Source organism: Hordeum vulgare, chromosome 1H (assembly GCF_904849725.1).
Source record: "Hordeum vulgare subsp. vulgare chromosome 1H, MorexV3_pseudomolecules_assembly, whole genome shotgun sequence".
Classification (NCBI taxonomy): Eukaryota; Viridiplantae; Streptophyta; class Magnoliopsida; order Poales; family Poaceae; genus Hordeum; species Hordeum vulgare.
In genome coordinates this window covers 454,293,510-454,365,598 of record NC_058518.1, presented here as the reverse complement: position 1 = coordinate 454,365,598, position 72,089 = coordinate 454,293,510, and positions in this window count along the sequence as shown.

Here is a 72,089-nt window from a genome sequence, read left to right as displayed (position 1 = left end):
CCCCACGCGCCCCCTTTCTCACAGTCGCCTCCCCAGCCGCCGCCAGCTGCCTGAGGAGCTCGACCGCGCCGCCACCGGGGGCCCTGCCCCGCGATCTGGCTATTCTCCTCCGTGGGATCCGTCTTCCATTCCTCTCCTCTCTCGATCTGCAGGTATCCTCTCGGTTTCTCTCGTGATTGGTTCCCCTTCTCACTAGTTCATGTGTTTGTTCATGTGTTTTGACCGTGACCATTCCCCATTGGGTTTCCAATCGTGTAGGCCTTGTTCCATCATGCCCAAGATTAAGCACACTGCCCGAAAGAACTCTGCTGGCTCATCGGCTCGTGCCACTCCTGGCATGGGGTCGGATGACTCCGATGTACCACGCCGTCCCTTCAAACGGCTCGCCCGGCATCCTCCTCCACATCCCCGCTCCTCGTCTGATGGCTCTGACTTCGTGGATGAGCTTGCAGCTGAGGAACGTGCTGAATACGTTGCCGTTCGGAAGACTATGCCGAAGTCGGGGACTCGCAGGCCCTCATATATGCCACCGCCTCCTCCTGAACAGCCCAAAGGTGATGCTCGTCGCATCTCCCTTGAACCTCCTCCTGCTTTAGGTCATCAAGTCAAGGACTTCACCAAGGTTCCTAAGTCTTCCTACTTTACATTCCGCCGCGATGTTAACCAATTTTCTGTTGAACGTGACTCTATGGACTCACGTTTCCGCACACACGTCCAAGCGGACATCTTTTCTAATGTCATCGTTCCTAAGGGTCTCTCAGTACATCATTATATTGATCTTGAGCATATTCGCACTCACCCGGCGAAATACCCGGGTGCCATTGAGCTCATTGAGTCATCGGGGCTCACTGCCCCCTTTGCTTTTCGGTTCGATTTTAACAGTGCCGCTATTCATCAATTTTATGCCACGTGTTTCTTTGGCTCAAACAACACTGTTAGTTGGATGACTTCTGATGTTGAGTTCACAGCCTCTTATGATGAGTTTGTTGCCGCACTCGGTTTTCCTGACTCCGACATCAAAATCCATAAGAATGATCCTAACCATGCACATAAGCCCATTGAGGCGTGTGGTCTTCTCCTCAAACCACTTCGTGAACTTGATGCAGACGAACGGATGAAGGATCTTAACCAAGTATCCATCTGGCGCTCTCCCTTCTTTTATCATTTTTTAGTGTCTTATCCGCACCATCTATCCCAAGATGGGTGATAGGGGATCCTGCAGCGGCTACTGTATTGATATCATGTCACATTTACACGAGTCCCCCAAGCGCAAGATTAATGTGCCTCACTTTCTCTAGCGTGAGATTCGGCTCGCTAGTGTTCAATACAAGCGAGCCTTCCCTCATGCCCCCTTCATCCAGGCCTTTATTCACCATGTTGCTGAATTCACTGTTGCTCCCACTCACACGCATCACAAGTGGGCAATTCCCAATCACATAGCGGATGACTATGCTCCTAAGAAAACCTCATCCACCTCCGCTCGCCGCACTGCTGCCCGGTCAGCAACCCCTTCATCCAGCTCAGCCCCTCTCAGTCTCTTTGCCAAATTCATTGGCAAGGCACATTCTGCCATGATGAAGGCTTTCTCTTTCCAGTGCGGTCAAACTCATGATGTGGTTTCTCGCCTCGTCTCCTCCAAGAATGCCCTCAAGGCTCGTCTTAGAGACTCGGGCGCTCTTGATGTGAGTGACGATGAGGATCTTCCTGCTGCTCCTCCTTCTGACTTTGGCTTCCCATCTGGTCCTGAGTGGGCTGATTTTCTTGACGAGGCTAGTGGCAGTGGCTTGCCTAAGGATGAGGATGATGAGGATGATGCTGCTGATGATCTCTGAGCATGGTTGATGCTTTTGGTGCCTCCCTTTTTGGTACTTGATGTCAAAGGGGGAGTAATGTATCCTAGTTTTAGTCTTTGGAGATTTAGTTTTTAAACTCAATTTGCATGTTTGTGTAATGTAATGGATAAACGACTGTGATGCACTATGTATGGCTACCTATGAATGTCGTGATTGCTATGAATTGCTATGATATCATCGTATGCTATTATGTTTTGCTCTATTACTTCATATGATGATCTAGTATCTTAACTAAGTCACATGATATTTTCGATACACACATTAAGGGGGAGCTCCGATATTTTACCATGCACATACTAAGGGGGAGCTCCGTACTAAACCTCTCCAAAGCTAAAATGTATGTTAAATATTTTGAGAGCTATGTATATGTTGTCATCAACTACCAAAAAAGGGGAGATTGAAAGTGCAGTCATGCCCTTAGTCGAGTTTTGGTGTTAATGACAACACATACATAGGAAACTAATCTCATTTGTTGAGTGTATCTCAGGATGGCAAGTACTTTTAGTAGATCGAGAATTATGTGCCAAGGTGGCCCGAGAAGATCGGGACTTATATGTCAAGAAGGCTCAGGATAGAGAAAAGATGATGTAGCCTATCCTTTAAATTTACTATTCTTGAGTATAGGGATCCCGCACTATTAAGAGGGGATCACAGGTTTTGCGATGAACTTGCTCATACCACATCTCTACTTTTCTGCTCATACCACATCTCCACTGCTATGGTTTTATCTCAAAACAGAACCAATGCCTCGGACATCCGGCTTCCTCCGGACGTCCGAGGGCCGGACGCCCGACCACTTCGGAAATCCGGAACCTTATACCAGAGAAATCTAGAGTCAAATAACTCGGACTTCCGGCTCCCTCCGGACGTCCGAGGGCCGGACGCCCGACCAATTTGGAAAACCGGAACCTTGCACCAGAGAAATTTGAGTCAAATAACTCGGACTTCCGGCCTCCTCCTGTCGTCCGTGGGCTGGACGTCCGACCTTCTTCGGTAACCGGTGCCTTTGAACAGAGCCAATGTCTCGGACATCCAGCTTCCTCCGGACGTCCGGTCCCTGTTCGACTACACAGTGGTTCCTGATATATATACATCCCTCGGATGACCGACCCTTGTCGGACGTCCGAGCCCTTGTGGGCGTTCGGACATCCGAGAACTGCCAGATGTTTGACAACTGTCACACTTAAGTGACCCCAACGGTTGTTTTTGTCTCCCCACTATATATACCCCCTCCCACTTCGTGAGAGGGTGTTCAACACAGCAAGAACACTTACAAGAACACCTTTCTCCTCACTCACTCTTGCCTACACCCAAACTTAGATCCCAAGAGCATTTGTGAGCCCCTTTGAGTGTTGTTCCAATCAAAAGATAGATCGTCTCTTTCTCCTCCTCTCCACCAAAGCGATTTGTGATTTGAGCAATCCCCGTGATCTTGTTACTCTTGGAGGTTGGAGACTCCTAGGCGGTAGGAGTCTTCGGAGAGGAATCAAACCATTGTGATTACCCCCCGAAAAGTTTGTGAGGGTTTGGAAGCCACCTCAAGGCTTACCACTAGTGGTTGAGAAACGCCTTCGTGGTGTTGTCTCAAAGGGAGAATAGGGTGAGCCTTCGTGGCGTTGGTGTGCCTTCATGGTAACATCCGCCCCTCTAACGGTGACGTAGCTTCCCTCCAAGGAAGTGAACACCGGGATACATCCTCGTCTCTGTTGGAGTTTCGGTTATCCCTAACCCTAACTCTCTACTTGTGTTAATCCTTATTACGTACTTGCATTTGATTATTGTTTACCGGCTGCCTTACTTTACTCTAAATAGCTTACTCTTTGTCTTTGCAATTATTAGGCTCACGCTCATATTCCGCACCATTGCCTAAAATTGCTAAGTAACTATTAAAATTTGGAACTGTACCTATTCACCCCCCCCCCCCTCTAGGTCCATCTCGATCCTTTTCAGTTCGGCCGTAGCTCGAACCGATCCGTTAAAAAACATCTTCTGTGAATATCCCTTTTTATGGGTCAGTTTTGCAGGGTCTAACTTTGCCCTCGCCCGCGTCGGCCAACAAATTCGTTTTTCCGTGAACTGTAAACGAATTTTGCGGGTCATGTTATACGGGGTGTGCTAGAGATGATCTAAGAGTATCTCTAGGAGACCCCGTAAAAGTTGACCCTTAAAAACATGTATAAGGGGCACTGTAAAACCGTTTTTAAGATGTGAAATTGCCTCGGACAGAGAAGACCCTGCAAATGAAATTGTATTCCACTATAGCTTTTTTCTCTCTTCCCCATTCCAGCAAACCGTCTTCGGCCACGGCATGCCTCGCCGTGGCACCCTGGCTCATATTGGCGCCGCCCGTCTCGTCCCAGCGCCGCCCGTTCCGATCACGCATGCAGTGGAGGAGCCCTGCGCGTCCCGCCCCGACCGCGAGCTCCCTGTCGCGCCCGCCTGTCCCCGATTTTAGCCCAACACTGCGCACCACCGCGCGCATGATCCCTGGCGTGGCCGCGCGAGCTCCCCCACCCATGCCTCGCTCTTTTCTGGTGCCGCCCCGCCCTGATTCGGGTCGCCAGTGACCTGCTCTGTCCTGCCCGTGGATGGCCTCGCCTCGGCAATGGAGGTCGAACAGGTCGCAATTCGGGCCCGCGGCGGCAAATTCCGGCGTGCAGGGACTTCTTCCGACGTGCGGTGACGGATTCCGGTGAGTTCCAAGTATATTCCGGCCAGCTTCACGACGAGGCGTCTTCTCCGACGAGGTTTGACCGGTTTACGGATTGAACTATATATTTCCTTCGAAATTGTACATAAGGTTTTCGCGGATGGATTTACCGTGCCCTTTAAAAAGTTTAAGGGTCGAACAAGTTTTACCGGCTCTGCTCCGTGCGGTTTTTTCTATCGAAATTGTAAATACCTTGTTTTTTAAGGATTTAACCAGTTTACGGGGTCTCCTAGAGATGCTCTAATAACCGAGTCGCTTGCTTGCAAAGTCGCCCCCTTTTTCTTCGTTGAGTTTATCTATCAACCGCTGATTGGTTGGTTTGGTCCACATTTAACCATTTCAACAGTTGACCTGTTGAGATTTAAAAGAAATGAACCAGAATAAAAAGTATTTATTTTAAAAAGAGTTCCTAAAATTTAGAAATTATTATTGATTTTAAATTCTTGAAAACATATCACAAAATTTAAAAAGTACGCAAATTTGAAAAAGTCTTTGATTTTTGAAAAATGTTCACGAATTTGAAAAAGTGTTCATGATTTTCAATAATGTTCATGAATTAAAATAAAATCATGAATTCAAAAGGTTGACGATTTTTGGAAAAGGTTGGCAAACTTGAGAAAAAAATGAACTTGAAAACGATAAAATATTGAAATAAAACGATTAATGAAACCAAAAATGATTAACGAGAAAACCGAGCAAAATATGTGCTAGAAAACCCTAAAGAAGGAGCGCGAGAAAATACCAATGACAAGAAAACTCTAGACGGGTCAGGCCATACAGGAACTAGCACAGTGGAGTGTGTCAGGCGCTTGTACCGTTTCCACGTCAAACAAAGCTATAAGCTAGCAGACCCCCCCCCCCCCTTATAATTCCCATCTGCATAAAGACGTTTACAATTCGATGAAGATATGTTTTATAGGGTAAAATCGTACTATGTAGAATAGACCGTGTATATAAAAAAAACTTTTGCAGAAGAAATTGAAACCACACTGATCATTCATAACTCATCACATACTACATGATCATACATACTACATGCTACTACTATTACTAGAGGGAGGTTGGGGATCTCGCGGCGACAAGGCCGAGGTCGATGTACCAAAATGGACGAGCTCGCGGCCGAGGACGACGCGGTGGAGGAGCTCAATCCTCCTCGTCGTAGCTAACGAGATCGATGAACTTCGCCCTCTGCTCCTCGTGGATCCACTGTCACTCATCGTCCTTGTCCTTTGTGGCAAGCTTGGCCACGACCGCTTGCTTGAATAGAAGGTCTTCGAGCTCCTCGACCCGGCGACGGCACTCCGCCTCCTCGCGCAAGCACCGTTCAGCAATGACGGTCGCGACCGCGTCGACATCATCGCCGATGTAATCTTCGGGCCTGACGATGCCTCAACGCACGATCTCCTCCGGCTCCTGCTTGACGGGACGAGCTCGCGGTCCTCCGACTCATCCGCCTACTCCCTCTTCATGTGAGAAGCGCCTTGTTGGATACCCCCCCCCCCCCCGGCGGAGAAAGAGCCCGCGGCCTAGGAGGGCGTCCGGCCGTGCCTTGTTGGATGCCCCCCTCGCCCCCGCGACGGAGGAGCCTTGACGGCGGCGTGAGGCCTTGGTTCGTTCAACTCCTCGTCGCGCGCTTCCTCGCGTCGTCTGTGCGAACGCACCGCTCGCGCTCGGGGTCGCCTCTCCCGCAGGAGCTCTGGCCGGAGCTCCACATACGACCCCACATGGCGTTTGGAGGCGGAAAGTGGGCTCACCGGTGGCGAAAGTGCAAGGGAAAGAGTGGGGAACCGCGGCGAAACGCGATGGCTGGGGGACAGGGTTTCGACCCGTATTTGCCCTGCAAACCCATAAATATACGGCTTCAGGGATGAGGTTTGCGGGCCGCGGTAAAAACTTTTACGGGCCGGACGAGTATACGGGCTCTGTTCTAGCCAGAAAATTGGGTCAAATCCGTATATTCGCTGAAATTTTACGGGTTCGCGCGTTATATGGGTCTACTAGAGATGCTCTAAGCGTTGTATATGAAATGCGCGTCCGTATGAAAATGTCGTGTACCATTCAAAATATTGTTCGTAACATTTCAAAAAATGTTTTGTGGCTACACAATTGTTTTACACGTGTTTTTAGAAATTAAAGTCATTTATGGTAATTTTTTAATGAGTGTTAAAAATCATTTAACATGTGTTCGGAAAATGTTAAACCTTTCTCCAGAATAGGTTTAGTGCATATTAAAAATATGTTCAGCGTCTACTCAGAAAATGTTCAGTGTGTATCCTAAAAATGTTAAATACATAGATGAAAAGTGTTTAACGTGTATTTAAATAAAAGTCAGCATGTATTAAAAACGAAATCGAAAAATAATAGGAAAAAGGTGATAAAGAAAAGTGAAAAAAAAACAAAAAGAAATTGATGAAAATAGGGAAAGACAGAAGAAAACCCGAAGGAAATAAATAAAAGAACATAGAAAACAATAGAGTCAATTACACTATTGGTGTCATCACTTGGCGCAAAAAATCAGTTTAATGCTAAAGCTTATTGCATACAGTGATCTGGTGTTATAATTTGGTTTTGGTGTACATATACGGTACAAACCATGTTTTTATATGAACGCAGTGCTGATTTGGTGCGCCACCATGGAATGGGGTCCTCTGTATATAACATGTGCCTGCTATTTGCAAAAAATAAACTTAAATTATTTATTGTCATAGAAGTACCCTTGTCTGTAACCCATATTTTTCTCATAACCAAGACTTGAAAAACTTGACAATGTGGACTACATGTCATTGCTTCTAGTCCCCGCCAACTATTTTTACATTATATGAATATATGTTTCCCAAAGCATGAATATTATGTTAAAACTGTGAATATTATAAACTTATTTAAGAATTTATGAATATATATAGTAAAAAGAATGATTTTCTTAAGGCATGAACATTTTTATATCTTACACTAATATTTCGTTAAAATTGTGAACAAACTTAAACTTATATAAGCATCTATTGAATATATGTATTATTCAATATGCAAATAATTACATGAACAATTTTTTAATTCAATATTTATTATATGGATAAATGTTAAATCAATGCGTGATTATTTTATAATGTAATTTACTATATGTACATATTATTGGTAACACACTATTATAATTTACACTTATGCTATAATTTGCTGGAAAAAAACACTGCAAAATGGGCTGGAGGGATTGGCCCACTCAGTAGTTAAGGAATATATGAAAGAAGTATCCAGTTATTGCATTAAAGGATTCTAAAAAAATGTTATTGCATTAAATAGTCCTAGGTACTCCCTCCGTTCCTAAATATAAGACTTTTTAGATATTGTACTATAAACTACATACAGATGTACATAGACATATTTTAGAGTATAGATTCACTCATTTTGCTCCATATGTAGTCTCCTAGTAAAATACCTAAAAGGTCTTATATTTTGGAACGGAGAGAGTAAGGTGGTTAATGGTTAGCCGCGCGCTGCTGCCAACTACAGGAAGGCGGTTCTAGTCCCCTTGCTCGCACCAAGCATCAATTTTTCAATTATTTGTTGATTTTATAAAGAAAAGAAATTAAGCTTTTCTTTTTGCAAAATAGCAGGCCACACATTCACTTTTCCATCATGTCGATGTCAGCGAGCCCCATGCCACGCTGGAATGGATAATCAATGTGTTGTTAGTTTAGAAACGTGATTTTTCATAGTATATGCATGCAAAGCCAAGTTGTAACACCAATTCATGTATGTCACTAATTTTAATATTAAACTGACTTTTTGCGTCACGTTGTGACATCGATGATTTAATTTACTGAAAATAATAAGGAAAAAGATGTTCATCAAGCGGCAGATGTTTTCTCTCACGTACGTCGCATCCTAAACTTGCCACGTGTCTTTTTTTAGAAAAGGAGGGTTACCTCTGGCCTTTGCATCAGCACGATGCATACGGTTCCTTTATTGCAAATAATCAAACGATGCACGGTTCCACATAATCTCCGATACTACAATAAATGTGAAAGAGTAAACCAAAAAGTGCCACAACCGGCAAAATAGGCCTAGATGCCTAACTATCTATCCTATTACTAGACTGTCATCCAAACCGGTTGAAGATATCTCACGCTACCATCTCCCATCGGGTAGACCCAGTAACCAAAGGCTCCCTGTTTTCTGCATGAATGAGTAATGACCATGTACGGATCAGTGCCGCCGCTCTGTGTAGTACCTGCAAAAATTGTATATTGATACGTCTGTTAAAAACCACATCATCCCCGTAGTTTTATATAGCCCAAAGAAGTGCACAAACTCCTATACGGATGTGTCTTGCAATCGTCATGTCTACTCCATCTAGCCACGTTCGAAATAACATGTCGATGCTATCCGAAGGCATAATGTTAAAGGCTATACGAATTGTCTGCCATAATATTCTGGCAAGTGGACATTGGAGAAATATGTGTTTAATGTTCTCGTCATTATCACAAAAGCTACATTTAGTGGTGCCCCCCCCAATTTCGTTTAGCCAAATTATCCTTAGTCAGAATCACCCTCTTGTGTACAAACCACATGAAGACTTTGATCCTTAAGGGTACCTTGACACTCCAAATATTCAGAGATTTGGGGATGGTAGTAGTATCAATAAGATTGAGATACATTGATTTGACCGAAAAAATCCGCTATTCATAAGCTTTCAATGCACCCTATCAGATTCTTGTGATAATTGGACATCCATGAGTCTCCTCACCAAGTGGAGCCAGTCCTCCCAACGGTGCCCAATCAAGGCTCTACGGAATTGGATATTTAGAGGATTGGACTGTAGAGTTGTGGCAACATATACATTCTTACGTTGCACTATATTGTATAAGGCTGGATATTGGATAACTAGAGGCATGTCCCCCAACCACGTATCCTTCCAGAATCTTGTCCCCTCACTATTTCCGATAATAAATTTAGTCCTGTGAAAAAAGGCTGACCTTAGTTTTCTCAGCCCTTTCTAGAATGGTGAGTCATTAGATATGACATTTACCTGAGCTAAGGTTTTAGATTGTAGGTACTTATTACGTAAAATTTGTACCCACATACCCTCTATCTCTACAGAAAGTCGGAACAACCACTTGCTCAGCAAACATCTATTCTTTACCTCCAAATTCTCAATACCCACACCTCCCTAGTCTTTAGGCCTACAAATAATATCTCATTTAGATAATCTGTATTTCTTTCTATCCTTATCACTCTCCCAAAAGAATCTTCATCGATAAAAATCCAATCTTTTGCGTACCCCTACTGGTATCTCAAAGAAGGATAGAAGGAACATCGGCATACTGGTCAGTACCAAATTTATCAGAATCAATCTTCCCCCATAAGATAGCAGCTTGCCCTTCCATCATCTTAACTTTTTCTCAAAGCGATCTTCGGTGCATTTCCACTCACTGTTGGAAAGTTTCCGGTGGTGAATGGTAATGCCTAAATAACTAAATGGTAGGCTTCCCAATTCACATCCGAACAATTGTTTATAAGTGTTTCGTTCGCCCTTGGCTTTCCCAAAGCAAAACAGCTCACTCTTATGAAAATTGATTTTCAAGCCTGACAATTGTTCAAATAGGCAGAGTATGAGTTTCATATTTCTGGCTTTTGCTATATCATGTTCCAAGAACATGATAGTATCATCAACATATTGTAGAATGGAGACACCACCATCCACCAGATGCGGTACGAGTCCACCTACTTGGCCTTCCTGTTTAGCCCTTCCTATTAGAATTGCCAACATATCAACAACCATGTTAAATAGGATAGGTGACATTGGATCTCCCTGCCTGAGACCTTTAAGTGTTTGGAAAATGGCCCATGTCATCATTGATTTTAATTCCAACACTCCCTTTTTGTACAAAGGATTCAATATGTCTTCTCCATATTTCATGAAAACCTTTCATACGTAGTGCGTGTTGTAGGAAAGGCCACTTGACCTTATCATATGCCTTCTTGAAATCCACCTTGAAGATTACCCCATCTAGTTTCTTTGAGTGAATTTCATGCAGCGTTTCAGGAAGGACTACCACACCCTCCAGTATGTTCCTGCCTGGCATGAAAGTTGTTTGACTAGGTTGCACCACCTCATGTGCAATCTTCGTCAACCTATTCGTGCCTACCTTAGTGAAAATCTTGAAGCTGACATTCAGAAGCCAGATAGGTCTAAACTGTTTGATACGCACTGCTCCTTCCTTTTTTGGCAACAATGTCAGTGTCCCATAATTAAGATGGAATAGCTGCAGGTATCCGTTGAATAAGTCTTGGAACATAGGTAACAAATCACCTTTGATAATGTGCCAACATCTCTTGTAAAACTCAGCCGGAAACCCGTCTGGGCCTGGTGCCTTATTATTTTTCATTTGTAATATCGCTTCAAACACCTCTTTCTCCGTAAAAGGCGCGGATAGTACCTCATTTTCGTCTGTCCCGAGTTGAGGTATGTCACCGACCATATGCTCATTCATGGATACAAAATTATCCTCTGGAGCCCCGAACAAATTTTTATAGTACTCCGAGATATACAATTTCAGATTCTCATGTCCCACAATTGTACCCTCATCTTGCTCCAGCTGGATTTTTTTTTCTTTCTATGCTTTCCATTGGCTATCAGATGGAAATATTGTGTGTTGTCATCTCCTTGTATCACATGGCGGACTTTTTCTCTAAGTGCCCACTTCAACTCGTCCTCTCTGAGCAGTTGTTTGAGCTTTAGTTCAGCCTCCATTTTCAATGACCTTTTATCGTCATCTAATAACGTTTCTTCAGCCTTAATGTCTAGCGTATTTATAAGTTCGAGAAGTCTTTGTTTCTCTTTCTTATATATTCCACTCTCATGCTTTGCCCATCCCCGTAAGAATTGCCTCAGGTGCCTTATCTTATTTTGCCACCTGTCAACATTGGTATCACCTTCCGTGACCATCCCATTCTCTGGCTACGAGGTCTACAAACCCCTCTCTTTCGAACCATCCCAATTCAAAAGAAAAAAGGTTTTTATTCCCCACGTGAGTTGCTTCCCCTGAGTCTACAAACAATGGTGTATGATCAGAGATAGCTCTTGGTAACGCGCGAACTGTGACATGGGGGAATTTCTGCTCCCATTCCACACTCATGAGAACCCGGTCCAACTTCTCAAAAGTTGGGTTAGGTAAGGAGTTCGCCCAAGTAAAATTTCTCCCTAATAGCTCTATCTCTCGCAAATTAAGGTTTTCGATGATAGAATTAAACATAAATGACCATCTGCCATCAAAGTTATCATTATTTTTTCTCATCTCGCCTCCAGATTATATTAAAGTCACCCCCACTAAAATCGGTAGTCTCTCGTCCCTGCATATTCGGACAAGGTCAGCCAAGAAGTCTATCTTGAGCTCAGGCTCGGCCGCCCAGTACAATGCTACGAGGGCCCATTGGAACCCATCCACTTTGGAGAAAACTCTAAACTTAACGACATAGTCCCCATACAACACATTTCTGACTTCGAGTGTGTCGCACCATACCACAAGCAAGATCCCACCGGATCTTCCTCTTGGAGGTAAACAGTGCCAGTAAAATTCAGACCCTCGAGATAGCGTATTTAGAAATTGAGCTGTATAGTTATCCCTCCCAGTTTCCATCAATGCAATGAAATCTATTTTTTGCTCAATAGTTTTTTCAGCTAGAAATCTTCTTTTAGCCAAGTCTGCTAGACCTCTGCTATTGCAGAATATTCCTTTCATCGCTCATCATGAAATATCTTAGCCATTTGAAATCTAGCACTACGGCGCACAACTGAAACAGGATAGACGTTTCTCTTCCACGTCCTTTTTGGCCTATCCTGAACATCCAACCGGTCCACATAACCGATCTGTTGTTGCGTGGTAGTAGTCGTTTGTGAAGGGGCCTCATACCCCTCCTCAACGATATCATTTGGTTCTTCAGGCAAAAGGGGGGATGGCACAAGATCCTCACATAAACGTTCTAAAGCTCCCAACCCGAGTGCATTTATATCCTGATCATTCATTGGTTTGACGGCTGCAATGTTTCTCGCCATCTCAATTGCCCTCTCCGCCTCTAAGTCTACCAAGTCATTAGCGAAGTAGATATCTCCTACCCATACTACCCAATGAAATCCCGAGTTCGGTGGCATTTCTAGTTATATCATCTTCAAAAAGATGCAAAATAGAATAGCTCGTATCGATAGCCATACCTGAAGAGGTCTCGATGTCGCGAAGCTTAGCCGCGTGCATAGCACGGCCCAAGTGTAGCTCGTCAACATCAGGTTGGGCTTGGAGGCGAGCACTCGATCGCCTAGCCTCTGTTGCCGGGTCTTGGGATGCCTCCAAACTCGATCACGTCCTCAGTGGAGGGCCTCAACATATTATGACCTCCTGTCACACATCTAGTCTGGCCCTCCGAACCGCCACCATCAATTTGTGTCATAATGTGGCCAGTCTGTTTAACCGACCCACTCCGAGTCATAACTCCAGCAGCACACAACTCAGCCCCAGCCGGCGCCCGCAGTGGGGTGACCAAGCGTAGCGTAGCAGCCGGAGTGCTGCTGCTGCCATCTCGGGCAACATGCAATGAGCTGGTGAGCAGCGCACCAGCCGGTGGTCCTGGAGCTGCCTTGACTACAGAGGCAACCGAGGTGAGTGCAGTCGGCTCCATGCGACTCGACCTGAGTAGCGTAGCAGCCAGAGTGCTGCTGCTATCGACCCTGGCAGCTTGCAGTGAGCTGGGTAGCAGCGCACCTGCCGAATCTCATGTAGCTTCGTCGGCTCCAGAGACAGCCCGGGTGAGCTGAGGTGTCCCGATCACAGCAGCAGCTTCCTGGTCTGCATGCGACTCCATCCTGGGACTGCCAAGTATATCAGTAGTGTCCTGTGCGCACAACATAGGCGTGGTACCATGTCTCGGTTAGTCCACCGGTGATAACGACGGCAGCTCATGCTCCGGGGGATCGTCACTGTCCACCCTGGCACCCCACAGCTTGGAAGACGTCGATGAAGACCCAAAGGATCCAAATCTCAACTGATGCGTAAATGACGAACCGAGAGACTGCTTCCTGGTAGCATTATCTTCTGGTTTGTCAGCAGATAAAGAGCGTCTATCAACGCCATCTCTCGGCGCCATGCCCTTGTCTAAGTTTCCTTAATCTCCATGACCTTCGTCCGTGTCCATGTCAACCTCCTTACCCATCTCGTGAAAATCCTCACTTTCCTCTAGCTCAATATCAAGGTCAAAACCCTTGCCATCATACGTCCATCTGACTGTGTCAGGAATATGCACAACGCTAATCACAGAACAAGGAGGCGAGCGATTCCCTGTGCTCGAGTGAACGGCATGTCTACCTTCTCCGTTTTACCAATCAACGATCCAAGGCTCCATGTGACCAAGAAATCCTCTTTAGCCCGACGAGGTGCTCCATTAAACCGTACCCAAAGCTGTGAAAGCGGAGTGCCTTCAGGATCCTTCTGTGTCCAAGCATCAAACTCGAGGACACATGTGTTGTTTGGAACACGGCTCATCCCAAACTTAAGCAACCTGGCAAGATCTTCCTTAGTAGGAAACTCGACTATGAACATATGTTCGTCAAGTTTGATGGGATCCCATTGGAAAGAAGCAGAAACCAGCTCACGCAAACGCTGTACAATCTGCTCAATGGTCATCGTACCACGAGTAACCTTAACGACTCCCGTCTTAGTACTTTCCTGTACTTGTGTAGCTGCCTTAGGTGACTCGAAAAACATTATCTCCGGGCAACATACCCCATACATAGTAACAACCGGCTTTGGCTTTGAAAGCATGGGGCAGTCGCCACTCTCATGCTTGGGCTTACGGCACATATCACACAACTCCACCGTGAATTCTACCACAAAGTGTCCCTGTCCACCGCACCGGTAGCATGTCATTTTTTCCTTCTTTCGAGCCCACTTGGTGGCTCTCTCACCCTCTGGCTTGTCGCTGGCTTTATCTGTCGCAGCACCTCGACGAGAAACCACGGGCGCGGCTGGCACGTCGACCACAACGAGGGCACGTACCATCTCCAGTGCAGTAGCACAAAGGGCCCCTGTGCTCGTAGCATCAGCAGTGTTCTTGTCCTGCACCTGGCCCGCCTCCTGTGTAGGCAGTAGTGGTGGATCACCTAATGGCGGGTTAGGCCCTGATACGTCCATTTTGCATCATGCTTTTATTTTGATATTTATCGCTTTATGGGCTGTTATTACACTTCACGGTACAATACTTATGCCTTTTCTCTCTTATTTTGCAAGGTTTATATGAAGAGGGAGAATGCTGGCAGCTGGAATTTTGGCCTGAAAAAGGAGCAAGTTTCAGATACCTATTATGCGCAACTCCAAAAGCCGTGAAAATCAACGAGGATTTATTTTGAAATTTATAAAAAATACTGGACCGAAGAAGTACCACACGGGCGCCAGCAAGAGGCCACAAGTCTGCTAGGCGCGACCTACCCCCTGGTCGCGCCTAGGGGGCTTGTGGGCTCCCAGTTGGCCCTCTGGCCCCTCTCTTTTGCTATAAGGAGGGTTTCGTTCCAGAAAAAATTAGGAGGAGGCTTTCGGGAGGAATCGCCGTCGCCACAAGGCGGAACTTGAGCAGAACCAATCTAGAGCTCCGGCAGGGCCGTCCTGCCGGGGAAACTTCCCTCCCGGAGGGGGAAATCGTCGCCATCGTCATCACCAACACTCCTCTCATCGGAAGGGACTCATCACCATCAACATATTCATCAGCACCTTCTCATCTCCAAGCCCTAGTTCATCTCTTGTAACCAATCTCCGTCTCGCGACTTCGATTGGTACTTGTAAGGTTGCTAGTAGTGTTAATTACTCTTTGTAGTTGATGCTAGTTGGATTACTCGGTGGAAGATTATATGTTCAGACCCTTGATGCTATTCAATAACTCTCTGGTCATGAATATTATTATGCCTTTTGAGTAGTTACTTTTGTTCCTCAGGACATGGGATAAGTCATGCTATAAGTAGTCATGTGAATTTGGTATTCGTTCGATATTTTGATGCGTTGTATGTTGTTTTTCCTCTAGTGGTGTTATGTGAACGTCGAGTACCTAACACTTCACCATTATTTGGGCCTAGTGGAAGGCATTGGGAAGTAGTAAGTAGATGATGGGTTGCTAGAGTGACAGAAGCTTAAACCCTAGTTTATGTGTTGCTTCGTAAGGGGCTGATTTGGATCCACTAGTTTAATGCTATGGTTAGACTTTGTCTTAATTCTTCTTTCGTAGTTGCGGATGCTTGCGAGAGGGGTTAATCATAAGTGGGATGTTTGTCCATCTACGGGCAGCACCCAAGCACCGGTCCACCCACATATCAAACTATCAAAGTAGCGAACGCGAATCATATGAACATGATGAAAACTAGCTTGACAGAAATTCCCATGTGTCCTCGGGAGCGCTTTAGCTCCTATAAGAGTTTGTCCAGGCTTGTCCTTTGCTACAAAAGGGATTGGGCCACTTTGCTGCGCTATTGTTACTATTGTTACTTGCTACTTGCTACGAATCATCTTATCACACAACTACTTGTTATCGATAATTTCAGTGCTTGCAGAGATTACCTTGTTGAAAACCACTTGTCAGATCCTTCTGCTCCTCGTTGGGTTCGACACTCTTACTTATCGAAAGGACTACGATAGAGCCCCTACACTTGTGGGTCATCAAGACTCTTTTCTGGTGCCGTTGCCGGGGAGTGAAATTTATTGTCACTTGTCACTATGACCAGAGACATATTCATCAGCACCTTCTCATCTCCAAGTGGAATTAGGTAAGGAAACATTTATATAGTGTGCTGAAATTTATTGTCACTTGTCACTATGGAAACTAATCCTTTGAGGAGCTTGTTCGGGGTATCTTCACCTCGAATGGAAGCACAAGGAGTTGCTCCTCAACCTGCTGCACCTACTGAAAAATATTTGCTATGAATTTCCTTCGGGTATGCTTGAGAAACTGCTGGCTAATCCTTTTACAGGAGATGGAACATCACATCCCGACTTGCATCTAATCTATGTAGATGAAGTTTGTGGTTTATATAAGCTTGCAGGTTTGCCCGAGGATGAGGTCAAAAAGAAGGTCTTTCCCTTATCTTTGAGGGATAAGGCATTGACATGGTATAGGCTATGTGATGATACTGGATCATGGAGCTACAACCGGTTGAAATTGGAATTTCATCAAAAGTTTTATCCTATGCATCTAGTACATCGTGATCGGAATTATATTTATAATTTTTGGCCTCGTGACAGAGAAAGCATCGCTCAAGCTTGGGGGAGGCTTAAATCAATGTTATATTCATGCCCCAACCATGAGCTCTCGAGAGAAATTATCATTCAGAACTTCTATGCTCGGCTTTCTCATGATGATCGCACCATGCTTGACACTTCTTGTACTGGTTCTTTTATGAATAGGGATATTGACTTCAAATGGAATCTATTGGAAAGAATTAAACGCAACTCTGAAGATTGGGAGTTTTATGAAGGTAAGGAGTGAGGCATGAATTTCAAGTTTGATTGCATTAAATCCTTTGTTGAAACAAATACTTTTGTGATTTTAGCGCTAAGTATGGACTTGACTCTGAGATAGTAGCTTCATTGTGTGAATCATTTTCTGCTCATATTGATCTCCCTAAAGAGAAGTGGTTTAAATATCATCCTCCCTTAGAAGTCAATGTAGTTAAACCCAATCCATTTGAAGAGGAAGTCATTGCCTATAATGATCCTATTGTTCCGAGTGCTTACATTGAAAAACCACCTTTCCCTGTTAGGATAAAGGATCATTCTAAAGTTTCAACCGTGATACGTAGGGGCTACATTAGAACACCTACACCCCCTGAGAAAATTAGAGTTGAACCTAGTATTGCTATTATCAAAGATCTCCTGTCCGACAATGTTGATGGCCATGATATTCACTTCTGTGAAGATGCTGATAGAATTGCTAAACCACATGATAGAGACAAACATAGGCCTTTTGTTGGCACGTGTGTTGTTTCTGTTAAGATAGGAGATCATTGTTATCATGGTTTATGTGACGTGGGTGCTAGTGTTAGTGCAATACCTCAATCCTTATATGATGAAATTAAAGACGAGATTGCACCTGTTGAGATGGAACCTATTGATGTCACTATTCAGCTTGCCAATAGAGATAATATCTGCCCTTTGGGAATTGTTAGAGATGTTGAAGTCTTGTGTGGTAAAACGAAGTATCCTGCTGATTTTCTCGTTCTTGCTGCCACCCAAGATAGCCTTTGTCCCATCATATTTGGCAGACCTTTTCTCAATACTGTCAATGATCATATTGACTGTGAGAAGCAAACTGTCACTGTTGGCTTTGGAGGTGTGTCACATGAGTTCAATTTCTCCAAGTTTGGTAGACAACCTCATGAAAAATAGTTGCCTAGTAAGGATGAAACTATTGCCCTAGCTTCTATTGTCGTGCCTCCTACTGATCCTTTAGAGCAATTCTTGCTTGAGCATGAAAATGATATGCATATGGATGAAAGGAATGAGATAGATAGAGTTATCTTTGAACAACATCCTCTCCTTCAGAATAATTTGCCTGTTGAACTGCTTGGAGATCCACCCCCACCAAAGGGTGATCCTGTATTCGAGCTTAAATAGTTGCCTCATACTCTTAATTATGCTTATCTTGATGAAAAAGAGATATATCCTGTTATTATTAGTGCTAGCCTCTCAGAGCATGAAGAAAAGAAGTTACTAAAAACTCTGAGGAAGAACCGTGCTGCTATTGGATATACTCTTGATGATCTTAAGGGCATTAGTCCCACTCTATGCCAGCACAAGATTAAAACCGATCCTGATTCCACACCAGTTGTTGATCATCAAAGGAGATTAAATCCTAAGATGAAAGATGTAGTAAGAAAAGAAATACTAAAGCTCCTAGAAGCAAGTATTATCTATCCTGTTGCTCATAGTGATTGGGTAAGTCCGATGCATTGCGTCCCTAAGAAGGGAGGTATTACCATTGTCCCTAATGATAAGGATGAATTGATCCCTGAGAGGATTATTATTGGCTATAGGATGGTGATCAATTTTAGGAAATTGAATAAAGCCACTAGGCAAGATCATTACCCTTTGCCTTTTATCGACCAAATGCTAGAAAGACTGTCTAAACACACACACTTCTGCTTTCTAGATGGTTATTCTGGTTTCTCCCAAATACCAGTTGCACAATCTGATCAGGAGAAAACCTCTTTCACCTGCCCTTTTGGTACCTTTGCTTACAGATGTATGCCTTTTGGCTTATGTAATGCACCTGCTACCTTTCAAAGATGTATGATGGCTATATTCTCTGACTTTTGTGAAAAGATTGTTGAGGTTTTCATGGATAACTTCTCCGTTTACGGACCTTCTTTTGATGATTGCCTCAGCAACCCTGATCGAGTCTTGTAGAGATGTAAAGATACCAATCTTGTCTTGAATTGGGAGAAGTGCCACTTTATGGTTAATGAAGGCATCGAGAAAATGCCATGTCCCACGGATATCAAAGGTATAAGAAGTTTCCTTGGTCATGTTGGTTTCTATAGAAGGTTCATTAAAGACTTCTCTAAGATTTCTAGGCCTCTTACCAATATCTTGCAAAAGGATATTCCTTTTGTTTTTGACGATGATTGTGAGGAAGCCTTCGAAATACTTAAGAAGGCCTTGATAACTGCGCCTATTGTTCAACCACCTGATTGGAACTTACCTTTTGAAATTATGTGTGATGCTAGTGATTATGCTGTTGGCGCTGTCCTAGGACGAAGAGTTGATAAGAAGTTGAATGTTATTCATTATGCTAGTAAAACTCTAGACAGTGCCCAAAGGAACTATGCTACTACTGAAAAGGAATTTTTAGCAGTCGTGTTTGCATGTGAAAAGTTCAAGTCTTACATAGTTGATTCCAAAGTCACTATTCACACTAATCACGCTGCTATTAAGTACCTCATGGAAAAGAAAGACGTTAAACCTAGACTTATCAAATGGGTTCTCTTGCTACAAGAATTTGATTCGCATGTTGTCGATAGGAAGGGTGCTGAGAACCCAGTACCAGATAACTTGTCTAGGTTGGAGAATGTTCTTGATGACCCACAACCTATTGATGATAGCTTTCCCGATGAGCAATTAAATGTCATCAATAATTCCCGTAGCGCACCGTGGTATGCTGATTATGAAAATTATATCTTTGCCAAATATATACCACCTAGTTTCACATACCAGCAAAAGAAGAAATTCTTCTTTGATTTGAGACATTACTTCTGGGATGATCCTCACCTTTATAAGGAAGGAGTAGATGGTGTTATTAGACGTTGTGTACCTGAACATGAACAAGGATAGATCCTACAGAAGTGTCACTCTAAGTCTTACGGACGACACCATGCGGGAGATAGAACTGCACACAAGGTATTGCAATCAGGTTTCTATTGGCCCACTCTCTTCAAGGATGCCCGTAAGTTTGTCTTGTCTTGCGACAAATGTCAAAGAATAGGTAATATCAGTAAATGTCGGGAAATGCCTATGAACTATTCACTTGTCATTGAACCATTTGATGTTTGGGGTTTTGATTATATGGGACCTTTTCCAAAATCCAATGGGTATACTCATATCCTAGTTGTTGTTGATTACGTTACTAAGTGGGTAGAAGCTATCCCAACTAGTAGTGCTGATCACAACACCTCTATCAGGATGCTTAAAGAATTTATTTTCCCTAGATTTGGAGTCCCTAGATATATAATGATTGATGGTGGTTCACATTTCATTCATGGTGCTTTCCGTAAAATGCTTGCTAAGTATGATGTCAACCATAGAATTGCATCTCCCTATCATCCTCAGTCCAGTGGTCAAGTAGAGCTAAGCAATAAAGAGATTAAACTAATTCTGTAAAAGACTATCAATAGGTCTAGAAAGAATTGGTCTAAGAAGCTCGATGATGCATTGTGGGCTTATAGAACTGCTTATAAGAATCCCATGGGCATGTCTCCGTACAAAATGGTTTACGGCAAATCATGTCATTTACCTCTTGAGCTAGAGCATAAGGCTTATTGGGCAATCAAAGAGCTCAACTTTGATTTCAAACTTGCTGGTGAGAAGAGGTTATTTGATATTAGCTCGCTTGATGAATGGAGAGCTCAGGCATATGAAACTGCCAAGTTATTCAAAGAAAAGGTTAAGAGGTGGCATGATAAAAGGATATAGAAACGTGAGTTCAATGTAGGTGATTATGTCTTGCTATATAATTCTCGTTTAAGATTTTTTACAGGCAAGCTTCTCTCTAAATGGGAAGGTCCTTACATTGTTGAGGAAGTATATCGTTCCGGTGCCATCAAGATCAACAACATGGAAGGTAATTTTCCGAGAGTGGTAAATGGGCAAAGAATCAAGCATTATATCTCAGGTACTCCCATAAATGTTGAAAGCAATATTATCAATACCATAACTCCGGAGGAGTACATAAGGGATATTTATCAGCCTGTTTCAGACTCCGAAAACGAAGAGGTATGTGATTCGGTAAGTAAATCGACTCCAAAACTTTTCCAGTAGGAAATTTTCTCTGTTTTGGAATTTTTAGAAAAATAGAAAAAATTAAAGCAGTCCGGGAAGCGCACGAGGAGGCGACAAGCCTGCCAGGCACGGGCTGCCCCCTGGCCGCGCCTGGGGGGCTTGTGACCACCTCGTGTGCCTCCCGGACTCTGTTTTCTTGCAGAGTACTCCTTCTGGTCAGAAAAAATCATTATATATTCTCCCGAAAAGTGTGACCCTCGTATCACGCAAATTTCCTCTGTTTTCGTTTCGAGCTTGTTTCTGCTGGAGATCTAGATCGCTATGACGACCCCAAAAGCTCCGAAGGACAAGATATTTGAGAAGGTCATCAATCCCTACCTCGCGGGAGTGCTGCAACACCCTCAATCTATCGAGATGCGTGAAGGGATGATGCACATCCATGATGTTGAGGGTGTTGGAGATATGCCCTAGAGGCAATAATAATTAGTTATTATTATATTTCTTTGTTCATGATAATCGTTTATTATCCATGCTATAATTGTATTGATTGGAAACACAATACTTGTGTGGATACATTGACAAAACACTGTCCCTAGTAAGCCCCTAGTTGACTAGCTCGTTGATCAAAGATGGTCAAGGTTTCCTGGCCATAGGCAAGTGTTGTTACTTGATAACGGGATCACATCATTAGGAGAATCATGTGATGGACTAGACCCAAACTAATAGACGTAGCATGTTGATCGTGTCATTCTGTTGCTACTGTTTTCTGCCTGCCAAGTATTTGTTCCTATGACCATGAGATAATATAACTCACTGACACCGGAGGAATGCTTTGTGTGTATCAAACGTCGCAACGTAACTGGGTGACTATAAAGATGCTCTACAGGTATCTCCGAAGGTGTTCGTTGAGTTAGTATGGATCAAGACTGGGATTTGTCACTCCGTATGACGGAGAGGTATCTCGGGGCCCAATCAGTAATACAACATCACACACAAGCCTTGCAAGCAATGTGACTTAGTGTAAGTTGTGGGATCTTGTATTACGGAACGAGTAAAGAGACTTGCCGGTAAACGAGATTGAAAGAGGTATGCGGATACTGATGATCGAATCTCAGGCAAGTAACATACCGAAGGACAAAGGGAATGACATACGGGATTATATGAATCCTTGGCACTGAGGTTCAAACGATAAGATCTTCGTAGAATATGTAGGATCCAATATGGGCATCCAGGTCCCGCTATTGGATATTGACCAAGGAGTCTCTCGGGTCATGTCTACATAGTTCTCGAACCCGCAGGGTCTGCACACTTAAGGTTCGACGTTGTTTTATGCGTATTTGAGTTATATGGTTGGTTACCAAATGTTGTTCGGAGTCCCGGATGAGATCACGGACGTCACGAGGGTTTCCGGAATGGTCCGGAAACGAAGATTGATATATAGGATGACCTCATTTGGTTACCGGAAGGTTTTCGTGCATTACCGGAAAAGTTTCGGGCTCATCGGTAGTGTACTCGGAGTGCCGGGAGGGGTGCCGTGGACCATCAGGAGGGGTGTCACGCCCCAAGGGGTCTCATGGGCTATGAGAAGAGATAAACCAGCCCCTAGTGGGCTGGAATAAGTTCCCACTAAGGCCCATAAGGTTTGAGAAGGAAAAAACACAAGGTGGAAAGAGTTTCCAAGTGGGAAGGTGGAATCCTACTCCAAGTAGGATTGGAGTAGGACTCCTCCACCTCCAATTTCGGCCAAACCTTTAGGTTTTGAGGCTGCCTCCTCCCCTCCCTCCCTCCTATATATAGTGGGGTTTTAGGGCTGATTTGAGACAACTTTTGCCACGGCAGCCCGACCACATACCTCCACGGTTTTTCCTCTCGATCGCGTTTCTGCGGAGTTCGGGCGGAGCCCTGCTGAGATTAGATCACCACCAACCTCCGGAGCGCCGTCACGCTGCCGGAGAACTCATCTACCTCTCCGTCTCTCTTGCTGGATCAAGAAGGCCAAGATCATCATCCAGCTATACGTGTGCTGAACAAGGAGGTGCCGTCCGTTCGGCACTAGATCGGAGCGGATCGTGGGACGGATCGCGGGACGGTTCGTGGGACGGTTCGCGGGGCGGATCGAGGGACGTGAGGACGTTCCACTACATCAACCGCGTTTCTTAACGCTTCTGCTGTGCGATCTACAAGGGTACGTAGATCGGAAATCCCCTCTCGTAGATGGACATCACCATGATAGGTCTTCGTGCGCGTAGGAAAATTTTTGTTTCCCATGCGACGTTCCCCAACAGTGGCATCATGAGCTAGGTTCATGCGTAGATGTCTTCTCGAGTAGAACACAAAAGTTTTTGTGGGCGGTGATGTGCGTTTTGCTGCCCTCTTTAGTCTTTTCTTGATTCCGCGGTATTGTTGGATCGAAGCGGCTCGGACCAACATTACTCGTACGCTTACGAGAGACTGGTTTCATCGCTACGAGTAACTCCTTTGCTCAAAGATGACCGGCGAGTGTCGGTTTCCCCAACTTTAGTTGAATCGGATTTGACCGAGGAGGTCCTTGGATGAGGTTAAATAGCAATTCATATATCTCCGTTGTGGTGTTTGCGTAAGTAAGATGCGATCCTACTAGATACCCATGGTCACCACGTAAAACATGCAACAACAATTAGAGGACGTCTAACTTGTTTTTGCAGGGTATGCTTGTCATGTGATATGGCCAACGATGTGATGTGATATATTGGATGTATGAGATGATCATGTTGTAATAGTTAATATCGACTTGCACGTCGATGGTACGGCAACCGGCAGGAGCCATAGGGTTGTCTTTAAACTAACGTTTGTGCTTGCAGATGTGTTTACTATATTGCTAGGACGTAGCTTTAGTAGTAATAGCATGAGTAGCACGACAACCCCGATGGCGACACGTTGATGGAGATCATGATGATGGAGATCATGGTGTGATGCCGGTGACAAGAACATCGTGCCTGTGCTTTGGTGATGGAGATCAAGAAGCACATGATGATGGCCATATCATGTCACTTATGAATTGCATGTGATGTCAATCCTTTATGCACCTTATCTTGCTTAGAACGACGGTAGCATTATGAGGTGATCTCTCACTAAAATTTCAAGACGAAATTGTGTTCTCCCCAACTGTGCACCGTTGCGACAGTTCTTCGTTTCGAGACACCACGTGATGATCGGGTGTGATAGACTCAACGTTCACATACAACGGGTGCAAAACAGTTGCACACACGGAACACTCGGGTTAAGCTTGACGAGCCTAGCATGTGCAGACATGGCCTCGGAACACATGAGACCGAAAGGTCGAGCATGAATCGTATAGTTGATATGATTAGCATAGAGATACTTACCACTAAAACTATTCTTGACTCACGTGATGATCGGACTTGAGATAGTGGATTTGGATCATGTACCACTCAAATGACTAGAGAGATGTACTTTTTGAGTGGGAGTTCTTAAGTAATATGATTAATTGAACTAATTGTCATGAACATAGTCTAATGGTCTTTGCGAATTACGATGTAGCTTGCGCTATAGCTCTACTGTTTTTATATGTTCCTAGAGAAAATTTAGTTGAAAGTTGATAGTAGCAAACTTTGCAGACTGAGTCTGTAAAACCAAGGATTGTCCTCGTTGCTGCGCAGAAGGCTTATGTCCTTAATGCACCACTCGGTGTGCTGCACCTCGAGCGTCGTCTGTAGATGTTGTGAACATCCGACATACACGTTTCTGATGACTACACGATAGTTCAGTACAAAATACTTAATGGCTTAGAAGCAAGGCGCCGAAGACGTTTTGAAACGTCACAGAACATAAGAGATGTTCTAAAGAGTTGAAATTGTGATTTCATGCTTGTGCCCTTGTTAAGAGGTATGAGACCTCCGACAAGATTCTTTGTCCATGAAGTAAAGGAGAAAATCTCAATCGTTGAGCGTGTGCTCAGATTATCTGAGTACGACAATCGCTTGAATCAAGTGGGAGTTGATCTTCCAGATAAGATAGTGATGGTTCTCCAAAGTCACGGCCACCAAGCTGTGAGAGCTTCGTGATGAACTATAACATATCAAGGATAGATACAATGATCCTTGAGCGATTCGCGATGTTTGACACTACGAGAGTAGAAATCAAGAAGGAGCATCAATAGTTGATGGTTAGTAAAACCACTAAGTTTCGAGAAAGGCAAGGGCTAGAAGGGATACTTCGTGAAACGGCAAAGCAGTTGCTGCACTAATGAAGAGACCCCAGATTAAACCCAAGCCCGGGACTAAGTACTTCTGTTATGAGGGGAACGGTCACTGAGGCGGAGCAACTCTAGATACTTGGTAGATAAGAAGGCTGGCAAAAGTCGAAAGAAGTATATTTGATATACATGATGTTGATGTGTACTTTACTAGTACTCCTAGTAGCACGAGGGTATTGGATACCGGTTCGGTTGCTAAGTGATTATTAACACGAAATGAAAGCTACGGCATAAACAGGGACTAGCTAAAGGCGAGGTGACGATACGTGTTGGAAGTGTTTCCAAGGTTGATATGATCAAACGTCGCACGCTCCCTCTACCATCGGGATTGGTGTTAAACCTAAATAATTGTTATTTGGTGCTTGCGTTAAGCATGAACATGATTGGATCGTGTTTATTGCAATACGATTATTCATTTAAAGAGAATAATGGTTACTCTATTTGCTTGAATAATCACCTTCAATGGTTTATTGAATCTCGATCGTAGTGTTACACATGTTCATGATATTGGTGCCAAAAGATACGGGGTAATGATGATAGTACTACTTACTTGTGGCACTGCCGCTTGAGTCATGTTGGTATAAATTGCATGAAGAGGCTCCATGCTGATGGATCTTTATACTCACTTGATTTTGAATCACTAGTGACATGCAAATCATACCACATGAGCAAGGCCTTGTTTTCATTGAGATGAAACAAGATAGTAACTTGTTGGAAGTGATACATTTTGATGTATGCAGTCCAATGGATGCTGAGGCACGCAGTGGATATCATTATGTTCTTACTTCAATGACGATTTGAGTAGATACAAGAGTATTTACTTAATGAATCACAAGTCTGAAATATTGAAAAGTTCAATTCTGTTTCGGAGTGAAGTTCGTCGTAACAAGAGGATAAACTGTCTACGATATGATCATAGAAATGAATATCTGAGTTACGAGTTTTGGTACGCAGTTAAGACAATGTGGAAATTGTTTCGCAGTTCATGCCACCTGGAACATCATAGAGTGATGATGTGTCTGAACGTCATAGACACGCACTATTTGGTATGGTACATGCTATGATGTCTCTTATCGCATTACCACTATCGTTTATGGGTTATGCATTAGAGACATCTGCATTCACTTTAAATAGGGCATTGCGTATTTCCGTTGAGATGACACAGTATAGACTGAGGTTTAGAGAAATCTAAACTTTCGTTTCTTGAAAGTTTGGGGCTTCGACACTTATGTGAAAAAGTTTCAGTCTGATAAGCTCGAACCCAAAGCGGATAAATGCATCTTCATAGGATATCCAAAACAGTTGGGTACATCTCCTATCTCCGATTCGAAAGCAAAGTGTTTGTTTCTAGAAATGGATCCTTTCTCGAGGAAAGGTTTCTCTCGAAAGAATTGAGTGGGAGGGTGGTAGAACTTGATGAGGTTATTGAACCATCACTTCAACCAGTGTGTAGCAGGGCGCAGGAAGTTGTTCCTGGGGCGCCTACACCAATTGAAGTGAAAGGTGATGATGGTGATCATCGAGCATCGGATCAAGTTACTACAAACCTCGTAGGTTGACAAGGTCGCGTACTACTGCAGAGTGGTACGGTAACCCTGTCTTGGAGGTCATGTTGTTGAGCAACAGTGAACCTACGAGTTATGGAGAAAGCAATGGTGGGCCCGGATTCCGACAAATGGCTGGAGGCCATGAAATCCGAGAGAGGATCCATGTGTGAAAACAAAGTGTAGACTTTGGAAGAACTACTTGATGGTCATAGGACTATTGAGTAAAGATAGATCTTTAAAAGGAAGACAGACGACGATGGTGATAAGTCACTATTAAGAAAAGCTCGACTTGTCGCAAAGATGTTTCCGACATGATCAAACAGTTGACTATGGTGAGACTTTCTCACTCGTAGCGATGCTAAAAGTCTGTTAGTATTATGTTAGTAGTTGTTGCATTATTTTTGAAATATTGCACATAGGATATCAAAACATTGTTTCCTCGACGATTTCCTTGAGCAAACATTGTATGTGATACAACCAGAAGGTTTTGTCGATCCTAAAGATACTAACAAGTATGCAAGCTCCAGCGATCCTTCAATGGACTGGTGCAAGCATCTCGGAGTTGGAATATACACTTTGATGAGATGATCAAAGATTTTGGCCTTGTACTAGGTTTATGAGAAACTTGTATTTCCAAAGAAGTGAGTGGGAGCACTATAGAATTTCTGATAAGTATATGTGGTTGACATATTGTTGAGCAGAAGTAATGTAGAATTTCTGTGAAGCGTAAAAGGTTGTTTGAAAGGAGTTTTTCAAAGGAATACCTGGATTGAGCTACTTGAACGTCGAGCATCAAGATCTATGGAGATAGATCAAAACGCTTAATAGAAGTTTCAACAAGATGCATGCCTTGACAAGTTTTTGAAGGAATTCGAAATAGATCAGCAAAGAAGGAGTTCTTGACTGTGTTGTAAGGTGTGAATTTGAGTAAGACTCAAAACCCGACCACAGCAGAATAAAGAGAATAGACGAAGGTCGTCTTCTATGCCTTAGCCGTAGACTCTAAAGTATGCCATGCTGAGTACCGCACCTGATGTGTGCCTTGCAGCAAGTCTGTTAAGAGGTACACAGAGTGATCCAGGATTGAATCACTGATCAGCGGTCAAAGTTATCCTTAGTAACTAAATAGACTAAGGAATTTTTCTCGATTATGGAGGTGGTTAAAGAGTTCGTCGTAAAGGGTTACGTCGATGCAAGCTTTGACACTAATCCGAATAACTATGAGTAGTGAAACGGATTCATATAGTAGAGTATATATTTGGAGCATTTCTGAATAGCACGTAGTAGCAGCATCTATAAGCTGACATAAAGATTTGTAAAGAACGCACGGATCTGAAAGTTTCAGAACCGTTGACTAAAACCTCTCTCACGAGCAAGACGTGATGAGACCCCAGAACTATATGGGTGTTGGATTCATTGAAATCACATGGTCATGTGAACTAGATTATTGACTCTAGTGCAAGTGGGAGACTGTTGGAAATATGCCCTAGAGGCAATAATAATTAGTTATTATTATATTTCTTTGTTCATGATAATTGTTTATTATCCATGCTATAATTGTATTGATTGGAAACACAATACTTGTGTGGATACATTGACAAAACATTGTCCCTAGTAAGCCTCTAGTTGACTAGCTCGTTGATCAAAGATGGTCAAGGTTTCCTGGCCATAGGCAAGTGTTGTTACTTGATAACGGGATCACATCATTAGGAGAATCATGTGATGGACTAGACCCAAACTAATAGACGTAGCATGTTCATCGTGTCATTTTGTTGCTACTGTTTTCTGCGTGTCAAGTATTTGTTCCTATGACCATGAGATCATATAACTCACTGACACCGGAGGAATGCTTTGTGTGTATCAAACGTCGCAACGTAACTGGGTGACTATAAAGATGCTCTACAGGTATCTCCGAAGGTGTTCGTTGAGTTAGTATGGATCAAGACTGGGATTTGTCACTCCGTATGACGGAGAGGTATCTCGGGGCCCACTCGGTAATACAACATCACACACAAGCCTTGCAAGCAATGTGACTTAGTGTAAGTTGCGGGATCTTGTATTACGGAACGAGTAAAGAGACTTGCCGGTAAACGAGATTGAAATAGGTATGCGGATACTGATGATCGAATCTCAGGCAAGTAACATACCGAAGGACAAAGGGAATGACATACGGGATTATATGAATCCTTGGCACTGAGGTTCAAACGATAAGATCTTCGTAGAATATGTAGGATCCAATATGGGCATCCAGGTCCCACTATTGGATCTTGACCGAGGCGTCTCTCGAGTCATGTCTACATAGTTCTCGAACCCGCAGGGTCTGCACACTTAAGGTTCGACGTTGTTTTATGCGTATTTGAGTTATATGGTTGGTTACCGAATGTTGTTCGGAGTCCCGGATGAGATCACGGACGTCACGAGGGTTTCCGGAATGGTCCGGAAACGAAGATTGATATATAGGATGACCTCATTTGGTTACCGGAAGGTTTTCGTGCATTACCGGAAAAGTTTCGGGCTCATCGGTAGTGTACTGGGAGTGTCGGGAGGGGTGCCGGGGACCATCAGGAGGGGTGTCACGCCCCAAGGGGTCTCATGGGCTATGGGAAGAGATAAACCAGCCCCTAGTGGGTTGGAATAAGTTCCCACTAAGGCCCATAAGGTTTGAGAAGGAAAAAACACAAGGTGGAAAGAGTTTCCAAGTGGGAAGGTGGAATCCTACTCCAAGTAGGATTGGAGTAGGACTCCTCCACCTCCAATTTCGGCCAAACCTTTAGGTTTTGAGGCTGCCTCCTCACCTCCCTCCCTCCTATATATAGTGGGGTTTTAGGGCTGATTTGAGACAACTTTTGCCACGGCAGTCCGACCACATACCTCCACGGTTTTTCCTCTCGATCGCGTTTCTCCGGAGCTCGGGCGGAGCCCTGCTGAGATTAGATCACCACCAACATCCGGAGCGCCGTCATGCTGCCGGAGAACTCATCTACCTCTCCGTATCTCTTGCTGGATCAAGAAGGCCGAGATCATCGTCGAGCTGTACGTGTGCTGAACGCGGAGGTGCCGTCCGTTCGGCACTAGATCGGAGCGGATCATGGGACGGATCGCGGGACGGTTCGTGGGACGGTTCGCGGGGCGTATCGAGGGACGTGAGGACGTTCCACTACATCAACCGCGTTTCTTAACGCTTCTGCTGTGCGATCTACAAGGGTACGTAGATCGGAAATCCCCTCTCGTAGATGGACATCACCATGATAGGTCTTCGTGCGCGTAGGAAAATTTTTGTTTCCCATGCGACGTTCCCCAACAAAGGGGCCCAAGAAGACCAGAATCGTGGAGGCAAGGCTCGAGGCAGTGGAGCAGCAAGTCTTCAAGTGCCAAGGGATGGTGGAGCATGGACTCAACGCCAACCACATGATGATCACGGAGTTCACCAACAAGCACAAGATCGATGCCAATGACATCGGGAAGCACCTCTCCAGGCTCTATGACAGAATTGATCACCTCCAAGCCCAAATCTATGACCTGCAGAACCAAAACTGTGAGTATGAGTATAGATTTAAATCAATACGATTGGCTGCAAATTTGAGGATTCTGGAGACTTGGTCATCTTTCCATGATGGAGCACCTATGCCTTGGAATACGGAGGATCAAACCCATGTTGCAACAACTCCACCACCATCACCTCCAAAGGAAGACAAGTAAGCACGGGTATGGGCAATCCCCTTGGCTTGTGCCGAGCTTGGGGGAGTTGCCCCGGTATCGTATCACCATCACATCTTTTGCCTTTACCTTTTCTTAGTTCGATCCTTTTTGGTTTTATCTTTCTCTTGTAGAATAAAGTTCTTAGTGTTTTAGGCTTGAGTTTTTCTTTGTGTCACCCCCGATGTATTCGAGCTCGTGAGCCATATAATAAAGAGTGTCTTAGTCAAGGGCCTTGCCTCATGCCATGATTGAAAGAATGATAAAAGAACAAAAGCATGAAAGATCATGTAATGGTCTTATGGAAAGTGATGACTTCACATATAAAAAGAATGTTGATCGAAACTTGTTAAGGGTGGACAAACGTAGACCTTGGTCATTGTTGCAATTAATAGGAAGTAATAAAGAATAAGAGGTTCACATATAAATATACCATCTTTGAAACCATCTATGATTGTGAACACTCACTAAACTATTACATGCTTAGAAGTAGATGTTGGACAAGGAAGACAACATAATGACGATTGCTTGGTTCCGAACAATGTTATATGACTAGAGATCCCTTAGCATGTGACGATTGCTTCCACCTCATATCAGCCAAAACTTCCGCACTAAGTAGAGATACTACTTGTGCATCCACAAACCTTCAACCCCAGCTTTGCCTTGAGAGTCCATCATACGTACCTATGGATTGAATAAGATCCCTCAAGTAAGTTGTCATCGGTGCAAGCAATAAAAATTGCTCCCTAATTATGTATGATCTATTAGTGTGTGGAAAATGAGCTTTGTACGAGCCTGTGATGAGGAAGACATAAAAGCGACGGACTGCATAATAAAGTTCTTTATCACAAGAGGCAATATAAAGTGATGTTCCTTCACACTAAGAGGTCGCACATCCAAACCTCAAAAGCGCATGACAACCTCTGCTTCCCTCTGCGAAGGGCCTATCTTGTACCTTTACTTTTTGCCCTTGAAAGAGTCACGGTGGTCTACACCAATTCCTTATTTCGCCTTTTTCTTGGCTAACGTCATATGCTAGGGAAAGATCTATATTCTTATGTCAACTTGGAAGTAAGTATTCATGAATTATTATTGTTGACATTACCCTTGAGGTAAATAGTTGGGAGGCGAAACTATAAGCCCCTATCTTTCTCTGTGTCCGACTGAAACTTTGATCTCATGAGTACCACGTGAGTTGTAGCAATTGTAGAAGACGAAAGGATGATTGAGTATGTGGATTTGCTTTACAAGTTGTTACTTGACTCTTTCCAATGTTATGATAAATTGCAATTGCTTCAATGACTATAGGCTATTGGCTGTTAATTCTCAATAAGGTTCTTGATCTATATTTTACTTTATGAAGGAATTATCACTTTAGCATAAGAGATTATATGATGATATTTATGTTCTAACTATGATCATGATGCCTGCATGTCCATATCTTGTTTTGTCTACACCTCTATCTCTAAACATGTGGGCATATTTATTGATCTCCGCTTTCGCTTGAGGACAAGCGAGGTCTAAGCTTGGGGGAGTTGATACGTCCATTTTGCATCATGCTTTTATGTTGATATTTATCGCTTTATGGGCTGTTATCACACTTCACGGTACAATACTTATGCCTTTTCTCCCTTATTTTGCAAGGTTTACATGAAGAGGGAGAATGCCGACAGCTGGAATTCTGGCTTGAAAAAGGAGCAAGTTTGAGATACCTATTCTGCGCAACTCCAAAAGCTGTGAAAATCAAAGAGGATTTATTTTGTAATTTATAAAAAATACTGGGCCGAAGAAGTACCAGAGGGGCGCCAGCAGGAGGCCACAAGCCTGCTAGGCGCAACCTACCCCCCTGGCCGCGCCTAGGGGGCTTGTGGGCTCCCAGTTGGCCCTCTGGCCCCCCTCTTTTGCTATAAGGAGGATTTGTTCCAGAAAAAAAATCAGGAGGAGGCTTTCGGGAGGAATTGCCGCCGCCACGAGGCGGAACTTGAGCAGAACCAATCTAGAGCTCCGGCAGGGCCGTCCTGCCGGGGAAACTTCCGTCCGGAGGGGGAAATCGTCGCCATCGTCATCACCAACACTCCTCTCATCGGAGGGGACTCATCACCATCAACATCTTCATCAGCACCTTCTCATCTCCAAACCCTAGTTCATCTCTTGTAACCAATCTCCGTCTCGCGACTCCGATTGGTACTTGTAAGGTTGCTAGTAGTGTTAATTACTCTTTGTAGTTGATACTAGTTGGATTACTCGGTGGAAGATTATATGTTTAGACCCTTGATGCTATTCAATACCTCTCTGATCATGAATATTATTATGCTTTGTGAGTAGTTACTTTTGTTCTCGAGGACATGGGATAAGTCATGCTATAAGTAGTCATGTGAATTTGGTATTCGTTCGATATTTTGATCCGTTGTATGTTGTTTTTTTCCTCTAGTGGTGTTACGTGAACGTCGACTACATAACACTTCACCATTATTTGGGCCTAGAGGAAGGCATTGGGAAGTAGTAAGTAGATGATGGGTTGCTAGAGTGACAGAAGCTTAAACCCTAGTTTATGTGTTGCTTCGTAAGGGGCTGATTTGGATCCACTAGTTTAATGCTATGGTTAGACTTTGTCTTAATTCTTGTTTCGTTGTTGCGGATGCTTGCAAGAGGGGTTAATCATAAGTAGGATGTTTGTCCAAGTAAGGGCAACACCCAAGCACCGGTCCACCCACATATCAAACTATCAAAGTAGCAAACGCGAATCATATGAACATGATGAAAACTAGCTTGACAGAAATTCCCATGTGTCCTCGTGAGCGCTTTACCTCCTATAAGAGTTTGTCCAGGCTTGTCTCTTGCTACAAAAGGGATTGGACCACTTTGCTGCACCGTTGTTACTATTGTTACTTGATACTTGCTACGAATCATCTTATCACACAACTACTTGTTACCGATAATTTCAGTGCTTGCACAGATTACCTTGTTGAAAACCACTTGTCAGATCCTTCTGCTCCTCGTTGGGTTCGACACTCTTACTTATAGAAAGGACTACGATAGATCCCCTACACTTGTGGGTCATCAGGCCCTCGCGGTCGACGTCCTCCTCCCTGCCCCTCGTGATTGGCGCGGTACGTCTGCCGGTTCCTGTTAATCGAACCCGATGCTCCTTTGATAAACGGGCCAGGGGGCGTTGAACCCCCAATTGGCGCCATCACTGCGTCCTCCACCGTTCGAAGACGCATCTCTGTGAATCCCATTACCTATGCATTAAAACCATCATCTCCCCACCAATCTCCGGCAAAGCCCCTTCCGTCAGTCTGGTGATGGCCACGACCTCCGTCGTAACCTCCACGTCCTCGAGCAGCAGACAGTACATCACTCCCGCCCCAACCAGAAAGGTGCCTTGCCCCGTTGGTGCTTTGGGGGGCTGGTGCGAGCCACCTCTTTCCGTCATCGCGGATCGCAACAACGATGGAATCCGAGCTGCCCTGCCGCGTCCCAGTCGAGGGTAGACTGGCTTGTTCCGGCGGCTAGCCCTAGGTGAGTCGGAAGCAGAAAAAGTGTGAACCGGTGCAGAGACTTGGGTTACGCACGATATGACTCCAACGCGATCAGTTTGTGACTCGTGATGGGCCTCATACCCATCCAGTTCGAGTCCCACGGCCGAGTCAGCGTTTTGCAGCCTAATTGGGCCCAGCAACAGGTTCAAACTTCACGATCTGATCTCGGAGATCGAGATCGCCGGCGCCGGAGTGGCCTCTACTGGCGGCAGACGTTTCTTCCTCTTTTTCTGAACAACTTGCCATGCCGATGGATGAATGCAGTCTGAAATCGTTAAAGCCTTGAGACATACCTTAGGTAGAGGTCCGTGCCACGACCGGACCGTCATCGCCGTAGTCCTCCGCCGCCGTGGAGCTCCATGAAATTCCGTCGTCGTTCGTCAGTTCGAAGTACCCTTCTTCGAGATCTTGTATGAACAACCGAGAGCCATGGAGTCCACACCATCCGCAGATGTCGGGGAAGCCGCCGGTGGAGTCTCCTCCCCGTCCTCCTCCTTCTCTCCATCGTCGGCGAGCACCGAGAACCTACCCCCTGGTCGGAGCGTGGAGGGCCGGCGAGGTGCTGTGGAGGATCCTGGCGATCCGCTCTCCGGCGATGGGGTCGCCTCACCCATCGCCCCTCCTGTCGCCCCATCCCCATCCCCTCTTGCAGTTGCTGCTAGATGCACGTTATGACTCTTGACGAATTGGCCACTTGCCACATGTCTTGATGGACCCAGTGACCACATCTCTCTTTCATCCTTATCTTTGGTGAAACGTTGGCCACAAATGTTCTATCTTATATCCATGCGTTGACTCAACTTTCACCCGCAAGCTCTTCTAGATCTCATCTCACCATGCAAAGTATTTTTGTAGCAGCGCTCATTCTTGCAACCAGGCACCTGCTGCAGGCCGGTCCGAAGGGAGACGTGAGAGAGGGCGACGACAAAGACACAACTCTCCGCCATTGCTGCCTCCCTCGTTGCTGAGAAGACCACCGGGGAGGAGGAGGCCAACGCGATCATTGTTTCTGCAACACCACCGTTGTTTCAGGAGTTCTGGTTGGATTTTTGGATCCTATCTCTTACCTCTCCCTCTCCATTTATCCCGCTTCAGTTTTCTGTAACGCGGTCGTTGTTTCAGGAGTTTCGATTGGATTTTTGGATCCCGTCTCTTACCTCTCGCTCTCCATTTATCCCGATTCAGTTTTTTGCAACACGACTGTTGTTTCTGCAACGCAACCGTTGTTTCAGGAGTTACATACATTATTTTTGCAACGTGACCGTTGTTTCAGGACTTATTTTTGCAACACGTCTGTTGTTTCTCCTACGCGGCTGTTGTTTTTGCAACTCGACCTTTGTTTTAGAAATTATTGGATGCGAGGTGGCGACCGAGCCGCGTAAATCGGACGGCTGCGCACGTACATCGGACGGTCGTCGAGATGACGGATGTTTGCTAAACATCCATCAATGGACACGTAGCAGCCCCCAAACAATAAAGCCACAAGAACCACACAAAACGTTCTAAGACTGGTTGGTACCGGTCTGTACAGCCTTCCAAAAAGGGCCATACTGGGCTGACCCGCTAAAACGAGTGCATCAGGCAAGGTCTCCCAAGAAGAGTGTCGGTGGCTCCCACAATCGCCTCCTTTTATACGGTACTCGTTGTGCAATTAAACACGCTAGTGTGTGCCGGCCTAATAAGAGAGTTGCTCGCTCGCACACTCGCCCCCTTTTTCTTCCCTCGGTTTATCTATCAACTGCTGACTAGTTCATCTGGACAACATTTAACCATTTCGGCAACTGACCAGTTGACCTTAAAAAGGAATGAACTAGAAAAAAACTTATTTATTTTAAAAATATTCATAAAATTTAGAAATTCTTATAGAATTAAAATAGTTCATAGATTTGAAAACATATCACAAAATTTTAAAAATGAAAATTTGAAAAAGTACATGAATTTTGAAGATTGTTCATGATTTTCAATAATGTTGATGGATTAAAAGAAAATCGTGAATAGGAAAGTTGGTTAAATTTGGAAAAGGTTGGAAAGTTGGAAAAAAATGAACTTGAAAAAAAATATATTGAAATAAAACAGTTAACGAAACCAAAAATAATAAACAAGAAAACCGAGCAAAATATGTGTTGGGAAAACCCAAAATAAAATACCATTGACAAGAAAACTCTATATGGGGTGTGTGAGGCCCTTGTACTGTTTGCACGTCAACCAGTGCTATAATCGTTGTATAGGAAATGTGCGCTCGTATAAAAATATTTTGTACCATTCAAAAATATTGTTTGTAACATTTCAAAAATTTCTATGGCTACGCAAATGTTTTACACGTACTTTCAGAAAAATCAACTCATAAATTTTAATGTGTATTATAAATTATTTAACATGTGTTCAGAAAATGTAAACCATTTCTCCAAAATAGGTTTAACGTGTATTAAAAATATGTTCGGCGTCTACTCAGAAAATGTTCAATGTGTATCCTAAAAATGTTAAATGTATATGCGAAAAGTGTTTAACATCTATTTAAGCAAAAGTGAGCATGTATTGAAAAAATGAAATGACAAAAATAATTGGAAAAAATACTAGCAAAAAGTGAAATAAAAACGAAAAGAAATTGATGGAAACCAATTGAGAAACACAAAATAAAACCCGGAGAAAATAGATAGAAGTATTTCCGGACGGAGGGAGTAGAAAACAAAAAAGTCAAAAAGAAAACCGTACAAAAGGTTTTAAGACTGGTACGTACCGCTGTGTACTGCCTTCCCAAAACTGCTATATAGGGTTGACCAGCTATGGCTAGCGCTTCAGGCAAAATCTCTCAGTAAGTGTGTCGGTGGCTCACAAAGTCGCCTCCTTTTTTACGGTGATCGTTGTGCAATAAACACGCTAGTGCCCTCTCACCACTCAGTGTGTGCCGGCCTAATAATCGAGTCGCTGGCTTGCACATTGCCACCTTTTTCTTCGTTTGGTTTATCTATCAACCGCTGATTGTTTCCTTTATTCGACATTTAACCATTTCGACAAATGATCAGTTGACTTTTAATAGAAATAAACAAGAATAGAAGTATTTATTTTTAAAACAGTTCATAAAATGTAGAAATGGTTATTGAATTTAAATAGGTTCATCCATTTGAAAACATATCATAAATTTTAAAAGTTTGATAAATCGACAAAGATCTTCAATTGTAAATATTCTTCATGAATTTGAAGAAGTCTTTGCGATTTTTAATAAGGTTCATAGATTAAAATAAAATCGTGAACTCAAAAGGTTGGTGAATTTTGCAAAAAGGTTGGCTAAATAGAAAAAAATGCACTTGGAAAAGTTAAAGTATTGAAATAAAACGGTCAACAAAACCAAAAAATAATAAACAAGAAAAACGAACAAAATATGTTCTGGGAAAACCTAAAAGAAAGACCGCTCAGAAAACACAAATGCCAAGAAAACTTTAGATTGGCCAGGCCATATAGGAACTAGCACATTGGGGTGTGTGAGGCCTTGTACCGTTTCTACTCCAACCAGAGCTTTAAGCGTTGTATAAGAAACTAGCAGGTAGAAGGCGCGGCGGCACGCCGCGTCTGTGGTGGAGCATATGCGCGCATGTATGTTTTAGAAAAAATGAAGATGTGATAGTGGTCATAAGACCAAAGATGGTGGCGTAGAAGTCCTTGTATTTCTTGGTCCTTATACCTTAGCTGGTGTATAAACAAAGCAAGAAAAAACTGCATGAAAATTTTAGGAATCTAAGAACGGAAGCAAATAAAACTAAGAAAAGAAATCCACGCAAAGGATATAAGAGGTATGTAATCATACATTTTCAAATACAGTATTGTCTTTTGAAATTATGCATATCGTGTCTCTACCTCATAAGAGAAATCAGTGAATAAGAAGTTCCGTCATACATGTTTTCTGCAAGATAATGTTGTGTCAGTAGTCCCCCCATCAAAAGGAACAAATATGTTCTGTTTCCAATGCTTATCTCCCATTTAAGCTGACCATCAACTTTTGTTGGTGGAAGATCTAAACAGAACTGATATCTGTTGTTCAGTTTAGTCAAAGATCCAGAGGAGAAAATTAGCACTTTTGTAGCTGGACTATAGATCTTGTAGTCTTAATTTGTGTGTTACAAAAATATTTTAGCATGTGAAATTTTGTTGTGTCGACAGAGTAATAAAAATAAAGAAAGTCACATTGAAATATATTTGCGGGTAAAGAGCGTGATTGAGACTGCCACGATCGGCTCATGTTTAGATCGGTGGAGCACCCTAGCACCATCAAATGCATTTGGAAATTGTCTCCATAGCGTCACCACTGCATTTTGACTGTATAAAAGCAGAAAGTCAATCAGTACAATATGGCAACATGGTAACAATGGAGTAGCAAATAATAAAAAGGCAAAAAGAAATTGTACCCTCCATCAATGATAAAAATCTGTTTCTTTATTCCCGGGCATCGCTAGAACGCAATATTACCTCGTTGAACGAAGTCACACGACCAACAACATCGAAGAAAAACATTGATTGTTAGACCCATATGACTCCTTTTTTGTAGAAAATAAAAAAACAATAAAATGAAGAACAAATTAGTTATATAGCTTGGCATAATAACATTTTATTTAATCTGCTTTTCCAGCTGTGAAAAAGGAAGTAATGTACATGTAAGCATGGTAAAATTCTCTGGACATGGCATAACAGGCTCAACCGAAGTCTTCGAAATAAAATAAAGCCTCCATGGAAGGTCCATTGGCTTATACTTATCCCTTATAGCTACAAATTTCTCAATGGTGGTATAAGTCCTTCAAAAGTATTGTTGAAGAAGAAAAATCCGCTTAGCAAGCTTAGATGCTTCGCTGAATTTTGTCAGGGCCAGTCCAGTCTTTGCTTTAGTTACATATATCACAACACATGGCATACGTACACTTCAGAGCATTAAACATGCGCTCACATAGCCTGCCGAAAATATACTTGTATGCCTTTTAATTCAATGTATATATCACACAATATGCCTCGCCTAAGAATCAGACGGACATGGAAAAAAAGTAAGAATTTGTGAGGAAAGAAAACAATACAGAAAAATTGAAAATTCTTGGTATTGTGTCACCTGCTTGGCTGCTCCATGCATCAGCGTCCTTGGAGGAAAAGTAGTCTGTGTGGTGGTATTGGAGGGAGGAGGGGGGTTGCACATCCGCCACGCGTCGTGCGGCAGTAGTCTATACCAAGGATTTGTTGCTCCTGTGACTGAGGCAAGGTGAAAGAAAAAGGAAGAGATGGGGTGCTTGAGGAAGAGGAAGGAAGACGGAGACCAACGCCTGTTCTTCCCGTATAGTGCAACGGCCTGCCTCCTTTGCCCTATCTTCTACATGCCGATGAGGGGTGGAAGAGGAAGAGGAAGCCCCATCTCTTACTGGGTGTCCACCTTCTTGCGTTGTTGTCCTGGTTGCTTGCCTCCTCCAAAAGAGAGTCACCATGGGCTAGGTTTCTGGAGCGAAGAGGGAGAGCTTGGAAGATTTGACCACGACCTCAGCAGGTGGAGCTGAACTGGAAGGGGAGGGAAGGGGTCGCCAGCGGCATGGTTGGGGCGGCTGTTGGATTGGGGTGTGATGGAATCGAGGAAAGGATGAGGAAGACGGACGAACGGCGGCGACGACCAGTGTAGTGGGCCTCGCGTCCAGATATTTCGTTGGCTTTGGGTCTTCAGCGGTAAATCACAGCTAGCAGTAAAAAAAAATAGGAAACCAAACCTGGGCACGTGTCGGGTGTAGGAACAGACATCGCTTAGAACTGCAAATGCACGGGAAGGCTAGCTTAGCCGCTTTAATATCTTGTGTATATACGCGCCCATATAAATATGTTTTGTACCATTCAAAAATGTTGTTCATAACATTTCAAAAATGTTCTATGGCTACACAAATATTTTACACGTATTATTCTAAAACTCATGTAATTTATGATAAATTTTTAATATTTAATGAAAAAATAACATGTGTTCGGAAAATGTTAAACCTTTCTCCAGAATAGGTTTAACGTGTTAAACATGTACAGCGTCTGCTCGGAAAATGGTCAATGTCTAGCCTAAAAACGTTAAATGCATAGATGAAAGTGTTTAACATGTATTTAAATAAAAATAAAGCATGTATTGAAAAAGTGAACTGACAAGAAATTGATGGAAACCAATAGAGAAACACAAAAAGAAAACCCGGAGAAAAATAGATAAAATATGCCCTACATGACGTGTTGGCTCCTCATGACCATTTTCCAACCTTTGCAACATCATCAACGTTGCAGGAGTATCTTTCGTAACATCAACTATGTTGAAAAAAAGGTGAGGATAAAAAATAATGCAACACAGACGCTATTATAAAAAGAATATGCAACAAAACCTCAGCTGTAAAAAAATTCTGCAACAAAACATGAATTGCAATAAATCCTGAAACAAATTTTTGTTTACAGAAAATTTATGCAATAAGACCTATGTTACAAATAATTTCTGTAACAAGCCCTATGTTGCAATGATGAAGGGCATCGATACGCAAGATCTGACGGCCCACGAGCACCTGATCTTTTAAAAAAGATCAGCCAACGAATGCGTAGCACGCCCCATAAAGATATGGGCTTGCTGCTACATACGCCGGCCAATTGTTTGGTTTTCCTTTTCATTGGTTTTGAGAAGGTTCTAGTACATTCCCAGAACCGACTTTTCTTTGCGTTTTTCTTCTTATTTTATTTTTAAAATTTTCTAGCATTACTTTGTGAACATTTTTTGAAAACAGTAAATATTTCTAACATTCAGATTTTTTCGGATTTATTAACATTTTTGATAATAGATTTTTAAACTAATTTCTCAAATCAATATTTCTTGTAAAAAACTTGGGAATATTTTCAAATTGGTGGTTTTGTTAAAATTTGATAATATTTTTAGATTCATTAACAGTTTTAGAAATCTGGGTATATTCACAAATTCATTAACAGTTTTTGAAATTCGTGAATATTTTTGAAGTTATTGACGTGTTTGAAAATCTGATAATATTTTTATGTGAAGGTTGGGCAGTATGATTTTTTTTAAAGAATATATTAATATCGCGAATATATCAATTACATCAAGCCTCTGCACCTACAAGATGTCACCGAGACATCAACGATGCACACAACCAAAGAAAGAAAAAAATAAATGAAAATAAAGGTCCCATCATAGTGATCAACTTTTCTCAACAACAACACTCATACCACCACCAAATACAACATTCAGAAAACATAACAGTTCTTCAAAAGCAACACTTTCAAGAAGGGAACAGTGCATAAGAGCCGTCGTTGTCTGATCAAAGATCTCAGTTTTTTACCCTCGAGAAATTGTGCGCTCCCAAAACCTTAGATTTTCACCCTGAAAGTCACGACTCGACACCCTCAGGAGTACCATTGAAGCTGAAATCCTCCACTTTGCCGCCCCACAAATCGCTGTTGCTCCCCGGATTCATCTAACACCTGGTTGTCTCCATCGCCTTCAAGGTTCCGTCCGTGTAACTGATTCTCCGATATCGGCCATGATGGCCTTCTCCACTGCTGTCTCCACCATGAAAATCAAGAAGACGACATGTCCCAAGGTGTCATCAGTCAATAGAACTTCGCGCCACGTCCTCAGAACCTCGTAGGCTGATATGGATGTACACGAACAGAATCTAACCGATCCAGATATCCTAAGCAAATTCTTCGACGACCGTTCCAAAACACGTCGATGGCCAGATCAAGAAAGACCAATCTAGAAGGTCATTGCCGTGATGCGAGAAAGCACGAGGACCCCAACCGGGACTAGACGACGGATCATGAGATCCGCCAAACCAGCCACAAACCGTCCGACCACCTTCGGCGGAGGAGGAAATCACCACCACTATAATCCTCGTGATACGTGACAGAATCAAGAAACCATCGCGAACCGTCACCGTAGCCGATGATAGAAAGCAGTTCGTGATGGTAGCAGCCCGCCTTTGTCAGGATCGAGCCCATGCTGCCACCTCATGCCTTCCCTGCCGAATGCAGCAGGTCTCCCGACGCTTCCCGGCTGCAGCTGCCCGCCATCATCGCCGCAAAGGACCAAGATAAGGCCGTCGCCTCAGATCCCGAAGGTCAGAGGAGGTCCGCCGGCGACAGGGGACGAAGAGGGAGGCGCGGTCGATCGAGAGGGACGTCGGTTGTGGTCGTCCGGTGCGGCCCGACGTCAGCCGCACGGGGTCGGCCACACTAGGCGGAGGAAGGGGCAGTATGATCTGAAAGGAATGCAACGAATCACTAAGGGAGCATTCGATCGGACTCGAAACTCTGTTAAATGGACTGCCGGCATTGCAATAGGTCATTCCACCATGAGGCGGTCGATGGGAGGGCGAGCAGCAATGGTTGTAACCAAGCAGCAGGCTCCGGCTGATGGTTGTCTTCAGATGAAGGTAGATGCCAGCTTCTCGGACACAAGTAAAGGTGCAACCGGTCTGATCTTGCGGAGTCATGAAGGTATCATGTTAAGGGACCAAGCAATCTAGTATGGTCGAGCTGCTAGTGCACTGATCATGGAGGCGCTAGCGATTCGTGATGGAGTCAGACTTGCTTGTGACTTAGGCTTGCAACAGACCATTTTCCGGGAATTGCTTCTGTTCTCCGGGAATGCCCACCTGAAGAAAACGAGCGTAGTTAGAAAATTTAGAATGCCCACCTGAAGCAACTACTCGTGACCTTTCGACGCCAGCGACCAGGCAGCAACCGATGACCTGAAAGCAACACCAGCCTAATCTCCTTCCATCGTGACACGCAAGCCAGCACCATACGAACGACTTATCCAGTTATCTCCGACCCAGGGACTCGACGCTGCCCCTCCATTTCGAGTAAGTCGCGACCCACACTCCCACCGCGATGAAAAGCACCAATGTGACAACTAACGAGATCAAATTAAATCTGATCAACAGACATGCTAGGCGCTAGGTGGGCAGAGGCTGGAGACCAAAAGATTAGGAATCTATTACAGTTGCTAGGCACTAGGTGGGCATGCCATGCCTAAGTGCAACTGTTGTGACAAAGATTTGGCAATGGAGCAACCACTCAATAAAAGAGCTGGATGCCAAAGCCTCGGGAAAGTTACAGGCCAAAAGCTTGGAGCTGCTGCGGCACAGCGTCGTTGTCAACGAGCAGCACTCAAATGATTGCGCAGCCTAACCGGGAGCCCACCGGGGGCTATGCACGTGTACATGCGGCTGTATGGATGCATGCCAGGTGATAGTGTCAGGTCCGGTGATTTATTTCCACCCGGAAAGTTTCTATTGGGCTTTCATTTGGTTCTAGACCCAGGGAAGAAGAGCCGAGCTGCTTTCCGCCGCTGCCTCCTGCCTACATTCGTTCCTGGTTGAAATGATCGACGGAAGAAAACATTTTGTTGTCAAGAAGAACTGGTTGTTGGGGATCTAGCTACGTAGGCATCCACTCCAAACCTATCTTGCATGGGCAAAATGTGTGTCTAGAACCATTTGAGTAGACTCGAAAGCGCTAGCAACAGGCACTGTTGATCAATGATGAACGGATGGCATGTCATGGTGTACGTATGGACCCAGCTAGTGTTGTGCTTCCATCTTTGTGCTCAATGTTTGATACTTTGTGCGGCTCTCTTTTGATCGGATCAAATCTTCTTGCGGGAATTGATCTGATCAATTTCGATATGATCGGCAGCGGATGCTCGATAAAGCAAAATTATAGGGGATCGGCAAGCTAACGTACGACTGTGAAATTACTCGGCGATACAATACTTTGGGTGAAGGTGTGTTTGGATCCGGCCCAAAATGTTATATTATCAATTTTTGTGTGACCCTCAAATTATTTTTTTGGCCATGACCAAATAAATTGGCTGTTCCCTAAGAAAAGAAATACGCAATGCATACCCAATCGCTCATACATTCATAATGCACGCACACTATACTTTCCTATGAACACCACGAGCTGACACATCATGTCGAGATTGACGAAGTTGTCACATACATCTTTGTAGTCGACGAAAGCATCTACGAACACACATCACCGGATAACCCGATATAAATCTAAGAAAATGCAGGCATCTAAAACATGAACCCTAATGGATTGGAAATAATACTATCCTTCTAACGATTTAACAACAGGTTGTTCGCAACAATACATTGGCTTCAACAATGTCATGATCCAAACCCTATGGTGTCAAGCTTCCCTAATGGAAAACTTTGTAGACAATAAACACGGGAAAGGAATAACTTTATTGCAAACAAATCTATGGTAGTACTCATTTGAGACCATGCATATCTTGATATGCATTTATACTAGCAGGGGTACTAATACAAGGGAACACATGGGTTTCAACATAACTAACAAAACAATGGTACAGGAAATCACTACACATTCTGTTGCTTTCATATATTTCACTGCTGAAACTGCCATATCAATTGTTGTCGTTGCCATCGGCGAAATCAAGAGTTAGCTACAACAATAGGAAATTCATCCTCAAACCGATTTATACTTCCCCTCCTGCGACAACTTGGTCATTGTACATCATGGTATACACTGTCAGCGACATTCACATACAGTCTCTACATCATATTGTTAAGTTGAGTTATGAATAAATATATCATTCATCATTATAGAGTGTTGCTTTTACCCTTGATAGATCAAATAATATTCGAACAATGAAAGTGTGAGAAAAGGAAAAAGAAAAAAAGAAAAAAAAAGTATTTTTAATACCACCCCATATATTATTTAATTAAAAATAGTAGAATAATTTGATACAACAATCAAAACCCAAGGCGGAAAACTATTACAAAGAATACCATTGGACCTATTATCAAAATTGAATTTCACAATCTGATGCGCTACCTCACTGGCCCGCTTATTAACTTCAAACAACCTAAAAACGGATACATCTTCTTGTTGGAAATATGCCCTAGAGGCAATAATATTTGTTACTATATTTTCATTTTCATAACTAAAAGTTTATATTTTGTGCTAGAACTGCAATGATTCTGGAATATGCACTTCAGTGGAAAACTCATATGCACGTGTGGAATGATAAATGGATAAATAGAGATTCATAGTTTTGCCTCTTTGACTCGCTCAAGTGTTCTTGGCGATCATTTTTTCTGGATCTTAGGATGTCGTTAAGCTCAAGATCGTCCTAAAAGAACATTGAGATTATGACACTAGAAGAGCGATCATATTGAATCAACTCAAATACTTCTTTGTTATAATTTAAGATATTATTGTCTGAAATCAATTGTTATAACATAGTGTTAACATGTGTTTTATGTTCCTTTGACCATGAGAGTATCTTAGTCACTTCTTACCGTTCGATGAGCTTTGGAATTGCTCAAACGTCATCTGTAACTAGGTCATCATAACTAAAACTTATATGTTCAACGTAAAGTTTTACAAGGGACTAGATAGCTCGGAAGTGGGATTTGCTCCTCCGATGATGGATAGATATTATTAGGGACCTCTCGGTGTGACCGCATCAACCATCGTCTGGCCAGACATAGGTGACTTAGTCATGGGGATTCCGGAACACGAAAACGACAAAGAAGAACAAAACCAATAAAAAGGATAACAATATCATGAGCATGTGATGACTCAGGAGGATACCAACATATCCCAGGTTTTTTAAAGTATCGATAAGCAAAGGGAATGTCACACGGTAACCAAAGGTTCACTCGAATATCATTGATGTGCTCATAGGGATCGAAATGGACGTCCACGGTTCCACTATCGGTCATTGAACAAAGGGGTTTTGTTCGTGTCTATGTGTTATCGAACTTATGCGGCTACAAGCTTAAGGTAATCATGATCTGCTGGGTGTTAGTAGAACAAGAGTGATTAGAAGATATTTGTGACATTGTTTTATTAATATTTGAAATAGTTTCAAGAGGATCCGAAAATGGTTCGGGGTCACCTAAAGGGTTTGAGAGAGTATCGGGTAATACCGATAAATAATATATAGGTGGAAAATGTTTACGGGGATGTTAAATTATATATAAAATGGTCTAATAGTATTTAGAAGAAATTTTACATTTAATTTAATACCAACGGGCTTTAAAAGGCCAAGAGGTGTGAGGCAACTTGGGCCACAAGGGCCCAAGTCGGAGGTGCCTCCCTTCCCTAAGGAAGGAGTGTGAATTGGAGGGGGGAGGTGTCTGCTGCTGGCTACACCTATAGGGATTTCCTTGGAAAATATGCAAAGGATTCCCCCACGGCCTTGGAGCCTTGCGTTGGTGTTTCCTTGAAGAGGAAAGGGTGATGTAGCACATCGGCGGTAAGTATTTCCCTCAGTTTGAGAACCAAGGTATCAATCCAGTAGGAGGATCGCGTCAAGTCACAAGTACGTGCACAAACACAAAGAGCTTGCACCCAACGCTATGAAGGGGTTGTCAATCCCTTATAGATTGTTTGCAAAGTGAGAACTGAAAGCAAAAAGTAAACAAAGCAAAGTAAAAAGTAAAAGCGGAGATGATAGTTGTGAATAGACCCGGGGGCCGTAGTGTTCACTAGTGGCTTCTCTCATGAAAGCAAGTAGATGGTGGGTGAACGAATTACTATCGAGCAATTGATAGAACCGCACAAAGTCATGACGTTATCTATGGCAATGATCATACATATAGGTATCACGTCCAAAACAAGTAGACCGATACTTTCTGCATCTACTACTATTACTCCACACGTCGACCGCTATCCAGCATGCATCTAGTGTATTGAGTTCATAAGAACAGAGTAACGCCTTAAGCAAGATGACATGATGTATATGGACAATCTCAAATCTATGATGAAAGCCCATCTTGTTACCCTTGATGGCAACAACACGATGCGTGCCTTGCTGCCCCTTCTGTCACTGGGAAAGGTCACCGCACGGTATGAACCCAAAACCAAGCACTTCTCCCATTGCAAGAATCATAGATCTAGTTGGCCAAACAAAACCCAAGACTCGGAGAGACTTACAAGGATATCAAATCATGCATATAAGAAATCAGCAAAGACTCAAATATAATTCATAGATAATCTGATCACAAATCCACAATTCATCGGATCTCGACAAACACACCGCCAAAGAGGATTACATCGGATAGATCTCCATGAAGATCATGGAGAAATTTGTATTGAAGATCCAAGACAGAGAAGAAGCCATCTAGCTACTAACTACAAACCCGTAGGTCTGAAGTGGACTACTCACGAGTCATTGGAGAGGCAATGATGTTGATGTAGAAGCCCTCCAGCTCCAAAGTTCCCTCCGGCAGGGCACCGGGAAGGGTCTCTAGATGAGATCTCGCGGAAACGGAAGCTTGCGGCGGCGGAAAAGTGGTTTCGTGGACGCCCTGATTTTTTCTGGGATTTTAGGGAATAAATAGGCCAAAGAGCTAGGGCAGGGGAGCTCCAGGGGGGCCACAAGCTTGGTAGCTGCAGCCTCCTGGCCGCAGCTACAGGGCTTGTGGGCCCCCTATGGGCCTCCTGCCTTGGCCCTCAAGTCCCCCGATCTTCTTCTATTCTGGAAAAATTCATTTCGGGGATTTTATTCCGTTTGGACTCCATTCCAAAATCAGATCTGAAAAGAGTCAAAAACACAAAAAAACAGGAACTGGCACTTGGCACTGAATTAGTAAGTTAGTCCCAAAAAATATATAAAAGGTATATAAAACATCCAAAGTTGACAAGATAACAACATGAAACCATAAAAAATTATAGATACGTTTGAGACGTATCAAGCATCCCCAAACTTAACTCCTGCTCGTCCTCGAGTAGGGAAGTGATAAAAAATGAATTTTTTATGCTTTCATGCTACCTAGCATAGATGTCCTTTGTAACTACTCTTATGTGACATGAATGTTCAGATCCGTTAGATTCAAAACAATAGTGTGCTATTGACATGGAGACAATAATACTTCAAGCAAACTAGCAAGGTAATCATGAACTTTCAAAATAACAAGGCCAAAATAAAGTTATCCCTACAAAATCATATAGTCTGGCTATGCTCTATCATCCTTGCACAACGAATTTAAATCATGCACAACCTCAGTATTGGCCAAGTAATTGTTTTCTCACCTTTACTTTCTCAAACTTTTTCAAGTCTCACGCAATACATGAGCGTGAGCCATGGTTTTAGCACTATAAGTGGAATGGAGTGTGGTGGAGGTTGCAAGGCAAACAAGGAGAAGATGGTCACATTGACTAGGCATATCAATGAACTATGGAGATGCTCATCAATAGATATCAATGTGAATGAGTAGGGATTGCCATACAAATGATGCACTAGAGCTAAGAGTAAGTGAAAGCTCTTAAAGAAAACTAGTGGGTGTGCATCCAAGTTGCTTGCTCACGAAGACCTAAGGCAATTTTGAGGAAGCCCATCATTGGAATATACAAATCAAGTTATATAATGAAAATTTCCCACTAGCTATATGGTGGTGACAAAATGAGAGACTCTCAATCATGAAGATCATGGTGCTTAATAAGCACAAGTGTGGAAAGATAGTAGCATTGTCCCTTCTCTCTTTTTCTCTCATTTTTTTGGTGGGCTCTTTGGCCTCTTTTTTTTTTGGTGGGCATCTTTGGCCTCTTTTTGTAAATGGGCTTCGCTGGCCTCTTTTATTTCCTCACATTTGACAATGCTCCATCAATGATGATCATCACACTTACAACTCAAAACTTAGAGCGATGATGACTCTATATGGAATGCCTTCGATAGTGTACCGGGATGTGCAACGATCTAGCATGGCGTATGACGTTGAAACATCTCGCTAGCTATCTTACGATCATGCAATGGCAATATGAGAGTGACGACACAAGTCATGAGACGGAACGGTGGTAGTTGCATGGCAATATATCTCGGAATGGCTATGAAAATGCCATAGTAGGTAGGTATGATGGCTGTTTTGAGGAAGGAATTTGGTGGGTTTGTGCACCGGCGAGAATTGCGCGGGACTAGAGAGGCTAGCAATGGTGGAAGGTGAAAGTGCATCTATACCATGGGCTCACATTACTCATGAAGAACTCACATACTTATTGTGAAAGTTTTTATTAGTAATCAAAACAAAGTGCTAAACGCATACTCCGAGGGGAAGGGTTGGTAGGTGTAAACCATCGCGCGATCCCGACCTCAACACAAAGGATGACAATCAATAGATCAATTATGCTCCGACTTCCTAACATAGCAGTTCACCATACGTGCATGCTACGGGAATCACTAACTTCAACACAAGTATTTCTAGATTCACAACACCCTACTAACATGGCTTTTAATATTACCAAATTCATGTCTCAAAACTATTTGAGAGGAATCAAAACTTGTCTTTCTACTCAATGCACATGAAGATGGAGGTTTTTTCATCCTCTTTGGGTATCTATCACTTTTGGGACTACTTTCATAGCATAAGCCAACTACCAAATCACGCACCGCCGTGCTCTAAAGATATAAGTGAAGCACAAGAGCAAAAATATCTAGCTCAAAAGATATAAGTGAAGCACTATGAGCGTTCTAGCAAAATCACGATGAGTGCATGTCTCTCTCTCTCAAAAAGGTGTGCAGCAAGGATGATTGTGACACAACAAAAAGAAAAGACTCCTAAGATACAAGACGCTCCAAGCAAAACACATATCATGTGGTGAATAAAAATATAGCTCCAAGTAATGTTACCGATGGATTGAAGACGAAAGAGGGGATGCCTTCCCGGGGAATCCCCAAGCTTAGGCTTTTTGGTGTAGTTGAATTTGGCTTGGGATGCCTTGGGCATCCCCAATCTTGAGCTCTTTCCACTCCTTATCTCTTTGTCCATGAGAACGTCACCCAAAACTTGAAAACTTCACAACACAAAACTTAAACAGAAACTTGTGATAACATTAATACAAGAAAACAAACTACCACTTCTTTTGGTACTGTAGTAAACTTAAATTCCATCTATATTGATGATGGGCTACTGTATTCTAACTTTTCCATGGCTAGTACCCCCCGATACTAACCATAGTTTCATCAAAACAAGCAACCAACTCAACAAAAACAGAATCTGTCAAAAACAGACCAGTCTGTAGCAATTTGTATACTTCATATACTTCTGGTACCTCAACAAATCTGAACAATTACGAAGGTCTGGGGAAAAACCATACCAATCAGCATAAAAAAGAATCAACTCAAAAGCTCTTTCAGAATAAAATTGGAAAATCATCTCGTGAGCGAAAAGTTTCTGTCTTTTTCCAGCAGGATCAAACAACCATTACCAAGACTAGTCATAAAGGTTTTGCTTGGCTCAAACACAAAAAGAAACACAAAAAACACAGTCACAACAGAATTATGATAGTGTGTACGCAACAAAACAGAAATAAAAAGAAATAAATTCATTGGGTTGACTCCCAACAAGCGCTATTGTTTAACGCCCTTAGCTAGGCATTGATAATTCAATGATGCTCACACAAAAGATAGCAGTCGGACACGAAGAGAGCATCATAAAGCATGTGAAAATCACATCTAAGTCTAACATACTTCCTATGCATAGGCATTTTATAGGAAAACAGATTGTCAAGACAACCAATAGTTACCATATGCAAGGAAGAACAAAGAGACAATAGCAATCTCAACATAACGAGAGGTGATTTAGTGATATGAAAGTTTCTACCACCATATTTTCCTCTCTCATAATAATTACATGTGGGATCATATTTGAATTCAACAATGTAACTATGACATTGGATATTATTTTCATGATCCACATGCATGCAAAGTTGACGCTCTTCAAAAATAGTGGGATTATCATCAACTAAAGTCATGACTTCTCCAAACCCACTTTGAATAATATTGCAAATATCATATTCATCATGAGGCTTAAACAAATTTTCAAGATCATAAGAAAAATCATCGCCCCAGTTATGATCATTGCAACAAGTAGTGGACATAGCAAAACTAGCATCCCCAAGCTTAGGGTTTTGCATATTCTTAGCATGATTGTCACTAATAGAATTTATAGTGAAACCATTGCAATCATGCTTTTCATCCAAGGAGCCCTCGTGAATCACTTCATAAATTTCTTCCTCACAATTTTCAGATTCACGCATCTCAAGCAAAACTCCATAAAGATAGTGAAGTGCACTCAACTCACTAGCAATTGGATCAACATAATTGGATCTCTTAAAGAGATTAGAAAGTGGATGAGGATCCATATCACTAGATTTTCAGCAAGCGAAGATGCAAGCATATTGAAGGCACATGGCACACAAGTGAACAGAAAGCAAGCGACAGAAAAGGGCGAACGAAAAAGGCAAACGAGAAAAGGCAAATTGGTGAAGTGGGGGAGAGGAAAACGAGAGGCAACTGGCAAACAAAGTAAATGCAAGAGATGGGTTTGCAACACTTACTTGGATGAGTTCTTGACTTGATCTTCCTCCCCGGCAACGGCGCCAGAAATCCTTCTGCTGCTGGCTATGCCTATAGGGATTTCCTTGGCAAATATGCAAAGGATTCCCCCGCGGCCTTGGAGCCTTGCGTTGGTTTTCCCTTGAAGAGGAAAGGGTGATGTAGCACAGCGGCGGTAAGTATTTCCCTCAGTTTGAGAACCAAGGTATCAATCCAGTTGGAGGATCGCGTCAAGTCACAAGTACCTGCACAAACACAAAGGCTTGCACCCAACGCTATGAAGGGGTTGTCAATCCCCTATAGATTGTTTGCAAAGTGAGAACTGAAAGCAAAAAGTAAACAAAGCAAAGAAAAAGTAAAAGGGGAGATGATAGTTGTGAATAGACCCGGGGGCCGTAGTGTTCACTAGTGGCTTTTCTCATGAAAGCAAGTAGACGGTGGGTGAACCAATTACTGTCGAGCAATTGATAGAACCGCGCAAAGTCATGACGTTATCTATGGCAATGATCATACATATAGGCATCACGTCCAAAACAAGTAGACCGATACTTTCTGCATCTACTACTATTACTCCACACGTCGACCGCTATCCAGCATGCATCTAGTGTATTGAGTTCATAAGAACAGAGTAACGCCTTAAGCAAGATGACATGATGTAGATGGACAATCTCAAATCTATGATGAAAGCCCATCTTGTTACCCTTGATGGCAACAACACGATGCGTGCCTTGCTGCCCCTTCTGTCACTGGGAAAGGTCACCGCACGATATGAACCCAAAACCAAGCACTTCTCCCATTACAAGAATCATAGATCTAGTTGGCCAAACAAAACCAGAGACTCAGAGAGACTTACAAGGATATCAAATCATGCATATAAGAAATTAGCAAAGACTCAAATATAATTCATAGATAATCTGATCACAAATCCACAATTCATCGAATCTCGACAAACACACCGCCAAAGAGGATTACATCGGATAGATCTCCTTGAAGATCATGGAGAACTTTGTATTGAAGATCCAAGAGAGAGAAGAAGCCATCTAGCTACTAACTACAGACTCGTAGGTCTGAAGTGGACTACTCACGAGTCATTGGAGAGGCAATGATGTTGATGTAGAAGCCCTCCAGCTCCAAAGTCCCCTTTGGCTGGGCACCGGGAAGGGTCTCTAGATGAGATCTCGCGGAAACGGAAGCTTGCGGCGGCGGAAAAGTGGTTTCGTGGACGCCCTAATTTTTTCTGGGATTTTAGGGAATAAATAGGCCAAAGAGCTAGGGCAGGGGAGCTCCAGGGGGGCCACAAGCTTGGTAGCCGTGAGCCCCCTGGCCGCGGCTACACGGCTTGTGGGCCCCCTGTGGGCCTCCTGCCTTGGCCCTCAAGTCCCCCGATCTTCTTCTGTTATGGAAAAATTCATTTCACGGATTTTATTCCATTTGGACTCCGTTCCAAAATCAGATCTGAAAAGAGTCAAAAACACAGAAAAAACAGGAACTGACACTTGGCACTGAATTAATAAGTTAGTCCCAAAAAAGATATAAAAGGTATATAAAACATCCAAAGTTGACAAGATAACAGCATGAAACCATAAAAAATTATAGATACGTTTGAGATGTATCAGTGTCCAACTCCTTCTCCCTTGTACAAACAAGGAGGGAGCTCTTTCCCTCCTTGGGTGGCATCCTCATCTCCCCTCCAACCTATAACTAGAATATTTTCACCGTATTGAGACCAACGTTTTCGAGCCTCCTCTAGTTCTTCTAGTTGTAGTTCTAGTTGGTCCTAGTTGGCTAATTAGATCTAGCTCTAGTTCCTCTAACAGTCATAATTATAAACCCAATGTGGTTCTAATATGCTTTCTCTAATTTTGTGGCGATGATTTGCTCTGGGCAGCGAAGCGCTGCCGGATCATGAAGATTGCATGCTTGCAACCAAGTAGAGAGGTCGTGCTTTCGGTCTTTAGTTCGAGGGATAGTTCGTGGGCAGTTCACGGGGTCGTTCATCTACGGTTTGAGGGACTCCAAGTATGATCCACATCATCATGTCCTTCTTTTGCTGCAATATGTGACGGTAATGATCGTGATCAAAACTGTTATTGTATCTTCATAGTATTCCTGGTTGATCGTAGGGTGATTCTCTTTTTTTCTACTATGTTTCCAAACAATGGCATCATGAGAGGTTTTGTGAGTAGATACATGTTGCGATCTAGATCACATGTGGATGTCTTAACCTTCTTTGGGCCTCAACATAGTCAAGAATAGTGAATCATTGCATACACAAGAGGGCTATGAAGATTAACCATCTTCTAGGGGGTCATGCGTATGTGACTAAGTTTAATGTGGGGCTAGAGATTTTTAATTAAATCTCCTCACTCACACACCCTCAAAGTTAATCTAGCAACATGAATTATCGCCTAAATTGTGCACATATGTAGTTAATATTATTTGTTAAAACTCGTAACCATGTAACTAAAATTTGCTAAAACCGATTAGAGGACGTCTAACTTGGTTTTGCACGGTATGCATATGTTGTGGTATAACATTCATCATAGTAATGAGTGTATGCATGAGATGGTTATATGTTGTAATGTTAAGTGGCATGGGCTTCACAACATGATGGCTGGAGCCACGAGATTTCCACGTTAATGTAAATATCTTAGAGAAAGCCTACACGTTATATGTAACCATGGAAAGCGTACACGGTAGACCCCGATGTGGAGGTGTACTAGGCGCGTGATACAGAGCTATAATTTTGTACCACGATAGAATTTTTGAATTTGGTCCATGACAACATTTTCTAAAATGGTAGCCATTGCAACGTATTTTGAAATTTCTGCCACATCAGCGTTTCTGAAATGGTTGCCATGGCAATAAAATATTGGTCATCATGACGATTCAACTGAAGATTGAAGAAGGTCATGAAAGATTCCCTGTGCCCAGGGCTATACCATATGATGCTATTATGAATTGCGTAAGATGTTTATCTCTTTATTATTTGCACCCTTTGATTGCACAATAGTCAATTATTATTATGATGATCTCTCACTGATAATATCAAGTTAAAGGTGCTCTTCCCAATTTTGCAACCGTCTATAACACGTAGCTATTCAGAGTGCGTGATGACGACATGAGTACATATCGTGAGGTGTAAGATGGGTTAGGTCAGATCTAGCAAGCAGATAGCACTCAGTTATGTTGAAGTTCTAGTAGAATCATTCTGAGCTCGGAGCACAAAGCATCAAAATATGAACAAGAACCATATCGAGATATGATAGACAAAAGATTACCCACCAATCAAAGTTCAATGCATCAATGATGTCCACATGAATGGTCAAGAATAGGATTGGGGTCTTCAATCATTTAAAATAAATTATGAGAGATATTGATCTGAGTGAGAGCATAATAATGAATGAATTAATTTTAATCACTAGTGCAATTAATTGTGAACAATGTCTATGTGTAGTTTGCATTATAGTCGTAGAATAATGGCTCACGGTTCCACCTTTTCTATTAAAATTGATTTGTTGTTTGTATTATTTGGTTGAATCTTTATAATTGGTAAACTTAATGACATGATCATCCTCTAGAGGGACAAGAAGGATTTTGTCCCACTCCATGCTTACAATTTTGTCTTATTGATGCTATGGTGAGGAGACTCGCGTCCTTCGATTCAAAAGGCTAGAATTACATTACAGTCTACTTGCTCCGAGAATCGCAAACTCCAAAATGTTTGGGATAGCTATGTGATATTCTTGGAACTGAAAGTTGTTTTCCGAAACAAACAAAGGTTAAAAGATATGTGATATCTAAAGAAGTATTTTGTTTGCAAGTTCTAGTGAAGTGTTCAACTATGTATAAGACTAAAATGCAGATTACCGAGAATAACACCAGTCATGTGTTGATGGTGAGAACTTAAAGAGAAAGAACAATGCTGAAGGATGTAATGAGATTTACATGCATAGGGAAGTTCAGGGCACACGACATTCTTAAAGTTGGATGCCTCTTATGTATGTAGGAGAAATATTGGAAGTACAACTATAAGAAGTAAAAGGCAAAAGAAAAGATGATTGGAAAGTCCAGCTCAGGTATGCATGTCATACAAGTTATGAGATATAGAGAAAGTTGGTAAGGTAAAGTATTTATGATTAAACTATTAATCACTAAATTCTTCTGTATTGTGGTTCAAAGTTGATCACGAGGACACCGTCTCGATTTCATGTTTTTGCAAATCGATGCAAGAAATACTACGACCTAAATAATCAACAAATAATGAGGTTAAAATATCTGATGGAATTTTGTAAAAGTTTCAGTACTTCCCATAAACATATTAGCTTACTAATTTATTGCCATGATTCATTTTAGAGTTTTGTACACTCTAGCTCACTTCATAGAAGTTGCTGGGAGGTTGTTCATGAGAGAACAATAGTTGTTCGATGTTATGAACAAAAGGTCATAGTACTATTGTGAATAGGATGTATGTAAATGAATATTGGTTATAAAATTATACATCTATAACACTGACGCTACATGTTGGAAGACTAACAGAATACCACATATGCGTGTCACTTCATTTAGTCACATTGGAGATAATCGCGTGGATAAAATCGATAGTGATGGATTTTGAGGTTATCGGATTATGAATCATCTAACACTTGCAACATTCATAAAAAATAATGAAGTAAACTAAAATACCATTCACAGGTCATAAAATATGGACAAAATAATAATTGGAAACCTACATAATGATATGTGTAGTCCAATAAGTGTTGTTGCAACCAATGGATTTATCTATCTTCGAAAATGACTGAAAGATATTTAAGACATAAATATGGATTATTTGAAAATTTTCAATAGGTTTCAGAATAAATTAGTTCTTCCGTTCCTAAATATAAGTCTTTTTAGAGATTCCACTATGGACTACATACAGATGTATATAGACATACTTTAGAGTGTAGATTCAATTATTTTGTTCTGTTTGTAGTGTGTAGTGTAATATCTAAAAAGACTTACATTTAGGAACGGAGGGAGTAGAAATTATTGTAACAATAAATTATGTTTCTACAATTTTGTTGTAGAAAAGAATATTTGAGTTACTACTTTAGCAAATTTCTAATGAGCTATGAAAATAATTTTATAGCTTACACCTCCGAGAACACTACTAAGAGTAGAGTGTTTTGAGTAGATGTAATCAAGATATGTTTGACATGATAATATCAAACATGATATTAAATCAATTGAAAATGAACTTTTAATGTGATGCTTTAGAGACTATGGCTTTTACACTAAAAATGGAGCGCCATCAAAACTGTTGAAATGACAACATATGTGATATGAAATGATAAGTGCTACTTTCTTTGTTATCCCAAATGTTTTGATATTTCTCCACCACTATGTCGTGGCAAAGTGTTTTGCCAAAGAGTGCAAAAGTATTTGAGGAAAATGTTATCTACAAAAGAGGGAATGGGAGGACAATGCAACTGGACGAGATTACAAATACTTCGTGATCAGGTCAAAGAAACGAAATGCTAGAAGTGGCTCTAGAATTTCCTTCAACGACTAATACAAAAGTCTCTACATGAGATATAGAGACATCAATTGAACTTGCGGCTGAAATATATAGGTTGAGGAAAATTCGTGCAAATCTTCATGGTGCACGCGCGAAATATTGTTGAAACAAACAATGAAGCTGTGATACACAACAAAGTGTTGAGGGGACCTGATTCCGGAAATGGTTATGCCAAAGTAATCTGACATAATATCCATATACGTGAATCAAATTTATAACTTGCTAAACTCTCAAGAAGACTTAGAGTCTAACGTGTGGTAATGTATGTATAAACTAACATATATAAAAATGTTTTATAAAGCTTGACTTATTGTTAATAGTTTATGAGAAGATCAAGGAATTGACTATAATGAGAATATCTCGTCATAGCAATACATAAAGTAGTTAGGATTAAAGTAGCAATTTACTACATATTTAAATTATTATATATAATATAGGGAAGTCAAAAGGATTCCCATGATATGGAAATAGAACCGGGATTGTATAGACGATACAATCCAAAGTAATTTTGTCAATCCAGAGTATGCTAGTAAGTGTACAGACTTGAAGAGGTCATATAATGGACTTAAGCGAGCATAATGGAGTCGGAATCTTTGTTATGATGAAATGGTCAAATAGTTTGATTTCATCAAGGAAAGCAAAGATAATTATATTCCCAAGAAAATAAGTGGGAGCATTATAATATTTCTAAGCACTCTATGTGCTTGACATATTGGTGACTGGAAATTGTATAAATTTCTTAACACAAATTAATACTTTACTGAAAGTAGTTTTTGAGTAACATACTTAGGAAATATAGACTTGATATTAGCATAATAATCTATGGATATAGTAGTGTCTAATCCAACTTAGCCAAAATACATATTGACAATATACTAATGCAGCTTAGTGTGAAGAATGCCAAGAGGAGTTTCTTGTCATAGTCACATGGAAAGAGTTTTAAGAAAGAATCGGTATCCTAAAATACTTAGGAGCGCCAGCATTCTTCGGGTCAACCTGCTTGGTTGGACCAACAGCTGTGCCATTAAGATCTTCATCTTCATCAGCACACCGAAATGAGGAAAATGAATTGTCCACCAGATCAGGAACTAAGATCTTCTTGAATTTCTTCTTTGGTGGCCATGACCAATCGAAGTCTTGAGTGAACTCCATTTCTTTCAGTTCGTCAGGAGTCTTGTGATGTGATAGTATGGCCCAAGTATGATCCAATACTTCGTGAAGATAGTAGTGGTTTTTCTTCACAACATTCTGAGTTGCGTTGAGGGTTTTCACATTGGAACCAAAATGACACTTAACCCACTTATGGTTTCGATCAACTTTCTGATGAAGACTAGGGAGAAGCTCTCGGTTAGTCATCACCCGTGGAATAGTTGGGATTGAAGCTTTTGCCTTACCATGATACTCGTGTGATGGAGTGTCTTCATTGGTAGAATAGGATGCAGCCTGACAAAATTGACCATCCACTTGCCGAGTTCCTTCATCTATCACATATTTTCCTTTGCCTTCAGTCAGTTCAAAAGATTTCTTGAGGACTTCAAGAGGAGGCAAGTAGATGAGGTGACTCAGATAATTAGTTTGATAATGTATGGAAGATCTGGTCCTCATGAATCTCATTATCCATGGAGCATATATCTTCGGCTCAAATGGTGACAATGCATTTGTGGCCAAGGTCCTCATGAAGAAATCATGAAGATTTATCTGAATTCCATGAATGATGTTAAAGAGCATGTTCTTCATGATCCCCACAACATCTTCTTCAGAGTCATGACCTTTGATAGGAGTGAAGATTTGGACCAAGATCTTGTAGACCGTCCTGGCCACATATTTCAATTCCTTCACTAGGAATTGAGTCCTTGGAGGCTTGCCAGGAGCCAAAGGCTTCATGAGTACTTCCATCAGATGATTGGACAAATCTTTTTCATCACATAAAAACCTTGCCCCTTCTGAAGGAATTGGAACTCGCAGAGCTCGAAGGAATTATGTGGCTGGAGCAGTAAAATGAGTATTTTCGGTCATCTTGTCCAATACCCAAGAGTTGATGTTTTTGGAGTCACCAGAGATATGCATGGTGGCATAGAATTGAAGAATAAGCTCTTCATTCCAGTTATAGAGGTCACTACAGAATTAAAGTTACTCTCCATCATGAAGAACATTGAGAACTGGGGTAAAGCATGGAATGTTTTTCATATATCCATGAATGATATGTCCATGGTGGAAGATCTTGTTCTTATCAACAAGCACCGCACTATAGTAGTTGAGTTGTGTGGTTGTCCAAAACCTCTTGTGCCTGATATGAAATTTGTCTTATGGATTGGCACCAGTGAAGAAGTGATGCTCATCATAGAATAGTTCCTTCTAAAACTTTGGCCTTTTGGAGTAAGGTTGATGAGGCTTTGGTTGAGGATTTAGCTGAAGATTTTCATCAGCCTGAGGAATTTGAGCCACCACAACAGTTGTCTGAGGATTTGCAACAAGTGATTCAACAGTAGTTTATTCACTTTGTGCAGGTGCAGTTTCTTCAGGCACATGTTCTTTAGTCTGAGGAATATGCTGAGCCGATGTATCAGTTTCATCAGCTGATGTAGCTCATGCTTGTTTCGGGACAAACTTCACCGGAGAGCTCTTTTCTTCTGATCCAATCAGAATTTCAGTGGTTGCAGGGGACTCATGTATTTGAGGTATTGCAGTGGCCAATGGCGAATTTGGATGAGCCTTTTCCCAAAATTCTTCATGTATCACTGGTGTGTTGGAGCCAATGTCCACATCATCATCCTTTTCTTCAGCAGTCACCACTGTGTTCTGAGGAGGAGTTGAGGCTTGAGGAATTTGATCAACTCAATTTCCTCATCAATAGGTGTGGAAGCAGCAGAGCGATTTTCTTACATTTCTTCATCCCCTTCTTGGATGACATGCTCCTGACCAAAGGGTACCATCATATAGGGAGGAGCAACATTGAGAGGGGTTGCATCGATTGGAGCAGTTGAAGAAGTTGTCAAAGTCCTCAAGCATTTTGCCTTGAGGACTCTGAAGCTGTTGATGCCTTTCTCTTCTTAGCTTCCTTTTCACCCGCTTTGGTTTTCTTCACTTTTGATGCAGAAGGAAGAGTGATTTTCTTCACCGTTGAAGACTTTGGTGAAGGAGCATTTTCTTCAGGCACGGTTGACGCAGTCGTCCTGATAGGTGCAGTTTCTTTGGGCACATCAGGTTCTTCAGCTAGCCTGGCAGGTTCATCAGTAGCAGGTTCTTCATCAGAGTCATCAGGCAGTTGAATAGTGTAGCTCGCGTGAGGAATTTATGGTTGCCTTGGGGCTGCAACCCTATTGTTATACTGTACTACGACTTTGGTAGAAGCCTTGACAAATCTCACTTTGTCTCCTTTCCTTTCAGCATGATAGCTTGTGAATTTCTCAATGAGGGTTTTGATATCAGCTTGAGTGGAGACAAGTTGTTGTGGTGTCAAGGTCAGAAGATTTTGCTGCAAGTACTTCTCCTTTTGGACCTTTGCCTTTTGAGCTTGTTCGGCTTGCTAGGCCTTCCATTTTTCTTCATTGATGAATGTGGCAACCATGTGAGTGGGTCTAGGTGGAAGCTTCAAATTATCAATGGGTGTGTTTGGACTTTGTACCAAAGATCGATGAAGTCCGGTACCACCTTCTGATCAAGTGCGAGGGGAATGGTGGTACCTGTTGCCTGTGTGACTATTTCTTTTTGTTTCTGATGATGGCTTCAAGTGTTGTACAGGGTTGTATGAAATATTGATTGCACTCTCATTGTCACACTAGAGTGGCACATTCTTCATGTTGATGCCGTAGTCCTTGAGGGTTTGCTTCATCCACAACAGTTGAGCACATCAAGAACCGACAGCAATGTATTCAACTTCAGCAGTGGAAAGTGACATGCAGTTATGTTTCTTTGAGGACTAAGAGACTAAGAATCGTCCGAGGAAATGGTAGGTGCCTGATGTTGACTTGCGATCCACACGGTCGCCAGCATAATCAGAATCAGAATATCCAACGAGGTGAAGATTTGAGCCCTTGGGGTACCATAATCCAAGTGTTGGTGTGTGATACGTCTCCAACGTATCTATACTTTTTGATTGTCCCATGCTATTATATTATATGGTTTGGATGTTTTGTATGCATTAATCTGCTATTTTATATTTATTTTGGGACTAACCTATTAACCTAGAGCCTAGTGCCAATTTGTGTTTTTCCATGTTTTTGAGTATTGCACATATGGAATATTAAACAGAGTCCAAACGGAATAAAATCATCGGAATTATTTTTCTTGGACCAGAAGAAACATGCACACTTGGAGAAGTGGGCAGGAGACGTGCCGGGAGACGACAAGCCTGCAGGGCCCCCTGGCTTGTGGGCCCCCTGCAGGCCTCCTAACCCTAATCTCCGTCCTATAAATTCCCAAATATTCCCCAATACTAGATTCCAATTTACATTAACGAAAGGCATGGAGCCCTTTCCTAGAAATGAAATAAAATTACCTTATGAATCTATTATGAGAGCTACTTATGGATCGCATACCAAAGATGTCAATACCTAGATCTATTGCATTATGCCTAGCTAGTGGCGTTAAACAATATCACTTGTTGGGAGGTAACCCAATTTTATTTTTATGCTTTTGTTTTTTCTTCTGTTTTTGAGTGCTTCACACATTATTACCTCTATAATAATTGTGTTTTCTTGTTTTAGTTAGTGTTTGAGCCAAGTAAGACCTTTGGGATGGTCTACGGTGTTTGCAAGTTGATTTTGCTAAAAAACATAAACTTTCGCTCTCAGACCATGAATTTTTTAAATTCACTGGAACGTGCTTTTGATATTAAATTTTTACACAAGATTTATATACAAATTGTACTGATTGTCCTAATGTTTAAGTATTTTTAGAGTTGCAGAAGTATTCGAAGTTTATAGATTGCTACAGACTGTTCTGTTTTTGACACATTCTATTTTCCTTTTGTTGTTTGCTTATTTTGATGAATCTATGGGTTGTATCAGAGGGTGTGAACCATGGAGAAGCTGGAATACAGTAAATATTACGCTAATGTAAATAAAGAATGAGTTCACAATAGTGCCTAAAGTGGTGATTTATTTTTCTTATACTAACGGATATCATGAGTTTTTTTCTGTTGAGTTTTTGTGTTGTGAAGTTTTCAAGTTTTGAGTAAAGATTTCATGGACTATGGAATAAGGAGTGGCAAGATCCTAAGCTTGAGTCTTTACTTTTTAGTTTGCCATAATCATACTTTCTGCACACATCTTTTGAGAGAGACACGCTTAATCGTGAATTTATTAGAATACTCTATGTGCTTCACTTATATCTTTTAAGCTAGGCAATGTTGCTCTAGTGCTTCACTTATATCTTTTAGAGCACGGTGGTGTTTTATTTTATAGAAATTATTAAACTCTCGTACATCACTTACATTATTTCGAGAGTCTTTTAAACAGCATGGTAGTTGGTTTAGGTTGTGAATTTAGTCCTAATATAATCGGCACCGAAGAGGGATATAATAAAAACTTTCATATTAAGTGCATTGAATTTGATGAGAAGTTTGTTTCCTTTCATATAGTTTTGAGATATGAAGATGGTAATATGAGAGTCATGCTAGTAAGTAATTGTGAATTGGAATAAATACTTGTGTTAAAGCTTGTGATTCCCGTAGCATGCACGTATGGTGAACCGTTATGTGATGAAGTCAGAACATGATTTGGTTAATGATTGTCAACCTTTGTGTGGAGGTCGGGATCGCGCGATGGTTAACTCCTACCAACCCTTCCCCTAGGAGCATGCATCTAATACTTTGCTTCAATAACTAATAGGCTTTTTAATAAGTATGTGAGTTATTTATGACTAATGTCGAGTTCATGGATTATGCGTACTCTCACCTTTCCACTTTTGCTAGCCTCTCTAGTACCGCGCAACTTTTGCCGGTACATTAAACCCTCCTTCCTCAAAACAGCCACCATATACTTTCCTCAAAACAGCCACCATATCTACCTATTATGTCATTTTCATAGCCATTCCGAGATATATTGCCATGCAACACCACCGTCCCATTTTTTTATGACACACACCATCACTTCCATATTGTTTATAGAGTCATATTTTGTTCTAGATATCGAGTTGTAATCTTTGAGTTGTAAGTAAATAAAAGTGTGATGATTTGCATTATTAGAGCATTGTCCCATGTGATAAAAGGATTATGGAAGCTATGATTCCCTCACAAGTTGGGATGAGTCTCCAGACTTTACAAAAAAAAGAGGCCAACGAAGCCCATAAAAAAGAGAGGCCAAAGTAGCACCATGTTCTTCATAGAGAGTCTCCTATTTTGTCACTTTCATATAACTAGTGGAATTTCATCTTTTGCACAACCGGTTAGTTTTATTTTTGAGCTTTCATACACTTATAGCTCTAGGGCATTTGTTGCATGGCAATCCGTACTCACTCACATTGATATCTATTGATGGGCATATCCATAGCCCGTTGATATGCCTAGTTGATGTGAGATCATATTCTCCTTTTTTTCTTTGCAATCTCCATCATATTCTATTCCACCTATAGTGCTATATCCATGGCTCACGCTCATGTATTGCGTGAGAGTTGAAAAGGTTTGAGAACATAAAAAGTGTGAAACAATTGTTTGTCTTTCATCGGGGTTGTGCATGATTTAAATACTTTGTGTGGGGAAGATGGAGCATAGCCAGACCATATGATTTTGTAGGGATAACTTTCTAACGCCATGTTATTTCGGAAGGACGCAATTGCCTTGTTAGTATGCTTGAAGTATTATTGTTTTTATGTCAATATTAGACTTTTGTTTTGAATCTTATGGATCTGAATATTTATGCCACAATAAAGAATATTACATGGATAAATATGCTAGGTAGCATTCCACATAAAAAATTCTGTTTTTAACATTTACCTACTTGAGGACGAGCAGGAATTAAGCTTGGGGATGCTTGATACGTCTCCAACGCATCTATAATTTTTGATTGTTCCATGCTATTATATTATCTGTTTTGGATATTTTATATGCATTAATATGCCATTTAATATTATTTTTGGGACTAACCTATTAACCTAGAGTCTAGTGCCAGTTTATGTTATTTACATGTTTTTGAGTATTACAGATAAGGAATATTAAACGGAGTCCAAACGGAATAAAATCACCGAAATGGTTTTTCTTGGACCAGAAGAAACGTGCCACACTTGGAGAAGGGGACAGGAGACCTGCCTGGAGTCAACAAGCCTGTAGGGTGCGCCCTAGGGGGCTCCCTGGCTTGTGGGCCCCCTGCAGGACTCCTAACCCTAATATTCATCCTATAAATTCCCAAATATTCCCCGAATACCAGAACGACACCAAAAAATAAGTTTCCGTCGCTAGGAGCCTTTGTTCCCATGAGATCCAATCTGGGAGCTATTTTCGGTAATCTGCCGGAGGGGGAATCGATCACGAAGGGCATCTGCATCAACTCCATTGCCCCTCCGATGATGCGTGAGTAGTTCACTGTGGACCTATGGGTCCATATCTAGCATCTAGATGGCTTCTTCTCTCTCTTTGTTCTTCAATACCATGTTCTTCATGATCTTCATGGCGATCTATCTGATATAATACTCTTTTGCGGTGTGTTTGTCAAGATCCGATGAATTGTGGGTTTATGTTCAGATTATCTATGAATATTATTAGAATCTTCTCTCAATTCTTATATGCATGATTTCATATCTTAGCTAGTCTCTTCGAGTTATTGGTTTGGTTTGTCCTACTAGATTGGTAATTCTTGCAATAGGAGAAGTGCTTAGTTTTGGGTTCAATCTTGCGGTGTCCTCACCTAGTGACAAAGTAGAAGTAGCGAGGCACGTATTGCATTTTTTCCATCGAGGATAAAGATGGGGTTTTCATCATATTGCTTGAGTTTATCCCTCTACATCATGTCATCTTACGTAATGTGTTGCTGTGTTTTCATGAACTTAATACTCTAGATGAAGGTAGGAGTCGGTTGATGTGTGGAGTAATAGTAGTAGATGCAGAATCATTTCGGTCTACTTGACACAAACGTGATGCCTATATGCATAGTCATTGCCTTGGATATCTTCATAATTATTCGCTTTTCTATCAATTGCTCGACAGTTATTTGTTCACCCACCGTATTATTTTCGTTCATGAGAGAAGCCTCTAGTGAAACCTATGGCCCCCGGGTCTATTTTGCATATTATAGTATCAGATCTATAAACCAAAAATACCAAAAATATATTGCTGCCATTTATTTAGTTTTGTTTTACTTTTATTTCTAGCAATCTTTTATATCTATATCTATCAGATCTCATCCTTGCAAATAACCGTGAAGGGATTGACAACCCCTTTTTAGCATTGGGTGCAATTGTTTGATTGTTTGTGTAGGTGCTAAGATTGGGGCCTTTCTTGTTCCTCCTACTGGATTGATACCTTGGTTCTAAACAAATAAGGGAAATAGTTATCTACTTTGCGACATCACCCTTTCCTCTTCAAGGGAAAACCAACGCAAGCTCAAGAAGTAGCAGTGTGTGAGCTAGATATCGAAGAATATGTTTCACAACCTTATTATGTGATTCCTTCGGTTTTTCTTGGAAATGGGCACACATGCAAACACTAAGCATAATGTATCGCCTAGATGCACATAGGTACAATAAAGAGCCAGTCATAGAGCGATATACCCGCTGATCAAAATCTATACCATTTTCATCACTCGAGATGTGGCCATTAGTAGGCGTGGGAATTTTGATGCCTTTGCATTCATTCATGCCGAATTTCTTCAGGACATCCTTGAGGTATTTCTCTTGAGAAATGAAGATGCCAATGACATGCTTCTTCTTTGATAGTGTGTGCAAATTTGTCATGCCCGCATGACCGAGTAGTCGATGCCATAGCCAGCCCTCTAAGGCTTTTGCAAGGTTACACGTGGCCGGCAGAGGACCTACAGAGAAATCAACAATATAAAATTATCCTCTCCTAAAGCCTTCAAAGACTTTGGATTTGTCAGATTCCATGATGAGTAGACATCTATATTTTCCAAAGATAACAATCATATCAAGATCACAAAGCATTGATACTGACATGAGCTTAAACTCAAGGAATTCGACAAGCATGACTTTGTCCATGTGTTGGTCCTTAGAGATAGCCACTTCACCAAGTCACAATAACTTTCTTTTACCTTTGTTAGCGTAGGTGATATGCTTCACTAGTGATGGAGTCAGTGGGATATTCATCAATATGCTTTTGTCACGAGTCATGTGATTTATACACCCACTGTCAAGAACCCACTCTGTGGTATTTGGTTGGTCATCCTGCAGATGAATTAGTATTGCTTACCATTTCATATGCTTTAGATAGAAGAATATGATATCAATTTCATTAGACTTGAATTTCATCACATAAAATATTTTTTAGACATAATGAGGTCAAGTGAAATGACATATCATTTCATCAGAATTAGCTTGCACCCTATCAAGCAATTTCCTCACGTCTCCAGCAAATTCTTCACATGATGGCGTTCATCTGGAGACCTAACCTGCACAAGTGATTAGTTCGATTTCTTCACCACCTACATCTAAAGGGGTGGTAAAGAGTTTATCATCCCGTGAACACCATATGAGAATTGTGGCATTGAGGCTAATACACTTCGTTTCACAAGAGGGGGCGGGGGTAGAATACTCAAATGAACAGACAAAGAAATTCTTCGAGGACTTATGAACATAGTGATTTGAGGAATAATGCACGTATTCATGTCCCTTGTAGTTTCCCTGCATATCAGAAGCATTAGTGAAGACTTTTGTCAACCTGAGGAATTTGATCTCGGTTTCCTGTTCTTCACTGGTGGTGTCATGAGGACATTCCTCAGGGGTCGTCCATTCCTGTAGTTAGTTCCAACATATCTAACAAATACTTCACCATCCTAATTTTTGAGCAGTTTATAGTTTGAGTCAAGTGGCTCATCAGAGGAATATGACATTTCACATGCAAAGCGTGTTAGAGTAGATGGATCAATAGGAGGTCCTTTTGCAACAACCCATGAGGTTTTGGGATACTGCTTAGGTTTCTAGTATGAACCATCAACATTCAGTTTCCTCTCAAAGGCAATACCCTCTTTCCTCGGGTTCCTATTCAAAATCTGCTTTTTGAGCACATCGCAAAGGGTATGATGCCCTTTGAGGCTTTACTATATGCCTGTCACATAAAATTCCTTCAATCCTGCATTTTCATCAATGACATCTGTGCTTTCCTTAGGTGAGGAAATTGTTACCACGGATACAGTTGAAGAATTTGTAGAAATAGAAGAATTTGAAGTTTCAGGTGAAGAATTAGCAGATTCACGTTCGATGCATTTCAAACATGGTGGAATGAATTCTTCCTGAGCGGTATTGATCTGTTGATCAAGCAAAGAATCATTTTCGATTCGAAGATCATCATGAGACATTCTTAGCTTCTCAAGATCTTGCTTTCTTTGAAGAAATTCATAGGAAAGCTTCTCATGATCAGCCAAGAGTGTGCCATAATGTTCTTGAAGGCTATCAAACCTAGACTGAAGACCTGGAACACCTTAAGTGAGGATTTGAGTCTGATTCATTTCATCACTCAACAGGTCATCGCTTTTTTTCTAGTAGTTTCTAAAGCTTTTCAATAGCAGTTTGTTGCTTAGTGGCAATATTAGCAAGTTTATAGTAACTGGGTTTTTGATAATCATCAGGTTCAAGGTCAATATAGACAGAAGAGGAAGTGTGGCTTGGTACCTTTGAACCTTTTGCCATGAAGCAATAGGTGGGAGCAAAGTTGTCATCATAGTCATTAGTGTTGTTGACGTTGTCCTTTTCTTTGAGGTCGAAGATGGACTTGTTGTCGAATGTGGTAGCAAGGGCTAGGCTTGCCACACCAGACTCTAACTCCACTTCACAACCTTCCTCTTCATCACATTCCTTGGATTCTTCTTCAGAATCCATTTCCTTGCCAATAAGTGCCCGAGCCTTTCTGAAGATGGTCTTCTTGGGCTATGAGGACTTTGAAGGATTCTTCTTTTTCTTTGAGTCATCAGAACTATCATCCTTGTACTTCTTCTTCTTTGATTCCTTCACCCAACGAGGACAATCAACAATGCAGTGACCATATTTCTTGCATTTATGGCAGGTTCTCTTCTTGTAGTCCTAAGATGAAGATTCTGATTTCCTCATATCTCTTCCTCAAGACTCTCCAAACTGGCCATGCCTTGAGAACTTATGGAATTTCCTCACGAGCATAGCAAGTTCCTGACCAAGTTCTTCAGGATCACCAAGACTACAATCAGAGTCTTCTTCTTCATATGAGGAAACAACCTTTTCCTTCAGCGCACGAGGTCTTGTATAGCTTGGTCCATAAAGGTCTCTCTTCTCTTCTTGTTGGAATTCATGAGTATTGAGTCTCTCAAGAATATCAGCAGGATCAAGTAGCTTGTAGTCTCTTCGTTCTTGAATCATCGGTACTAGTGTGTCAAATGAAGGATCAAGAGAACATAGACGTTTCTTCACAACTTCATGGTCAGTGATGTCTTTGGCTCCAAGGGCCTGAAGCTCGTTGGAGATATCAGTGAGAGATCAAAGGTGTCTTAACAGCTTTCATTATCAAGTCTCTTGAAGCGGTTGAAGAGATTGCAAAGAACATCAACACGAGAGTCACATTGTGTGGACACTCCTTCGTTGACTTTGGATAGCCTTTCCCAGATAAGTTTCGCAGAGGCTAAAGCACTCGCTCTCCCATAATGACCTTTGCTCAGATGGACACAGATGATATTCTTTGCTTGAGAGTCGAGTTGCTTGAATCTTTTCACATCAGCGGTAGTGATAGTTGAAGTGACACACGGAACACCATTTTCCACAACGTACTAGAGATCGTTGTCAATTGCTTCAAGGTGCATGCGCATCTTGTTCTTCTAGTAGGGGAAATCCGTTCTTTCAAAGGTAGAACAACCCGCAGTAACCTTGATCATACCTGCAGTCGACATAACTAAGACTCCAAGTGGTTAAATCAAAATCACACACAACAAGGGAGTACCTTGCTCTGATACCAATGAAAAGTGCGTTATATCAACTAGAGGGGGGGGGGGGGTGAATAGGCGATTTTTACTAATTCATCACTGAGGAAAGTCCTAGTGAAGAATGTCCTCAGTCATGAACGTAGTGTAGTGGAATAAGTACTCAAACAGATGTGCAAAAGCGGCTATAGCTTATTCCTCAGAGTGAGGTGAAACGTTCAGGTTGCACAGGTCGTGTGATCAGGATAAGCAGGTGATGAATAACTTAAGTGAAGAATTTGAGGTGAGGAATTAAAGAAAGTATTCAGTCAAATTCTTCAAACAGTACACATTAAAGTCATCAACGTGCAACTGAGGAACTGAAAGAGTTGAAGAAATAGAACCCGTAGCTCGATGAAGACAATGGTTTGATGACCCAGTTCCAACTGCCGTGACAGTCGTACGTCTGGTTTGGAGCGGCTTGGTAGTCAAACCAAAGGACACACAGTCCCGGGACACACAGTCCCGGGACACACAGTCCCTACAGTATTCTCCGAGTCCTCGCCCAACACTCGTGGTAAGTCTTCAAGATAGAGTTCCAAACCCTCGCAAACTTGGTCACCTGGCGATCCACAATTGACTGCTGGATGCTCTAGACAATGACGTCTAACCGTGTGGAGGATGCACAGTCCTTAAAGGTAACAAGCGTCGGTTCCACACATGAACAATCACTTTAGTAACGCTCAATCACTTTGGGGTTTTGGGTTTTGGTTCGGGTGTTTGGGGGTTTTCCTCACTTGATGATTTTCGCTCAAAGTCCTCGAGATTGGGTTGCCCTAAATGACTAGTGTCAGTTTCTGTTGGAGCACCCAACCAACTAGTGGTTGTGGGGGCGGGGGGGGGGGGGGTATTTATAGCCGGGGAGCATCCTGCCATGATTTGACATTAATGCCCCCAATGATATGATCGTTGGGTGGATAAGATTGGGGACAGGTGGCATGCAGAGCAGAAACGGTCAGATCTTTCAACTTTGAAAGTCCTCATGTCTCTCATGTTCCTCACTGATAGGCAGCTCGCACTGGCGAAATCCTAACTCCTTAGTCAGTGCAATTTCTTCAGCGACCAGAAGAACTTCGTTTCTGTCACTGAAGACTTTAACTAAGCTGTGAGAGTTTTTCAAATCGTTCACTCGAAGGATTTGGTATTTGTAGGCTTTGAGTTGAGCATCATGAGGAAACTTTTCCTTAGTATTACCTCGACCCCCTTTAATAGTATGGTGTTCCTATGACTCAAGAAAGAAGAAAATGAAACATAAAGAGTAAATCTTCAAGCTTCAAAGTCTTGAGAGCATTTTCTTCGGGATACACCAAATTCCTCATTTTCAAAGTCTTCATGAGGAATAACAATTTCTTCGCTATCGAAGTCTTCAAGGAATGACCAAAGTCTTCAATCAAAGACATACATTTTTAGGGGTCGATATTCTTCGAAGAACTCCAATTCCTCAATGACTTATAGGGCCTGTGTACACTCACCAACATATTAGTCTATCAACCTATAAGTCTTCAATCCACCAAAATCACTAAGTATCTTGAAGCAAGCCGGAGACGAAGATGTGACGGGATGAACGGCCAACCAACGTACCAGCAGGGTCTTGATGGTGCGGAGAAGCCGAGGAGCCAGTGCACCAAAGGAGACGGAGAGAGTGCAGCTCCCGGGTGTGCCGAATCCAAGGCCGCGCTGACATCCCAAGAACGTAGGATGAGGGCGCAGGTTCGTGGCTGTCGGGCGAAGCCACCCCTACCGGGGGAAAGGATGGCGATTCGCGATCAGCCAAAACTCCCGATCGGCGCACTGCAACAGTGCGACCGTCGGGCACATCCAGCCGCCTCCCAGGCGGCCTCCCGAAGACGCCGACACGGAGCCCGAAGGAAGGAAGGGTTGGGGGGGGGGAGGGGTGGATGCAGCTAGAAGGGTGCATCCGATCGTCGCGGGGAGGCCGGTTGGAGAGCATCAGATCCAGCCGGAGCAGGCCTCCAGATCACACACGGGGCATGCTGGAGCTGCCGCAAGGGAGCCGGAGCCACGGGGCTCTAGCATCGCCGGCATGCCAGGGAAGCAGCGCAGGGCCGCACCCACCGCCGGTGGAGGTCGTCGACGCCGCAAACGCCACATATGGGGGAGTGGTCGGAGGGAGAGGGTTGGGGCAGAGCTGGAGAAGAATCGGTCCCGTCGCCGCAATCACAGGGCCCGGCGTGGCTTAGCCGGCCGGCCCTCAGGCGACGGCGACACGGGGGTGGATAGGAGGTGGGGGCCGAGCCGGCGGCAGCTCGGGTTTTCCCCGAGTCGCCTGGCTCGGGCGAGGCGGGGGTCGGGGTTGTGTTGGCCATACACCAGCTCTCTATGCCACTTGATCTTTTGGTGGATAATATGCATTGGAAGATTCATGGATGCAATTTTATACCTATATCCTACCATATATTTTATGTATATGGACACCATTACATGTGGGTTCAAAATCTTGACAAGTGTCATCCTTGCCTGCTGATTTGGCGTAAGGTACCCGAGTACCATATTTATGGGCAAAACTATCAACCATTTATGTGATTCCATGGTAACCATGCATTAACTCGTGAACGCTACTGTGGTAGTACAAGCAAAACTGAAAGACAGGAAGTTTCCGGTCACAATTCTTAAAAAAAAAAACTTCCGGTAACACACTGCAAAAAAGGGGTGCATATTAAAACGTCTCTAAAAAAGCCACATGCTGTCTTAAAAGTAAGTTTACGTTTCCTGTGGGTATTTGTGTGGGCATGCGGCAAAGCCAAAATAGTTAGACGAAGCATCCAGCTCACAGACAGCGTGCTTTCTACAAAGCAAATCAGTGATGACTCAAAAGAACAAACTGATCGAAGATGATACAAGCGATAGACATGGTCTTCTTACGTGCATCATGATTTATTCGGGCGAACCTATCTTTCTCTACAACACCGCTCGACAATGTGTGGACACTATACTGTACACTTC